The 72,089-nt window shown below is 39.0% G+C and overlaps 1 pseudogene; it reads right to left on the bottom strand.

The window, feature by feature from the left end:
- Nucleotides 1-14,872: 14,872 nt before the first annotated feature.
- LOC118837295 lies at nt 14,873-70,835 on the bottom strand (annotated as a pseudogene).
- Between the last annotated feature and the right edge of the window lie 1,254 nt (nt 70,836-72,089).

Raw genomic sequence — 72,089 nt, 5'->3', positions numbered from 1 at the left:
TGCCGCTACTGTGTACAATGGGGTCCTGGTTCTTCTCACTTCTCTTTGTATCAGTTCATATAAGTCTTCCCAGGTTTTTCTAAAACCATCCTGTTCATCATTCTTATAGCATGAGAGTATTCCATCATAATTATGTACCACAACTTGTTCAGCCATTTCCTAAGTGATGGGAATTCTCTCAATTTCCAATTCTTTGCTACCACAAAGAGAACTGCCATCATTCCTCTACTGATAAGTTTGGGCTGGGTCAAATTTTGAAAAGACTTTTTTCCTAGCAAGAACAGTAAGGAGCTGATTGACTGCAGGCCCTAAGTATGGGTGCTACTTCAGTGCCTGATTCACTGATGACTTCTACAAAGCCTCAAATCATCATCAGGCTTCAGTGTAGGAATGATTGGGTTACCCCACTGGCATGTAGAACTGAACTAAGAATACCTTGTTTGATTAGATACTTAAGCTCCCAAATATTTTTTCCTTGGAACATGGTGTTTTAAAGCCATTGATGGCTATTATACCATGCATTTCCCATTTCCAGATAATTGTATTGGCAAGAGCTCCCTCCCTATATACTATGGACTACATTGCTAGCAAATATTATTCTGTAAATTTCTTTGACATATAGTGATCCAGGCATTCATTTATCTACTTGATAAACATTTAAGTGCATCTATGAGCAAAGAACTGTGCTAAGAGATGGGCACACAAAGAAAAAAGTCAAAATAGTACCTGCTTTCAAGGAACACATGATTGGAGGAAATGACATATATTTTGATAAGAAAACATGAAGTAATTTCCCCATAGGGACAGCTAGGTGGCACAATGGATACAATTCCGGGCCTGGAGTCAGGAAGGCCTGAGTTCAAATTTGGCCTCAGATACTTAGTAGCTTAGTAGTGTGACCCTGGGCAAGTCACTTCACCCTGTTTGCCTCAGGTTCCTCATCTATAAAATGAGCTGGAGAAGGAAATAGCAAAACACTCCAGTATCTTTGCCAAGAAATTCCCTAAAAGGGTTTCGTGAAGAGCTGGACACAGCTAATTGACTAAACAACAACAACAACTTTTCCCTGTCAAGTTTGGCTCAGGCAGGAGGGTTTCACTGTGAACACACAATCATGCAGTTTTGCCATATTGTTTTATGACATCTCCAAATTGTGGTGTTGAGACAGATGGCTCAGCTTTCCAATATAAATAAAATCATATGTTCTCCAGGTTCAAGATTTCTAGGAATATTGATATAGCCTTACACCAAATTATACTATGTGGGTTTTATAAAAAGCTTTACAAAGCAATTTGGTGGACATGTTTACTGACATAAGAAGGGTACAAGATGAAAGGGTATACCCTGTTTCATTGTTGTCCTGGGGCCCTTGCTTTGATATGATTTAGGGAAATGCCTTAGGAATTTATTGTCAAAATCCAGGTAACCAACTTGGTCCAAGTTGCTTGCTGACTGATTCTGGCTGGCATGCATATGTTAGGTGCTGTATGATTTTATACTAAAACAGACAAAGGTAATTGGGTAATCTAGGATATGCAAATTCCAGCCAAATAGACCAGTCATGAGTAAGTCAGATTGGGTTAAAAGTAGGAGTCAGTGGAATTCCTTTGGGGGTGGGGCAGAGACAAGATGACAGAGTAAAAGCAGCAGCTTGCTTGAGCTGTCCTCCAAACCCCTCCAAAAACCTGTAAAAATGACTCTAAACAAATTCTAGAGCAGCAGAACCCACAAAATGACAGAGTGAAACAAATGTCCAGCCCAAGACAACTTGGAAGGTTGACAGGAAAGGTCTGTTGCACCAGTCTGAGAGAGGAGCACGGCCCAGCATGGGCCACACCAGCACAGACCGGGACCTAGCAAACCCGGAGCATACCCAGGGGACTGAATCACTGGTGTTTGTAATGGTTTCCAGGTTTCTCAACCCACAAATGCCAAAGACAACTTAGAAGGTCAGTAGGAAATGTCTATCAGACCTGGGTGAGAGAGGAGGGCAGTCCAGCCCCAGCCCCAGGGTAGTGGCAGTGGTGGTAGCAGCTGCTTCTGGAGCTCTCAGCCCATAGACGGTGGGGAGATTGAGAGGCTAATCAGAGGGGGATTGCAGGGATCTCTTTGCTGGTGCTGAGGCAGGATTCTCTTGCTTTGCCCATGCCTGGATCTGGGTCATAGTCCTGGGTGACAGTCCTGGGGCAAGAAGGACTGTTGGCATGGTGCAACTTGTGGCAGCAATGGAGAAGGAATGCTCCTCACAGTTCCAAGGCAGAAAAGAGTGCTTGTGGTCAGTCACAGATCAGAGCATAGACCCGGAGAGGTGTAAACACCTCTCCTTTGATCATGCAACCTTGGAAGAACTGAAAATTTACAGGTCCCTAGAAACATCTCTGAAAATAGCTTCACAAAACCCTTGAAGCTTGGGACAGTACGCCCTCCACGTTGGAAGCAGAGTCCTATCTTAACAAAGAGTTAAAAAGTCCAGTAATTGGCTGAGAAATGAGCAAACAGCAGAAAAAAATCAGACTATAGAATCTTACTTTGGTGACAAGGAAGATCAAAACATACAACCAGAAGAAGACAACAAAATCAAAGCTCTGACAACTAAAGCCTCTAAGAAAAATATGAATTGGTCTCAGGCCATGGAAGAGCTCAAAAAAGGATTTTGAAAATCTAGAGAAGTAGAGGAAAAATTGGGAGAAATGAGAGTGATGCAAGAAAATCATGAAAAAGAGTCAACAGCTTGCTAAAGGAGACCCCCAAAATACTGAAGAAAATAACACCTTAAAAATAAACTAACCCAAATGGCAAAAGAGGTCCAAAAAGTCAATGAGGAGAAGAATGCCTTAAAAAGCAGAATTGACCAAATGGAAAAGGAGGTCCAAAAGCTTCCTGAAGAAAATAATTCCTTAAAAGTTAGAATTGAGTAAATGACAGCTAATGACTTTATGAGAAATCAAGAAATTATAAAACAAAACTAAAAGAATGAAAAAATAGATGACAATGTTAAATATCTCATTGTAAAAAATGACTGACCTGGAAAATAGATCCAGGAGAGATAATTTAAAAATTGTTGGATTATCTGAAAGCCATGATCAAAAAAAGATCCTAGGTAGCAGCTTTCAAGAAATTATCAAGGAAGACTGCCCTGATATTCTAGAACAGAGGGTAAAATAGAAATTGAAAGAGTCCACTGATCACCTCCTGAAAGTGATCCCAAAAGGAAAACTCCTAGGAATATTGTAGCCAAATTCCAGAGTTCCCAGGTCAAGGAGAGAATATTGCAAAAAGAAAGAAACAATTCAAGTATTGTGGAAACAGAATCAAGATAACACAAGACTTAGCAGCTTCTAAACTAAAGGATAGGAGGGCTTGGAATATGATATTCCGGAGGTCAAAGGAGCTAGGAATAAAACCAAGAATAACCTACCCAGAAAAACTGAGTATAATACTTCAGGGCAAAATATGGATTTTCAATGAAATAGAGGACTTTCAAGCTTGCTTGATGAAAAGACCAGAGCTGAAGAGAAAATTTGACTTTCCAATACTAGACTCAAGAGAAGCATGAAAAAGTAAACAGGAAAGAGCAATCATAAGGAACTAATTAAAGTTGAATTGTTTACATTCCTGCATGGAAAGATGATACTTGTAATTCATGAGATCTTTCTCAGTATTAAGGTAGTTGGAGGGAATATACACATACAACACACACACACACATACACACACACAGAAATATGTAAAATTAAGGGGTGAGAGAGGAATGTACTTGAAGAAGGGAAAAGGGAGAGGTAGAATGGGGTAAATTATCTCACATAAAATAGGCAAGAAAAAGCTATAAAGTGCAGGGGAAGAGGGGGGAGGTGAGAGGGAATGAGTAAACCTCACTCTTATTGGATTTGGCTTGAGGAGGGAATAACATACACACTAAATTGGGTATGGAAACCCATCTTACCCTACAGGAAAGTAGGGGGAAAGGAGATAAGAGAGGGGGGGATAATGTAAGAGAGGGCAAATGGGAGGAGGGGATAATCAGAAGCAAACACTTTTGAGGAGGGACAGAGTTGAGAGAATAGAATAAATGGGGATGGGATAAGATAGAAGGAAATATAGTTAGACTTTCAGAACATGACTACTATGGAAGTGTTTTGCATAACGCTTCCTATATCGAATTGCTTGCTTTCTCAATGAGGACGGGTGGGGAGGGAGAAAGGGAGAGAATGTAGAACTCAAAGCTTTAAAAATGAATGTTAAAAATTGTTTTTACATGCAACTGGGAAATAAGATATAAAGGCAATGGGGTAAAGAAATCCATCTTTCCCTACAGGAAAATAGAAGGGAAGGTGATAAGAGAAAGGAGGGGAGAATAGAAGGGAGGGCAGATTGGGGGAAGGGGCAATCAGAATACACTCTGTCTTGGGGTGCGGGGAGGGGAGAGATGAGAAAATTTGAAGCTCAAAATCTTGAGGAAGTGAATGTTGAAAACTAAAAATAAATTAATTAATGAAAAGAAAAAGAAATCCCCAAATCTCAGTTTGACATGTAAAAAAAAAGAATTCCTTTAGAGCCAGGGGCTGTTCTATGGATATTCATCAATCACTTTCTCTGTCTCTATTTACATGCTCTTCCTCATAATGAAGAGGACTGATCTAACTTGCCTTCATCAAGCAGCAATTCTTTCACTGCACAGGCTATTGATTCTGTCTTTGGGGGAAAACCCGACAACAAAAAGCTTATGAAAAATGATTAATCATGCTAACAAGACAGGATAGATAGAACACTGAGCTTGGTATCAGGAAGACCTGAGTTCAAATTCAGCCCCAGACACTTATAGGCTGTAGCCCTCAGCAAATTACTCACTAGCTATGCGATCCTGGACAAATAACTCCTCCAAGTCTCTCTTTTCTCACCTGTAGAATGGGGACAATACTAGCAACCACTTCATGGGGTTGTGAGAATCAAGTAAGATTATAAGATGCTTTGCAGGACTTAAGGGGGCATGTAAATGAGAACTTGTTATTGGGGGAAATTAAGTTTCCATCCAAGATTCTAGAGGGTAGAAATGATAGTTTATTTCATTTTATATAATGTGGTTCAAAAATAGATACCCCTCCCCCTCTGCCCAGAGCACCTAATTCAATTTTGTTGACATTTAGCAGGTGCCAAGCACTGTGCTGGGGATCAAAAGGCCACAATGGAATAGCCCTTCCTTTCAAGGAGTCCAATTTAAGAAGTCCTTTCACCAATGGGAAGGATTGGGATGTCTGCCAGGCAGTTTTTGAAAGAGTGTTTTGCCCATGTGTTCAAGTTCTTACTTATGGATGAAAAGGAAACACTTTCCAATATCTTCTCTGATAAAAATTAGGAATATTCCATAGTCATTGCCTCACAGAAAACTGTTTTTTTGAAAACTGTCGCATAATCTATTGCAAGTAGCAATGTTGGAATGTCAGCAATGTATGTACATACATAAGCGCACTGAGTGTGTTTGTCATATGTTGAGTTTACAAAGACATCAACATGATAAAAAGTGTCTTCTTCCCTTTTTTCTTTTCACTTATTTGGTGAAGATGGAGGTTAAGCCATGGCCTCATCAAGTCAGATTTAATACATTTTGGGCTCTTTGTTTTCCAGATAATCGACCAAATGATTAATCCCATGTGCCTACAATGAGTTCTCTGAGCTTTAAAGCTATGTCAGGAAGTCATAATATTGTAGAATTAGAGCTGGAGGGAACCTTAGACATAGTTTAGTTTAATCCTTCCATTTTACAAATGAATAAACTGAGGCTTAGGGAGGTGACGTGACTTGCACACAGGTAGTAAGGCATAGAAGTGGGATTTGAACTCAGAGCCAGTCTCTCTTTCCACCAACCATGTTGCCATTTTTGAAAACTCCATGAATGCCCTCTGCTGGTAGATTAAACTTTATTCTTCAAGTAAATATTTTAATTAGTGGTCACCTGTCAAGGAATACCCAAATATCTAAAGGTGTAAGAGAAGCCAATCCCCCAAATCCAACTTCATTATAAGAGGCAGAGATTCCACAATACTTGATAGGCAGTAAAGCTAGTTACTGCTTTTCTCATGCCAGAAATAGTTTTATAGCAATATAGCCTATTGTTTCAAATATAGGCTGTTATTTTTAACCAGATCATCTACTATAAATCTTATTTTGTTTTATTTTATTTTGTTATTTTTAACCACATCATCTACTATAAATCTTATTTTATTTTATTTTGCTTTATCTAGTATAAATCTTGCCTGTAGCCTGTGACTTTGCTTCAATGGGTGTCTGTCCACCAGTCCCTTAGGCTCTCCTGGTAAAAGCAGGAGGATCATATGTCCCATTTTCTATCGGGCCCCAGGGCTGACTCTTCCCCCTACTTTTTTTGCCAAAGGGCAGAAGGGCAAATCTGCTAACAGAATGTTCTAGCTGTTATTACAGTTCCTTGTTATTGTTAGTATGTGTGTGTGTGTGTGTGTGTGTGTGTACTCACATGTGTGAATTTTTAGCATTTGCTATCCACTATGGGTCTGGCACTGTGCTGAGTACCTTATAGGCATCATTTATCTCTTTTGATCCTTACAACAACCCTGTGCCATTAAAATGTGTTATTTTACAGTTGAACAAAGTGAGACAGACAAAGGTTAAGTGACCTGCTTAAGGTCATACATCTATTAAACGTCTGAGACTGGAACCGAACTTGCATCTTCCTGACTCTAAACCCAGTTGGTACTCTACATGCTACTCCATCTAGCTGTCTCTATCCAGGTTCCCAAGGAGCCTGTACTCAGTTACACAAAAGAAAGCTGAAAAGGGAGAGGGAGGCCACCAGAGGGATGGGGAATGATGTTCTGTGGAGTTGAAACCACATAAAGATATTGATGAATTGTTCAGTCATTTTTGTCAGTTGTATCCAACTCTTCGTGAACCCATTTGGGGTATTTTTTTTTGGCAAAAATACTGGAGTGGTTTGCCATTTCCTTCTCCAGATCATTTTACAGATGACAAACTGAGGCAAACAGGGTTATATGACTTGCCCAAGATCACACAGCTAGTAAGTGTTGGAGGTTAGATTTGAACTCAGGGAGATGAGTCTTCTTCACTTCAATGGAAAATTGAGAATTATTTGGGAATGTTCTGAAAGTTCTGAGGCTTTGGGAGGAGTGTAGTATTCTACCTTCCTGCTACCTAATCAGAGCAGAGGGGAGGCTGAGAGAGTTGAGAAGGCATTAATTAACCTTTTGTTAAGAAGGGTTCTTAAACTTTTGTGTGTGTGTGTGTCTGTCACCAATACTTTTGACAGTCATTCTGGTAAAGTCTATGGGTGCCTCCTCAGAATAATATATTTTTTAAAAATATTTTTAAATAATCAAACAAAATATATTGTGTTACAAAGAAAACCAATTATATAAAAATATTATTTTTTTTTAAACAACAACCCTTGCAAGTCTAAAGAATGACAGTTACAAGAATTTTGTGATGCTTATGACACTGGTGCAAAAGTCAAAGAGAGATTGCCCTAATTTTCAGCCAATAATAACCAGTGAGGTAAGAGCTCTGGAAAGAAGAAAAAATACACCATAAAAAGATAATTGCATAACTTGGCTGCACACATTGGCTTTACATGGTAGATATCATCATGAGCTCATTCGAATGTACCTGATGGGCTTTTGCTCTTGGCAGTCCAGCCTTCCCTATTAAACAACTTAATGAAGTAGATGATTTTCTTAGGAGCAGTATAACCCTTTTCCTTTGGGGTATTACAGTCCTTTGCAAGGAAGAGAAAAACAAAGACTCATAGAAACCCCTTTTGCTTGTACTTTTCTTTATGGAACAGGCTCAGAGTGGTCTTATTTGAAAGGCAGAGAAAGGCAGGGAAAAACCTGAGGGGGATGGTAAGTCCTTGAGGAGTTTTCTGGGAAATGGGAAGACATTTCTGAAAATTCCTTTGCATTTTTATTGTACAATGAAAGGCAGACAACTGTGCCTGTTTGATGGAAGCAGAAGAATATAAAGTTCTTTAGAAAATCTATCTTTTCAAGAGACAATATTCATTGCCTATTTGGTAGATAAAAAGAGAGTAAGGTAAATTTTCTATTATGTAGGGGCTTTCAGAGCCAAAAAGCGGTTACTGATTAAATTTTTGTAGTAAAAATCCCAAAGTTATTGGGTCCTAATCATGTTATGGAGATCTTAGTTCTCTTAGAGGGAAAATCTAAGGGGGAAAATAAGAGAGAAAGAGTAGCTATTTCAGCCCAGCACTTAAGGCTAGGAAAAGTTTATTATGTTAATAATCATTTCCCCTTTATCTCCAGTTGTTTTTGCCCATTTCTCTCTCTGGTGCTAGACAAGTAAGGAAATTCTAATTCCTCCTCGAACTTTGTGAAAACGTGGTCTATGATGAAAGTGAATTTTATAGAACTGTTGAAAGATAAGTATAGGAGTCAGAAAGACCTACCTCTGATATATACCAGGATCATAGGGGCTAGAACTGGAAGAAACCTAAAAATCCATTGGGTCTAAACCCATGTTTTTTACAGATAAGGATTCTGAGGCTAGCAGAGATTCAGTGGTTTCTCTAAGTCACAAAGGTAGGGAGTGGCAAAGCTAGAATTTGAATCCAGATCTTTTCAGTTCAGTTGCTGGATTTGTTCTGTGGTATCACACTAGCTTACTAGAAATGTGTCTGTGGGCAAATCATTTAACCTCTTAGTTTCCTAGGCAAATCTCCAAAACGATAACTTTTAGGCAACAGTGGATGGAGTTTCCATGTTCAGGAGTTTCCTACACTAATGAAATCATAGGATTGGACCCCAAAACCCTGCCCAAAAGAAAAAAAAAGAAGGAAAAGAAATAGTATGTTAGATCTAGAAATCATCTTGTATAACCCTAGTCCTTATTTTATAGTTGAGAAACTGAGACTCGAGGAAGTTATGACAGAGCTACAGATATAACACACACAAACACTAATCCATACATACCGACACATACAGAAACACACACACATGTACGTATTATTTTGAGGTTTGGATATCAAAATGGAGAGTAATAGGGTATCTAGGTAGTGAAGGGATAGAGTACTGGGTCTGAAGTCAGGAAGACTCATATTCCTGAGTTCAAATCCAGCCTCAGACACTTACTAGCTGTGTGACCCTGGGCAAGTCACTTAACCCTGTTTGCCTCAGTTTCCTCATCTGTAAAAATGAATTGGAGAAAGAAATGGCAAACCATTCCTGTATCTTTGCCAAGAAAAATGGGGTCAGGAAGAGTTGGATATGATGGAAAATAACTGAAGGAAAAAAGGTTACATTTTAGTCAGGAGCTGTCCTTTGTGGAACCAAGACTTGGAATCTGCAGTAGCTGCAAGCAGAAACAGTTAATAAATATGAAGGTATATATATATATATATATATATATATATATATGTGTGTGTGTGTGTGTATATATATATATATACATATGTATATATATAGAGAGATATAGATATATATCTTTATTGCTCAAAAGGAAAAAAAAAGAATCCTTTGTGCACTGACTTCAAATTTTGCCATTAATTGCCAACATTTTCCATAGGTTGCTATGAGTGGCGTAGAAAAAACAAATAGGATTAGAGTACAGTTATGGGCTGGACTTAAGTTTTGTAAAGGCTGAGTTTATTTATTTTTATAAGTATAGCCCACATTTATATCACTAGGTTATAATTGAACTGAATATAAATCAAACATGGCAAAAACATCTATTTCCTGTGATAAAAGGTGGTTGGGTATCTCTTGGTAAGTGGCTGCAGCAACTGACATGAACACTTCACATGTGTCTGTCAGTGCACTTAAATTCAACCTATTCCAGGTCCATTAAAGGGTGAGATATTGTAGAAACAATACTTTGATTGGGAATCAGGAGACCTGGGTTCTCAGCTCTGCTCTTATGTGATCTTGAATAAGTAATTAAATTTTTCTCAGATTCAATTTCCTATTTTATTTTTTAGAAAGTTCTAAATGTGAATGCATTTTTCTCTATATTGAACCCAAATCAACTACCCTCTTATTTCTACTCATTATTCCCAGTTCTAGATCTTGGGCCAAGAAAAATAAAGGAAAGTCCTCTCTTAAATACTTAAAAATGGTTATCGTATCAGTCCAGGGCCACATAATTAGCAAATGTCAGAAAAAGGATTTCAACCTAGATCATCCTTACTCCAGGTCTATCCACTATGCAACACTGCTCTTTACTCCTGGAGAGCAAACTAAAGAATTAGATGCAAAAAAAATATGCAATTGTTTTTGCTTTTTTTGAAATTAAAAACAAGTGGCAAACCCAAAGAAATGCAATAAAATTTTTTCTTCTGTAAATATGCATTGTGGGGGGAAATGCGATAATTTTCTTATATTGTACTAATAGCCTGCTGTCTAAGGTGGTTTAGAACAACATTTGACTTTGAAAGAAAAAAAAATTTTCTCAAATCAACATGATCATGTAAATGATCAATATCCAAAATGTAGTCAATACTTTTTTATTTTTATTTTTTTATTTTATATTTTTTGGAGAGGGGAAGGCAGGGCAAACCCCAAGGTCACTCAGCTAGTACATGTGTCAAGTGTCTGAGGTCGTATTTGAACTCAGGTCCTCCCAACTCGAGGGCCGGTGCTCTACTCACTGTGCCACCTAACTGCCCTATAGCCATTACTATCTGTGGAACTGTGCTAAGTATTTGAAGAAACACAAAGATAAATAAGACATAGTCCCTGCCTTCATAGAGCTCCATGTCTAGTAAGATCAAAAATTTAATACATAGGCTACTACTCCATGCCTGGAATGCACTCAGAACACATTCCTATCTGTTGAAATAATTTTCTTCATTCAAGTAAGGTAGCTGCACCATTTGTTTAAAGAGTGTAGGATTGTAGCATGTGTTGGAGAAGGAAGGACAACCATCTATGAACCCGATGTCAAACACTTACTGCATTACCTTGCCACTCTCTAATGTGTTTATCATCTAGCAGTCTTCATGGATTAAAAAAAAACCATATAACAAAACCAAAATATCTGTAAGGCAAAATAAATTGGATAACATAATCTAGACCTTTAACTTTGAGAGGTCTCATAGCCTCCAAAGCGGCTTTGATATCTGAGCTGTGAAGGACACTGGTATACACAGAGATTGAAAAGCTGCCTGTGGGTATGGGAATGTCTGTGTCAAGTGCATATGCTCCCTGCTAGCAGTAAGGTGGGTTCTGTAGCTGATCTTTTATGATTAGCCATCAGGGACCTATTCTATGAGGTCTTAAAGGCAGGTAAGCTCATGCCTACAAACTGCTGATAGTTGAGAAAGCGGAGATCTAACTGTAAAAATAACAAATTATTTTCTTCAGCATATGGACTTCAGCATAAAGGTTCTTGTGAAAAGAAATGCCTTCCCCCAACTTTTGCATTTAAGTAACTGTCTAAGGAATTTTGCTCACATGTTAAACATTTGCCACTTCCAGAGATGGGGAAAGTATATTAAATAAATTAGATATTTAATTGGGCTCAGCAATTTTCCATGTTATAATTTAATTGCTTTAAATGTATTTGGGATTTACAAACCAGACCTTAATATTAATTTAAATCCTGGATGTAATGAATTAACTTCTTATCCTTGGAACAGAGTTACTCAGGCTATGAAACTTCCCAATATAATTGGCCAATGCCTAGAGATAAATGAATGATGAAATAATACTGACAGAAAGATAGTTGCCTCCAGACTCATAATTAAATTAAAATTTTCTGATGTCTTATAGTATGGCTTTTCTATGGATAGGCTAAAGACCCAATAAGCCATCTTGCCTTTTCACTGAAGCAAATCATTTAGGGTTTTTGTTTGTTTGTTTTATGATAGCAGTTCCAATATTTTGTATTATTTCCTCCACTTTGAAAGTTCTTATTTCTCTTTGGTTTTTTTCTTGAATAGCTTCAAGGTCATTTCAGTTTACTCTTATACATTTTTATAGCTCCTTATCCTATTCTTTGGATCTCACTGTCAAATGTAATGACAACCTTCCTCTAATTTTCTTTTGGGAGAGTGGGCCCAGCAACTTTCAGAAGGGTTGAAAAGTGTTGGATTGATTCCAATATGAGAATGTATAGCTGATGACATGTACATTTTTTTCTCCAACCAGGAATGAGTCAAGAACCCCCCAAAAGTCTTTGATACTGTCTATGCTGAGAATTTGCCCTGACCTCCAAATTCATAATCTACCCTGGGGAGCATTAACATTAAGGATTATTGGGGGAACTATAGAGGATTTGACAAGTGGGGTTAGGGGCAGACACCCTGTTAAGCTATACCAGCATATCTCATCGTAGCCAAACTTTATTTAAGCTTGGTGCAGTAACTTACTCTTTTATGTATCTAGGATGCCTTTCTGATTTAGTTTCTTAGTAAAACTTGCTTTTGAAAATCCCTTCTCTCTGTTCCCTCCTTTCTATCTTTACAGCCTCATTCTAGTGCAGTCCTCATTAACTCCCACCTAAACAATTATAATATCCTCTTAACCTATCTCTCTGCCTCTGCGTACTGCTGCCATATTGAACTTTCTTATGCCTCTGTATAATCATGCCTAGACTACCCCCCTCCTTCTCTAGAACCCTCTTCTGATCATGTCACTTCTCTATTCAAAGACCTTTAAGAGTTCCCCACTGTTTCCTGAATAGTTCAAATTCTCCAGCTTAATATTGAAGATTTTCTACAATCTGGGTCCAATTTATTTTTTTAGGCTAATTTCACCCTACCTCTCTCCAAACCTATAGAACTCTCTACTCCAGCCCAAGCTAGATTTTTTTACTATTTTCTGAATGACATACTCTGTGTGTTTTCTACCTCCACACCCATAGGATCATAAATTAAGAGCCAGAATAGAACATAGAAGGTGTCTAGTCCAGCTCTGTAATATTACAGATGAAGAAATTTAATGTGATTAATTAACTTTCTCAAGGTTACATAGGCAATAAGTGTCAAAGTTGGGATCTGAACCCTGATACTGTGACTTCAGAGTCAACATTCTTTCCACGGTACCACACTGCTTCTCATCATATATCCTTTTCCTGTGTAGCATCTACTTTGGGCTACTTACCCAACTTACCCTAATAGTTGCAGGTGGGGTCTCCAGATGGTGGTTCTAGAACCTTGGGTTCTAGAATACTGTGAAGCTTTGCACTTTTAACACTATAACTCTTGAACCCCCAATGGTGTAATTCCCTACCAACAGCCAGCTAATGGACACAATTAGCTTTACCCTATCTAACTACAATAAAATGTCATCATGGAGGCATCCTCTTGCCAATCACTGGCATTTAATAAGCTAGGTCATTGTTAGGAGAAGAGACAGGCAGAATGTGAGAGTGACAAAGGTGATATATAGTACAGAATGCTGGACCAATCACAGACTCATCCTCTCCAAGCTAAATATTTGCATTCAGCAAAAGCAGTGGCCTCAAGGCAAGATGAGTGTCAGGAGACTCAGTATTAACAGACTAGAGCATTTGTCCATGCATGAACAGTTTATTGCTGACCTGGAGGGAAAGCTGAGTCAGCACATAATCAGCAACAGTGGAAGAGAAGAGGAGTGGGCAGCTTTCAGAGACTTGGTGTATTGCACTGCATTTGCTCATGTGGGCCAGAACACCTGTAAATATCAGGATTGATGTGATGAAAATGATGGGGAAATTCAGAAGCTGCTAAATGAGAATTGAGAGCTCCACAGGGTTTATCATAGGATAACTTATTCATCTCCAAGAAGGCATCATTTACTTCCATCAAAAGCAAAGACTAAGTGAAACTTAGAGAGATGCAGGATTCATGGCTCAGCAAAGACAGATGAGATTCAATTCTTTGCCAACAGAAACATCCCAAGTACTTGAATGATACCCTGAAGATTATTTATGGGCCAAAGATCTTTGTTGCATTTCAACTACTCAGTACTGATGGAGCCACATTGATCAGTGACAAGGACATGATCCTGGAGAGATGGGCTGAATACTTCCATAGTGTTCTTAGCAGACTATCATTAACCAATGCTGAAGCCACTGATTATATGCCTCAGGTCGTAATCAGTTCCTCTCTAGCCATATGACCAAAAGAAGAAGAGGTACTGAATGCCATCATGCTCCTCTAAAGCAGCAAATTATCTAGTGCTGATTCCATCCCAGCAGACGTTTACGAGGTAGGGTGTCCATTGCTTATAAAGAAGCTGACTTAAATCTTTTGGATTATGTGGCAAGAGGAGGCTATCCTCTAGGAGGTCAAGGATGCCTCCATTGTCTATCTCTATAAAGGAAAAAGGAACATGCTGTCCCGTGATGACCACAGGGGGATCTCTCTCCTTGTTATTGCTGGCAAGGTCTTTGCCAGAGTCCTCCTTCATTAGCTGATCAATCCTCTGGAAGATGGTTGCTTGCCTGAGAGTAAGGTAGAAAGGACCATAGAATGGTTGACATGATGTCTGCTGCCTGATAATTCCAGGAGAAATTCCAGGAACAGAACAGAAGTCAATATACAATGTCTGTCAACCTGACCAAGGCCTCTGATACTGTCAGTTGTGAGAAGGCACTGTGCTCTCTGAGTAAAGTAGAATTTCATTAGCTCAAAAGAAATGTGAGACACGCAAATTTAGAGATTCTACTTCAAATATTCATATGGACTATTTGTGCCCAACCTGTAGTAGAGTGGGTAGAGTGTTTTGAGCTTGTATTGGTCCGATGAACCACAGTTGGACACGCTATATCTTGATTCCAACACAGTGTTGTCATTTTGGGCCTCTTCAAGAATGTAGGACAGCAACCGACCAACCAACGTGAGGGCCCGTGGAAGATCATGGCAACACTACGTTGCCTTGAAAAGTTTGTCAGTATTTGTGATGGCGCGCTTGCACAGATTCTGGATGAAGGACAACGCGCTCATGTTTCCCAGACACCAATGGAATGAAACAGGGCTGTGTGCTTGTTCCCACTCTCTTCAGCATGATGTTTTCCATGATGTTGTCAGATGCCTTCAATGAGGATGAAAATAGCATCAAGGTTAGCTACTGCAATGATGGGAAATTATTTAACTTGAAAAGGTTACAAGCCAATACTAAAAATGGAGGGAGAGTTGGTTTATGACTTTTTATTCACAGATGATTATGCATTCAGTGCAGCCTATGAGCCTGAGATGCAATAGAATATGGATTAATTCTCTGTCACCTGTGCTAATTTTGGCAATCAATACCAAGAAAACAACGGTCCTCCGCTAGCCAGCACCAACTTTCCTTATGTGGAACCATTGGTCACAGTAAATGGGGACATTTTAAATACTGTGGATAGTTCACTTACCTTGTCAGTATACTTTCCAGGTGATGTGGTTGATGCATATATTGCCAGAGTTAGGTCAGCATTTGGAAGGCTCCAAAAGAAGGTGTGGGAGAAAAGAAGTTTCAGGCTGCGTATCAGACTGAAGGTCTGCAGAGCCATCATGCTGACTACACTGTTACATGCCTATGAGATCTGGACAGTCTACTAGTGCTATGCCAGTGAACCAAAATACTTCCATTTGAATTGTCTCAGGAAGATCCTGAAGATTACCTGGCAAGATAAGGTATGAGACACCGAGGTCATCTTTAGAGCTGAAATGACATTCAAACTCTTTTGCACAACTCTGAAGGGCTGGCCACATAGTTTGAATGCCAAATGCATACTTCCCCAACAGGTTATTTTATGGAGAACTCACACAAGGTAAATACTTACGTGGTGGTCAGAAGAAGCAGTAATAGGACACTCTCAAGCTATCTCTGAAGAACTTTAATATTGACTGTGAGATATGGGGAATGCTGGCACAGGACTGTTCAGCATGGCATGCCCACATCAAAGAAGGTGCTGTACTTCATGAGCAAAGCAGAATTGTAGAAGCACAAAGGAAATGAGAGCTGTGCAAATCTAGAGGGACTTCCACTTTAAATGTTCTAATAAGACCATTTGTGCTTATGGTAGTGCCTTCCATACTTATATTGGATTGATCAGCCACAGATGAACACTCTGACTCCGAGTGTGATATCACTGGTCGTCTTCAAAAACAAAAGATGAACAACAACTACCCTGGATTCTAGAATATTCTGAAGCTCTGCACTTTAAACACTATAACTCATAAACCCCTGGTTAGTATAGTTCCCTACTAACAGTCAGCAAATAGACACATTTAGCTCCTAGCAAAGGAGATGGCAAGAATTGTTAAGAATAGTAGTGATAAACCATTTTCCTGATGAATCTGGGATACATTCTCACAAATACATATGGCACCTGTGAGAAGAGTGGGCACAAACTTAGAGTATAATAGCAGTGATGCAAATACTTAGGGAACATATACAACTGCACTCTGTAGACCGGACTCTGCCATCATCACACTCCCAGGAAACTTCTTCACCAGGAAACTCATTATCCTTTAAGATTGCATCAGCTTTGATACTTACACCTCTTCAGTATCCTTGGCATTCATTAAACTTGTGATTGGCAGGCTATAGGGCAGAGTGAAGAACTCCTCCCAAAACTTCCAGTTAAAGGGAACTCACAGACCAACCAATTCTTCATTTCCCACCAGCTATAGTCCTTTGACTATACTCTACCATGTTACTGCACCAGAAACCTTGTCTCTTTCTTTTTCAGCTTTCTTTGTGTGTTGTCTTCCCCCATTAGATTGTAAGCTCCTTGAAGGCAGGGACTGTCTTTTTAAAATTTCAATTCCTTGTACTTCCCCTAGTCCCTGGCACGTAGTAGGCACTTAAATGTTTACTGACTGACTGACTTCTCCGGTATTGCTGGACTTTGAGAACCTTTCCCTTCTAGTAGAGTCCTCACAAACCTCCCCCTGCCCCCCACGCCCCAGGGTATAGTGTCTACACCAGAATACTGCTTAAATGTGTTCCTACAGTTTGTTCATCTTTGATTTATGAACCTAGGGTTTGTTCTCTTTTGAGTTGATAGACTATTTTCTTCTTTGCTTCTAGGGATCACACTCTTCGAATCTACTTCTGGTCTCAAGTGATTGTCTCTCTGTATCTCCTCAGCAGTGTCTGAAACTTTTTTGTAACTGTCTTTTTTCTCCTTTTTTCTTTTACCTTATGGTTGTACCTTATTTTGGCTGCCATTAAAAATATATAACTCTTATAGAATATGAATGTAATGAAATACTATTGTGCAATAAGAAATAATGAGTAGGCAGATTTTGGAAAAACCTGGGAAGACTTGTAGGAATTTATGCAAAATGAAATAAGCAGAACCAGGAAAACATTGTACGCAGTATCAGCAACATTGTGTGATGATCAACTATGAATGACTCAGCTCTTTTATGATGTAAGACAATTACAAAGGGCTCATGAAAGAAAATGCTATCTACATCCAGATAAAGAACTGATGGAATCTGAATGCAGATTGAAGTATATTTTTTTCATTTTTTTTTCTCCTGTGGTCTGTTTCTTCTTTCACATTGTGACTCATATGTTTAACATGATTGTGTGTATACACACACACACACACACACACACACACACACACAAAGAAAACCTATATCAAAACATACATACACAAATATATATGTATGCATACACATATATATTATACACACACACACACACACATATATATATATATATAATAGATATAATTTTTAGGAAGAGGGGAGGGGAGGGAGAAAAATTTGGAACTCAAAATCGTGTAAAAATGAATACTCAAAATTGTCTTTCCATATAATTTGGAAAAAAAAATACTACTAAAAAAAATGAAAAGCAAACAAACATTAAAAAAGTAACTCTTTTGCTCATATCAGTCCCATGTTAATCTTCAAATCCTACAATTTAGTTTTCTATTTCAGGTTTATTTTGATTTTATGTACTCTTATTATGTTGATTTAATTTCACTGATGCCATTTTATTTGGTGGTATAAATTAAAATTCCCAGCCTTAAGTAAGATTTTGCAGAGGAATTCCTTTCCAGGCTAGTATCCTACAGAAATACTCTCTTTTTCTTTGGGGCATATGGGAACCTTTGCTCCAATGAGGTCTGTATAGGAGATAGTTATACTTATGCCTCTGGTATTTTTCTGTCTCTTCTTAAGCACTTTTTGACCTTTTCTTTCTTCCTAATTACTTCTTGGCTTGTAATAACTGAGATAACTGGATTAAAAAAAAAAAAACTCCTACCACTGCCATTTTCAGGCTAATCAGGTCAGGACAAAACTGTTTTACTTTTGGCTAAAAGCTATTGTAAAGCTTTGGGAGTTAAGATCAGGTACAGATGAGATCTTTAGAAAATGTCCTAAGGTTCCTGGCAGAATAGGATTAAATAAGTTCCTTAGCTTACAAACAGGCTACATTGCAGAAGGGGTTTTATGAGACCAGTTGTGTGGAACTGACTTTAGTGTCTAACAAAAGGATGGCACTACAGTCATCCCTTCCACATTGCAGGGGTTGGGGCCCAGCCCCAATCCCCTCCCCCAAATCCAAAAAATCAGCATAAAATTTTTTGGCCCTCTGTTCACACCAGAGAAGAAGTCTGAATTTTTTCTTTTTCTTTTATGGGGTGTTTACAGTGCCTTTTTGTAAAATTTGGGCTAAATATTTGGTCATAGGCTCTGTGTCATCTGCTGGCCTTCACGTGTCATCTGTAGCTTCTGTAAAATTCCCCCAAAATTCCCATTTAATTTCTTATGCCAACCCCAATATATCTGAAACTACAGATGGGGAAAGTCTTGATGTGGAAGGGATGACTGTCATTTATGAGGTAGTCAGTACAACGGCAGGAACTTATATCTCTCTTGTTCTTGGATTGATGCTACTTGAAATTATCCTTAAGGAATCTGTAGAATTATTCTAAACAAATAAGGGACAGAGCATGAAGCCTTTTAGTACAGGGTTTGATCCATATTTTCCTGTTAGTGACCTTAGGGACTAGTCCCCTGACAACCAACAGAAACCTTCACTTGGTTTGGACTTTTGTTTCCTCCTGATTTAGTGTTCTGCTTTCCTACTTCCTTGTCCCTGTCTTATTCCTCAAAAAGCTAAAACTCTACCTGATGTGCTTTTTCTTTTTAAAAGTAATATATTTTATTTTCCCCCAACTACATGTTAAAACAATTTTTAACATTTAAAAAATTTTTTTGAGTTCCAAATTCTATTCCTCTCTCCCTCTCTGCCTTCCCCTCCCAGACAGTAAGCAATCTGATATCTATATGTATAATGTATATATATACATATATATATATATATAAAAAACTATACATGTACAATCATGTAAAACATTTCCATATTAATCATTTTGTATAAGAAGACTACAATAAAAGAAAAAGAATGAAAGAAAGAAGGTGAAAAACAGTATGCTTTGGTCTGTATTCAAACAATAGCAGTTCTTTCTTCAGAGGTGAATTGTCTTGTATTGCTGAGAATAGCTAAGTCATTCAAAGTTCTTCATTGTATAATATTGTTGTTACTATGTACAAGGTTCTCCTGGTTCTGTTCACTTCATTTTGCATCTGATGCTTTTTCTAGGATATCCAAAAATCTGAGGCATGAAGGTGAAAACCAGGATTGTCCTAGCACAACCGGGGAAAAAAGAGGAGTTTGTGGGTTTTTACTTCATAATAAAAGTCCCTGAAAGCCAGAAGGCCCTGATTTGAGCTATTGAAAGTAGTGAAGAATCTGGCTGGAGTGGTGAAGAAACAGGAAGGAGAAGAGAAAGGAACAGGAGAATAAAAACTCAGCCACAGATGGAAAAGCCAACTCTGATGATGTGGTGTTAGGAAATCAACTTTCGAGAAGGTTTCAGCTGCTCTTTCCCAATGGGCTGGATAAGGGATGAAGAAACTCATTGGAAGATGGCTGAATTGTCCTCTAGCACCACCTATGTAGTTTGAGAGAGGTGAAGTTTCTCAGTGGTACCTCTTGCTCCCCACTGTCCTCTTTGTTTTTACAGGAAAAAGCATAGGCTTTGCAGCTGATTTGCTGTTTGGTGAATGAAGAGCTGGCTATGATTGTCTTCATTCATTCACGCATTCATTTGTTCACAATTAGTTCAGAAAAACCTATAAATTGACGTAGCCAGTAAGCATTTGATTTTTTTAATAGTTAAAAAAGGAGGCATACTTCTCCATAGCAGGGAAAAGATATTCATTTGGGTGTAGCTTTCCTGCCTCTGTGATTATTAACACAGTGCTTGGCACAGAGTAGGTGATTAATAAATGCTTACTGACTAACTTTGACAACTAACTAATGTTGGCTTTGTTGGTTTGTTGATCAAAAGCCCAAGGCCTTAGCTTCTCAGCAGCTCCTTAGCTGCTGATTCCTTGTAGATGAACCTTAGGCCCTAAACCAATTAATTTGGAGGGTGGTTTCAGTGCCTTTTAAGGAGAAATAAGCCTACCCTACATGGCAGAGGTTGCTTCCATTATGCCCTATCTTTTGTGGCAAAATTCTTTTTTTTAATCAATTTTTTTTCATTTTCAGTTTCCAATTCTCTTCTACCCCTAACCCCCATTCATTGAGAAGGCAATAAAAACAAAACCCATTACAAATATGTATAGTCATGCAAAACAAATTCACACATTAACCATCTCCAAGAAAAGAAAAAGAGATGAAAATATGCTAAAATTTGCATTGAGTTCAACAGCACTCTATCTGAAAGTAGAAAATATGTTTTATCATTAGTCCTTTGGAATTGTATTTGTTCATTATCTTGATCAGAATTACTGTCTTTCAAAGTTGATTATCTTTACACTTGCTATTATTGTACAAATTGGTCTTCTGGTTCTGCTCACTTGACTTTGCATCAGTTTATGCAAGTCTTCCCAAGTTTTTCCAGAAATTATCTCCATCATTTCCTTCAATTTCTTTTTCTTGTTATAGTTAGAATGTCTAGTTGTAGAATAGTAAGGGGTTAATGGAAATCTTAACTTCACTTCTGATCTCACTGGAAAAGCTTCTAGCTCATCCCCATTACAGATAATGTTTATTATTGGTTTTAGATAGATGTTGCTTTCTCATTAAATAAGCTCCATTTATTCTCATGCTTCTTATTGTTTTTAATAGGATTAGGTGTTGTATTTGTCAAGAGATTTTTCATCATCCATTGAAATAATTATATTATTTTTGTTGGTTTTATGGTCAATATGATTAGAGTTTTGGTTTTGTTTATAGTTATGTCATATAGTCAATTATGCTTCTAGTTTTCCTAATATTAAGCCAGCCCTGTATTTCTGATATAAGTCCAGCCTTCTCACAGTGTATGATCTTTGAAATAGATTTCTGCAGTCTTCTTGTTAATATTTTCTTTCAAATTTTTGCATCAGTATTCATCAGGGAAATTGGTCCAAAGTTTTTTTTATTTTGACTAGTTGGCTTTGGTATCATGACCATATTTGTATCATATAAGGAATTTGGAGGGATACCTTCTATTTTTTTCAAATAGTTTATGTAGTTTTGGAATTGTTTAAATACTTGATGGAATTTGGTATAATCTAGTCCTCAGGTGTTTTTCTTTGGAAATTCATTTATGGTTTGTTCAATTTCTTTTTCTAATAATTTCTAATAATAATTTTAATATTATAATATTTCTAATATTTAAGTAATCTATTTCCCATGTTAATCTGGACAATTTATATTTTTGTAGATATTTATACCTTTTATTTAGATTGGTGCATATAGTTAAGTGAAATAGATCCTAATAATTGCTTTAATTTCTTCTTTGTTGACTGTGAATTTTTTTCATACTAGCAATTTGGTTTCCTTTTTCCTTTTTCTTAACCAAACTAGCTAATGACTTATCTATTTTATTTTTTAACAGCTCCTAGTTTTATTTATTAATTAAATGTTTTTAACTTTTAATTCCATTATTCTCTCATTTGAGTTTGAAGATTTCTATTTTGGTGTTTAATTGAAGGTTTTTAATTTGTTGGTTGTCTAGTTTTTTTTAGTTACATACATCATTAATCTGTTCTTACTCTCTTTTATTCATGAAAGAGTTTAGAGATATAAATTTTCCCTTAAATACTGCTTTGGCTGCCTTCAACAAATTTCAGTGTATTATCTCATTGTTGTCATTATCTGTAATGAAATTGAAATGGCAACTAAGAGGAAAAATGGTTGAAATACAAACTTTTTCTGCAAAATTAAAAAAAAGAAGGATGGTAGAAGATTATATGTAATAAATATCTTTTGACAAAACAGTGAGAAGCAGAAGGAAAAGACAAGTTTGTAGAAACTTGAGGAGAGGCCCAATTATAAGCCAGATCATCCCAAGAGCATTTAAATATGAAACTGGAGTAAAGGCAATAAACAGCAAAAAATGGAAAAGATATGGCAAGATTACTGTAATAAACCATTCTCTCTTTCAGTGACCACATTGAATCTAAAAATGTGTCCTTGATGTGCTTGGGGAAGAAGGATTGGAAAAGGCACTAAAGAAAAGAAAAATTGAAAGAGCAAATGGACTAGATTACAGAGGTCATGTCTTGGGTGGGGTAGTATTATGCTTCTGAGGACTTGGAAGGATCAAAATTTGAAACTTTTAAAAGAAAAGAGGATACCAAGTACTTGGAAAGAAAAGGAGATATTGTTACTAAAAAAATAGCTGATTGAAAAAAGTATAAGCAATTATTGGCTCATATGTCTACTTTCATATTTTTACAAAATTTGAAAACCATCAACCTACATATTCATTCTTGGTGAAGGAAAGAAAAGCAAAGGAAGGTTTCACAAAAGGTTTTCTATACCATATCATGTCTTTACAGTCACAAAATTGAATGAAGGGTGCAGAGAATAAAAGATCTCTCTGTACTTAGCGTGTATTACAAAAAAAAGTAGGGCAAAATGTCAGCTTAAAAGATCCCTTCAATGTATGTGAATCTGTGAGGTGTGAGGATGTGAGGTGGAAACTGAGAATTGCTTTAATTTGCATATCTCTAATTATTAGTGATTTAGAGCATGGTTGTAACTATTCTAGTTAGACTGTGAAATTTTCTTTATACATTTTGCTATAGAATCACTAGTTTTATATATACTTAAAATGGATACATTCCTTTTTGAATAGAACATTTTAGCATAATGCAGTATATATACTTATCTATTTTATAACCCTTCAATTATTAGAAGGGAATAAAACATTTTAAAATTCCTATTATAACCCTTATTAACCCATATTTAATTAAAATGCTGCAAGAAAATTCATGTAATGGAATTTTTTTTAGTTTCCATGTGGGCCTATACCTTTTAGTCACTCCTATGTTAATTTATTTACTATGTAGGTTTCTTTAATTTTGAACTTCTTCTTTATCAATGATAGGAACTTTACTATGAAATTATCCTGCTTCTCCACCTTCTCCCCCTTTCTTTCCTCATGTTTTCTCCTTATTTACAGTTTCAGAAGCACCTTTTTGAAACGTTTAGTGGTTTAGTCAATAAAATAATATACTTTTCTGAAATGTTTAGTAGTCTAGCCAATACAATACTTTAAAGGTTCTAAATCTAATTTGCAACTGGCTTATCTTGATTTGAGAAAAATGACTTTTTCAAAGATTTGGTTATTAAAAAACTTCCTTGAAATGTTCATAATCATACAAACTTTCTGAAATCCAAATGCTTTGCAAAAGGTGATCTTCTGCCTCATACCACAGACTAAAATCTTCTGGATACCTAATTTTGGATTCATGAATTATGTTTCTTCATTCTATATATACATACATACATACATACATACATACATACATACATACATACATATATATATATGTATATATATATACACATACATATTTACATTTTACCAATTGATCCTGGTCATTCTTGAGAAATCTGTTTTTAATCCTAATTTATGCTTCACGATACATTGCTTCTGTCTTTATTCATGCATCTTGAAGAATTATTTACTTGTAGTTCAAGAATTTAACTAAAATGCATTCAAGGAGTTTAAATCTCAAGTTTTTCTTTTAAAATTTTTTATTTTTTGTTATGAACTTTATAAGCACCAACAAACAATAAATGAGATGTTCTATTTGTTGAAGTTTATTCAGTTGATATTAAAACAAAAATAGGGAATGTGTGTGAAACTGAATTTCTGTTATGTACAATTTGTCCCTTTCCCTTCCCCATTCCGTAACTGCATAAAGCCTGGCATTTAAAAATAAATCCAGTTTAAGAGGGTAGTTTCAACATTGTCATCAGAGTCTTTTTCTGAATTTTTCTTTGCTCTCTTCTATTTATGTTTAATGATTCACAGATTTTCCTTTCTTACTTTTCTTCCCTTCTTTTTATCACTATAATTTTCTCTCCACCCCTCCTCCCTGAAAAAAAAAAAAAACCTTTTCCTTGTAGCAAGTATAGCCACAGAGAATTAATCCACACATTGGCAGTGTCGAAAAGTGCTCGTTCCACTCTTTCTGCATTTCTAAGTCATTGCTTCTCTGTGAAGAGGTGGTGATTTGCATTCAGTCTTCTCTTATTATTAATTGTCATACCTGGATGAAAGAGAAAATTGCTAGAGTACATAAAAACAAGACACTACAGATGCTAAATATCAAAATTTGTGGAATGCAGCCAAAGCAGCACTCAGAAAGAAATTTATGGCATTTAATGCCTATGTTAATATAAAAAGAAATGGAACCATTAATCATTTTATTCATCACAGTATTTTCCTATAGTTCCTAATAGTCATTGTTTTCCCTTTTTGCCATCTTTGACCATCAGATTTGTGAGAGATAAAATCTCAGTATAAATTTAATTTGCATTTCACAATTTGGAGAATTATTTTATTTGGTAGTGAATAACTTGCTTTCCTTTTTTTGATAACTGCCTGTTCACCTCCTTGGCCATTTATCAGTTGGGGATTGGGCCTTCTTATATATTTACATCAATCCTCTATATGTCATGTATATCAGATCTTTATCAGAAAAACTTGCTGTAAATTTTCCCAAATTCTGAACTTTTCGTTCAGAAAAGTTTTAATTTTATTTAATTAAAATCATGCACGTTATCTCCTATGATCCTCTCTATCCCATTTGGTCAACAAGTCTTCATCCATTCTTAGTTGTGAGTCATCTCTGTCACTGCTTTTTTAATTTATGATGTTACTTTTTATATTTATATTGTGTATTCAGTTGGAGCTTATTGTGATATGTAGGGTAAGATGATGATCTAAGTCTAATTTCTTTCAGTTAGTTTTCCCGAAAGTGTTGAATACTGATTTTTTAATCTCAGTACTTAGAACCCTTCAGTTTTTAAAATTTTGTTGTTGTCATTCAGTTTTTTTCAGTTGTGCCCAACTCTTTGTGACCCCGTTTGGAGTTTTTCTTTTTTGGCAGAGATGTTGGTGTGGTTAGAGATTTCCTTCTCCAGCTCATTTTACAGATGACAAAACTGAGGCAAACAGGGTTAAGTGACTTGCCCAGGGTCACATAGCTAGTAAGTGACCGAGGCCAGATTTGAACTCAGGAATAGTTTTCCTGACTCCAGGCCCAGCATTCTATCCATTGTGCCACCTAGCGGCCCTAGGTGGGTTTTTGAATACTATGTTCCTATATTCATTTGTTCCTGGGTCTTATGGATAAAACTTGTCCCACTGATGAACTTATTTATTTTTTAATATTTTCAATTTTTTCTCATTTTCTATTTTTAAATGACCAAATAGTGTTAATTTGTTTATAGTATAGTTTGAGATCTGATACTTCTATGACCCCTTCTTTCCCACTTTTTTTTCAAATGTCTCTTGATTTTCTTGAGCTTTTGTCTCTCCATATGAATGTTATTCTCTATCCCCCTTTCTAGCCCCCTTCTGCAAAATAGCCTTTTAGCAGTTTGATTGGCATTATTATTTTTATTTATTTAATATATTTAGTTTTCAGCATTGATTTTCACAAAAGTTTGAATTACAAATTTTTTCCCCATTTCTACCCTCCATCCACTCCAAGATGGCATATATTCTGGTTGCCCCGTTCCCCAGTCAGCCCTCCCATCTGTCACCTCCCATTCCCCTCCCATTCCCCTTTCCCTTCTTCTCTTGTAGGGCAAGATAAATTTCTATGCCCCATTGCCTGTGTATCTTATTTCCTAGTTGCTTGCAAAAACTTTTTTTTTGTTGTTGTTTTTGAACATCTGTTTTTAAAACTTTGAGTTCCCAATTCTCTCCCCTCTTCCCTTCCCCCCCACCCTCCCTAAGAAGGCAAGCAATTCAACATAGGCCACATGTGTATCATTATGTAAAACCCTTCCACAATACTCATGTTGTGAAAGATTAACTATGTTTTGCTCCTTCCTAAACTATCCCCCTTTATTGAATTTTCTCCCTTGACTTTGTCCCTTTTTGAAAGTGTTTGTTTTTGATTACCTCCTCCCCCTGTCTGCCCTCCCTTCTATCATCCCCCCTTTTTTTATCTTCTTTCTCCTTCTTTCCTGTGGGGTAAGATACCCAATTGAGTGTGTATGGTATTCCCTCCTCAGGTCAAATCCGATGAGAGTAAGATTACTCATTCCCCCTCACCTGCCTTCTCTTCCCTTCCTACAGAACCACTTTTTCTTGCCACTTTTATGCGAGATAATTTACCCCATTCTATCTCTCCCTTTCTCTCTCTCTCAATATATTCCTCCTTTTCCCTTAAATTGATTTTATTTTTTTAGATATCATCCATTCATATTCAACTCACCCTGTGCCCTTTGTGTATATATATATATATACCTACATATATACATATATAGACACATACATATGTACATACATGTATACACACACACACACACACACACATATATATATGCATATTCCTTTCAGCTACTATGATATTGAGGTCTCATGAATCATACACATCATCTTTCTATGTAGGAATGTAAACAAAACAGTTCAACTTTAGTAAGTCCCTTATGATTTCTCTTTCTTGTTTACCTTTTCATGCTTCTCTTGATTTTTGTGTTTGAAAGTCAAATTTTCTATTCATCTCTGGTCTTTTCACTGAGAAAGCTTGAAAGTCCTCTATTTTATTGAAAATCCATATTTTGCCTTGGAGCATGATACTCAGTTTTGCTGGGTAGGTGATTCTTGGTTTTAATCCTAGCTCCATTGACCTCCGGAATATCGTATTCCAAGCCTTTTGGTCCCTTAATGTGGAAGCTGCCAGATCCTGTGTTATCCTGATTGTTTTCCCACAATATTCAAATTGCTTCTTTCTGGCTGCTTGCAGTATTTTCTCCTTGACCTGGGAGCTCTGGAATTTGGTGACAGTGTTCCTAGGAGTTTTCTTTTTGGGATCTATTTGAGGAGGCCATCTGTGGATTCTCTCAATTTCTATTTTACCCTCTGGCTCTAGAATATCAGGGCAATTCTCCTTGATAATTTCTTGAAAGATGATATCTAGGCTCTTTTTTTGATCATGGCTTTCAGGTAGTCCAACAATTTTAAAATTATCTCTCCTGGATCTATTTTCTAGGTCGGTGCTTTTTCCAATGAGATATTTGACATTGTTTTCCATTTTTTCATTCCTTTGGTTCTGTTTTATAATATCTTGATTTCTCATAAAGTCACTAGCTGCCACTTGCTCCAATCTCATTTTTAAGATAGTATTTTCTTCAGTGGTCTTTTGGACCTCCTTTTCCATTTGGCTAATTCTGCCTTTCAAGGCATTCTTCTCCTCATTGACTTTTTGGAGCTCTTTTGCCATTTGAGTTAGTCTATTTTTTAAAGTGTTGTTTTCTTCAATATTTTTTTCAGTATTTTTTTGGGTCTCCTTTAGCAAGTCATTGACTTGTTTTTCATGGTTTTCTTGCATCCTTCTCATTTCTCTTCCCAATTTTTCCTCTACTTCTCTAACTTGCTTTTCCAAGTCCTTTTTGAGCTCTTCCATGGCCTGGGACCAGTTCATGTTTTTCTTGGAGGCTTTTGGCGTAGGCTCTTGCACTTTGTTGACTTCTTCTGTCTGTATGTTTTGGTCTTCTTTGTCACCAAAGAAAGATTCCAAAGTCTGAGACTGAATCTGGGTGTGTTTTCGCTGCCTGGCCATGTTCCCATCCAACTTACTTGACCCTTGAGTTTTTCAGCGGTGTATGACTGCTTGTAGAGCAAAGAGTACTTTGTTCCAAGCTTGAGGGGATGTGCTGTTGATTTCAGAGCTATTTCTATACAGCCAGCTCTTCCACCCCAGCACTCCTCCTTTCTCAAGAACCACCAGCCTGGACCTGATGCAAATCTTCAGCAGACTCTGCACTCCTGCTCTGATCTGCCACTTAATTCCTCCCACGACGTGGGCCTGGGGCCGGAAGTAACTGCAGCTGTAGTTCTGTAGCTGCATCTCCCCCGCTGCCCCCGGGGTGGTGGCCAAACTGCTAACTCTGTCCCCCACAGCTTTTCCCACTAACCTTCCCTGTTGTCTTTGGTGTTTGTGGGTTGAGAAGTCTGGTAACTGCCACAGCTCACTGATTCAGGGTGCTAGGGCCTGTTCTGCCTGGCTCCTGGTCTGGCTGGTCCTGCTGCCTCCCACGCTGAGCTCTGCTCCCCTCCACTCTGTGCATGATAGACCTCATCCAGTGACCATCCAGGCTGTCCTGGGCTGGATCCCTGCTTCCCTCTGCTATTTTGTGGGTTCTGCAGTTCTATAGTTTGTTCAGAGCCATTTTTTATAGGTTTTTGGAGGGATGTGGTGGGGAGCTCACACAAGTCCCTGCCTTCCAGCCGCCATCTTGGCTCCACCCCTGGAAGTCTTTGATTGGCATTATATTGCATCAGTAAATCAATTTAGGTTGTATTGTCATTTAAAGTCTATTGACATGGCCCAACCTTGGGCAAGTAGTAACTCTTCAAATATTCATCTGTTTTTACTTCTGTAAAGTTTTTTCATAGTTGTATTCACATCATTACTGTGTATATCTTGGTTGCTAGACTTCTAGCCATCGTATATATTCTGTAGTTACTTTTTTTTAAAGATAAGGCAACATTTTATTGGCATATAAAATTTATTTGGTTTAACTGGCTTTTTTTGAATTATTACTTTTTTTTTAATCTTTTCCTGTTGGGTTTTGGTAATATATCAAAAAGCTGATGAATTTTGTGAGCTTATTTTATATCTTGCTACTTGACTCAAGTTGTTAGTTGTTTCATTTCCTTTTTAGTTGATCCTTTGGTTCTCTAAGTAAACTATCATGTAATCTGCAAAAAGTGATAATCAAGTTTTCACTTATGCTTATATTCTGAGTTTTTTTTTTCTTCTCTTATTGCTCTGGGTAGCACTTCTAGGACTTTTTCAGATAACAATGTCAAGAATGGGAATTCTTGCTTTTTCCCTAATCTTATTGGAAAGATCTCTGGCATTTCTACATTACAGATCTCACTAGCTATTGATTTTAGATTAATATAACTCATCATATTAAGGAATCATCTCATTTATTCCTATGCTTTTGAGTGTTTTTTTAAACAAAAATAAGACAGTATTTGTCAAATGTCTTTTCAGCTTTTATTGATATAATCATGTGGATTGTATTAGTTTATTGCTCTTTTAGTTTTATGCCCAATTCATTGATATTTGCTTTCACTTCTTGATGAAAGTGTATAGATATATATTATAATTTCTATAGTAAGGACTGCTTTGGCTGCATGCCAAAAGTTATCCTATGTTGTCTCACTGTTTTTTTTTAATTTAATGGAATTATCTATTGTTTCTATGATTTGACCTACCTATTCTTTAGGATGAAATTATTTACTCTCCATATGTTTGAATCATTTCTTCAAAGACCCTTTGCTGATTATAATTTTTATTATGCTATGAGAATTAAAGGATGTGTTTAATATTTCCTTTTTCTGTATTGGTTTCTGACATTTTTATGCCATCGTTCATTATCACCTTTTGCAAAGGTGTCATGATATAGTTTCCCTCTCTTGTCTCTTTTAACTATATCTCTTTTTACTCTGGCATTGTCTGAGATCATGATTAGTACTATTGCTTTAATATGAATTTGCTTGACAATTAGTTCTGCTTCTTATTTCAACTTAGTGTTGATCTTTATGTTTTGACTTTGTTTCTTGTAAATGGCAAATTGTTGGATTCTATTTTATAATATGTTCTGCCACCCTGTTTCCACAATCCAGCTAGCAGCTTCTGTGGGGGTGTAAGATCCACCCACAGTCAGCACCCAGAAAGCTGCCAACACACTGCAAAAGCACAGGTTCTTTTGATCTGCTTAACTAAGGAAAGCTATGTGAAGGGGTTGACAAGCTTACTTTAATTCAGCATACAAATATCAGTCACTTAGTTCAGGGGAAAAAACCAGCACCCTGAACTTCAGAACAAATACAAACAAATTACAAACATCAACAGACAGACCTTGTCTGATTCAAATCCCAATACATAGTTACCAGAGTTTAACAAAGTCTCAGCATCCAGGTTACAAGCTGGAGGGCCCTTAGCTGCAGCTGCCCGGGGTCTCCGCATCAACACCATCTCAAGTGAGAGCTCCTGTGCAAATGGCTCTGTCTTCTCTTCTTATAGGGCTTCAGACATCATCAAACGTCTTCTGAATGACCAGAACTTAGGTTGCTATGATTGGCTCTTGAGTTAGCCCCTCCCCTTAGGACCCTGGAAGGTTCACATCCACATAGGTTGGGTTAACACCTAATAGGGGTTAGAGGCTGGGGCTTAGCACTTAGTAAGACTCAATGAAATACACTGAATTACTCGAAAGAAACAAAGCCAAACTCTTCAAGGGCACTTGTTGAACAAAGTGCTAACAGCCCATTTTGCTTACCAACACACACCCTCCTCCTTTTCATGGGTGAATCCTTCTCATTAAGTTTGCTATTATGATTGTTAATTGCTTATTTTCCTCCAGCATTCCTCTTTGACCTCTCTCTTCACTTTACAAAGAAGAAGAGGGATAGAGTAAGAGGAAGATGAACACTAACAATCTATAATTGAAGTCAATTCTTATTCCTGTTCTCCTCCTCTTTTCAGCAAGACTAGATGCTGATCTCTAGGTCTTATACTTTTTTTCCTACTCTTTCATCATCTTTCATGATCAGGTCTCAGAAAATGAAGTTTATTTTTTCGTGTGACTATTCCCTCCATGACTCTAGTACCTCTCTCAGACTTTTTCTTTTCCCTGTTTTTACCTGCATCTGTACTGAGTTTATTGTATTTCTACACTAAATTCTGAGTGTGTGTGTGTGTGTGTGTGTGTGTGTGTGTGTGTGTATGGAGCCCTTGTTTACTGGGTTCAGAAAAGAATGGGGTCATAAGATGCTTGCTCCCCACACTATTTCCTCTATGTTTTTATATTCTTCTCACTTGAATTGGTTTAAAATTTAGCTTCAATAAGTCTTTTTATTCAAAGTAACTCAGTAAATATTTAAGCTCTCAGTTTCTCAGGTATTCTGCCCTTGTACTGAGTGGGAGCAGATTAATATGTCTGGTTCAAATAACTATATTCATGTTACAATGATTGGGATATCTGCTTAAAATTAATTAATAATGGAATTAATTAATTAATGGAATTAATATACTCCAAAGGTAAAAGCTTGGCTTGGATCAAAAATGTGTGTGTGAAGGCAGGAACTCATTCGCTTCTGTATTTGTATCCTAAACACATAGTAAGGGCTTAATAAAATACCTGTTGATTGATATATATCAACTCACTACTCATTATTAAATAGCTTTGCTCACAAAGTTAGACAGGTATAATACAAAAAATAGATATTCCAACTGTAAAGAACCATTTTTTTATAATGGTAGAAAAGTCACGTGCATTTGTTGCATGAACATTTTTTTTCAGTAAAAATTTATGTATAAGTTATTTTAACAGGAATAAAATACAATGCTAGGTTCCTAAATGTGGAATCATTCTTATATCAGCATGGTTCAGTCTTCAAAATTACAATTACTCCAAATAGATTTCTTAGGTATTTGCTATAAAAATCACAAGTTCATATCCAATTCCCAATTTGGAATTGGGAAAAAAGGACAGTTGAATTTTATGTACTACTTGGGTGATAAAAATCAGTCCAATAAAAATGTCAAATACCTAATAGCTTGGAGGCAGAGTCAAGATGGCATTGTGAAGACAGGGATTCCCTTGAGCTCTCCCCCAAATCCCTCTGGAATACCTGTAAAAATGACTCTAGGGTACAGCTAGGTGGCGCAGTGAGTAGAACACCAGCCCTGCAGTCAGGATGGACCTGAGTTCAAATCTGGCCTCAGATACTTGACACACTAGCTGTGTGACCTTGGGTAAGTCACTTAACCCCAATTGCCCTGCCTTCCCCCCTCAAAAAAACCAAAGACAAATACTAGAGCTACAGAACCCACAAAATGACAGAATGCAACAAGTCTCCAAGCCACTGCAGAGACCAGGCCAGAGTAGATTGGGAGGAGCACTGAATCACTGGCAGCTGGGGCAGTTTCCAGACTTCAACCCACAAACTTGAGACAACTTAGCAGGTCAGTGGCAACTGTTAGACCTGGATGAGAGACCTGGCTGATCAGAGTTGGACTGCAAAGATCTCTTTGCTGGAGGCGAGGCAGGGTTCTCTTGCTTTGCTCTGCTTGGATCTGGGTTCTAGTCCTGGTTGGCGGTCCTTTGGGAAGTTAGTGCTGGTGTGGCAGACCTTGTGGTGGCTGTGGAGAGGGAGTCTTCCTGGTAGTTACACGGCAGAAAAGTGTGTTTGAGATCACTCACATACCAGAGCACAGGCCAGGAGAGGAGTATCATACCACCTCAGAATAGAAGTAGCTCTGAAAATAGCAGCACAAAACTCCTGAAGTTCGGGACAAAGCACCCTCCGCTCTGAAAGCAGTCATACCTTATTGCTCCTCAAGATATCAGTGCTTCATTGGCAGTAAATGTGGATTCTCAAGCAATGGAATGCCAAAAAGCCCCCTGGAACTTTTGAACAAGGTCATTGGCTCCGTTCTCTTTTCCCAGCTCCTCTAAGCTCTTCCCAGAGTACTTCCAGTCTTGGCTGGAGAAGAATTTGAAATTAGCAGTTTTCCTGGTCAGGGAACCTGTGGTTTAGGGGACCCCAAAATAATGATGCACCACGTCTTGCTTGAATGAATTTGGCTTAAACCTTCTCAGCTAAAGAAAAACAAAATTTATTATAGACTCACCATAATGCGTGGACTAGTCTGAGAATTTGTGACTCTAGTAATACATGCAGGCCAGATTGAATCTGAGCTTGCATGAACATTTTTTATTATGACAACAATATCATGTAGTTTTTATGATCTTCGTCTTTCTTTCTTGTCTTTGTAAAAGGCCAGAAGAGAAATACTGGTGAATTTCACAACATTAAATCAGACTCCAGGAGCATCTTCATTGGCACAGCCATTATGACCAAATCCAGTAACCAAAATTTCATCTTCTTCTTCAATAAAGTTCAAACAACCCTCACTGGAAACAAAAGCAGTGATTCCTCTCTTCCCCTCTCCTCTGCTAATCTCCTTTTAAATAGCTGTATTGGGACGTACTTCCTGATGGCAGAATTGGGCTGCTTGACTTCCACATCAACTTTTCCCAAGACAATCCCCTTTGCATGGGGTATTCCTACAAATAGGTTGGCCTTCAGAAGGGTTGTGCTCAAATGGAATTTCTTGTGCTGTTTCTTATGCCTCTTTTTGTTAGTTCTGTGGCTATGGAGACTTCTAACCAGATGAAGACGTCAGCACTTAACCATGTTCTGGCTTAAAGGGAAAAGCTCTTAAAAGAGCAACTCTTAGAGTCTTTGTGGCCAAGCCTCTTATTCTCCTGAGACTCATAGTGATTATGGAGTTACTCTCTTCTTCTGTGTTACCTCTTGGGAGTCTTTTGATCCATAATATTTCCTATTGTGTTCTGTATTTTCGTCTGTTAACTCATATCTATAGTTACAGCTTCTATTTCAGGACTTTGTTTAATCCTGTCCTCGATTTTCTGGGTCTCTGCCACCTCCTCCCCTGATTTGTCTGTACTTAGGGCCCTGGAAAGCTTTCATGTACTTGGTCAGAGCTCTGTATTCTTTCATTACTCCTTACGTGTCCCCAGTCAAAGCCTTGGGATCTTCCAGCCTCCTTGGGGGTGTACCCTGTCAGAAAGGTGCTGGGGGTTTCAGGCATTTTTACCTGAGCTAGTCCTGGCTTCCCAGGCTAGACCCCCTCTCCAGCACCCATAGTGTTTTGCCTTCTTTTCATGAAGTTCTGATTGGTAAGTTACCTTATTATTGTTTCTTTTTGGATTTCTTTCTCATTATTCAATTTGGTTCCTTTTTTTTTCATGTTTGCTGGAGTATATGTGAGAGAAATGGGCTTTTCTGGACTTCTTTTGTTCTGTCTTAACTGGAAGTACAATCTCAGTTTCTCTATGTAAGGGCATTGTACGTTCTTTCTTACAGTACATATAAAAAAAGTGATTCTGGGAAGTATTATTGAATGCTTTCCTGGAATGTAGTTGCAAAAATATTATCATTATTATTATTTTCAAATTTCTAGAATGTCAGTGATCCTGAGATTGCTGTGTCTCCACCTATCCTTTGGGTCTACTGATTATATGTTGCTCAATTTTCTCAATAGTTGAGTTATTTCTTGATTTTGTTTTGTACTTTGTCTACATTGCCTCTAACCTCATTTTCTGCTCTAATGTGTCTGTTGTTTGTGGTTCCTACTGGTTTTTCACTGAGGTGTCTATTACATTTTCTATATGGGTAATTTTTTGTCATTATTTCCTTCTGATCTTTCCCCCTCTCTTTTAAATTACCTTTAAATCTAGCTTTAATGTCTCTCATGGTATTTTAGTGTCCACAAACTCTTCCATTACTTTTCCTTGTGATTTTGTTGCCCACATTCCTTTTCCTTTAAATTCTTTTAATGTGTCTATCTATTTGAGAATGTCTACAGGATTCTTTGTGTTGTTTCTTTATCCATTTATGTTGTTCCTGGTATTGTGACTATTTCAGTTGTTCTTTCAAATTCTGAAAATTGTACTGACAACATTCTTTCCCACTTTGCCCTTTTTCTTTTCTGGTAAAATCTGTATTACAACACGTAGTTTGGAAGCTCTTTCTCTTCTCCTTGGTTATTCACTATTTTTAGGGGTACGTGAGGAATTTGGATTAACCTTTCACACTTCCATCTTGACTGGTAAAAGTGGTACTTCATTTTTTTTCTTTTTCAATTTAACATATTCTTTTTTTATTTTTAAAATTTATTTATTTAATTTATTTATTTCATATTTTTAGTTTTCAGCATTGATTTTCACAAGAGTTTGAATTTCAAATTTTCTCCCCATTTCTACCCTCCCCCCACTCCAAGATGGCATATATTTTGGTTGCCCTGTTCCCCAGTCAGCCCTCTCTTCTGTCACCCCACTCTCCCCATCCCCCTTTCCCTTACTTTCTTGTAGGGCAAGATAAATTTGTATGCCCCATTGCCTGTATATCTTATTTTCTAGTTGCATGCAAAAACTTTTTTTTGAACATCTGTTTTTAAAACTTTGAGTTCCAAATTCTCTCCCCTCTTCCCTCCCCACCCACCCTCCCTAAGAAGACAAGCAATTCAACATAGGCCACGTGCATATCATTATGTAAAACCCTTCCACAATACTCATGTTGTGAAAGACTAACTATATTTTGCTTCTTCCTATTCTATCTCCCTTTTCTCAATTTTCTCCCTTGACCCTGTCCCTTTTCTTTTTTTTTTAATATTTAGTAAAAAAGCACTTTATTAAGCACAAGTGACGACAAAGGGTGGGAGTGGGTGGGAATAAGAGACCACATGTGGTAATTTGAGGCATTTTGATTTAGGATATAACTATGGAATAAAAATGTACTTGTCCTTATTTATTTTTCCCTTTACAATTCTTTCAATGTTTTCAGGACATTTTATATTAACCAAAGTTCAACTAATTTGGATTATAAAGACCTCTAATTGTCTAACCTCATTCTTTTTTTTTATGTTTTTTTCTTTTTCTTTTTTTTCTTTTTTAAAATTTATTTATTTAACATATTTAGTTTTCAGCATTGATTTTCACAAGAGTTTGAATTACAAATTTTCTCCCCATTTCTACCCTCCCCCACACTCCAAGATGACATATATTCTGGTTGCCCTCTTCCCCATTCAGCCCTCCCTTCTGTCACCCCACTCCCCTTCCATCCCCTTCCTTCCTTGTAGGGCAAGATAAATTTCTATGCCCCATTGCCTGTGTATCTTATTTTCTAGTTGCATGCAAAAACTTTTTTTTTTTTGTTTTTGAACATCTGTTTTTAAAATTTTGAGTTCCAAATTCTCTCCCCTCTTCCCTTCCCACCCAACCTCCCTATGAAGTCAAGCAGTTCAACATAGGCCACATGTGTATCATTATGTATAACCCTTCCACAATACTCATGTTGTGAAAGACTAACTATATTTTGCTCCTTCCCAACCCATCCCCCTTTATTGAATTTTCTCCTTTGACCCTGTCCCCTTTCGAAAGTGTTTGTTTTTGATCACCTCCACCCCATCTGCCCTCCCATCCATCATCCCCCCATTTTTTTTTATCTTCTTCCCTCTTCTTTCCTGTGGGGTAAGATACCCAATTGAGTATGTATGGTATTCCCTCCTCAGGCCAAATTTGATGAGAGCAAGATTCACTCATTCCCCCCTCACCTGCTCTCCCCTCCTCCCACAGAACTGCTTCCTCTTGCCACCTTTATGTGAGATAATCCGCCCTATTCTATCTCTCCCTATCTCCCTCTCTCAATATATTCTCTCTCATCCCTTAATTTGATTTTATTTCTTTTAGATATCTTCCCTTCATCTTCAACTCACCCTGTGTCCGCTCTCTCTCTCTTTTTACATATATATATATATATGTGTGTGTGTGTGTGTGTGTATACACATATATACATATATATACATATATACATATACATATACACATACATATATACATACATGCACATTTACTTATATATATGTATATATACATAAACATATATATATGCATATTCCTTTCAGCTACTATGATATTGAGGTCTCATGAATCATACACATCATCTTTCTATGTAGGAATGTAAACAAAACAGTTCAACTTTAGTAAGTCCCTTATGATTTCTCTTTCTTGTTTACCTTTTCATGCTTCTCTTGATTCTTGTGTTTGAAAGTCAAATTTTCTATTCATCTCTGGTCTTTTCACTGAGAAAGCTTGAAAGTCCTCTATTTTATTGAAAATCCATATTTTGCCTTGGAGCATGATACTCAGTTTTGCTGGGTAGGTGATTTTAGGTTTTAATCTTAGCTCCATTGGCCTCCGGAATATTGTATTCCAAGCCCTTCGATCTCTTAATGTAGAAGCTGCCAGATCTTGGGTTATTCTGATTATGTTTCCACAATATTCAAATTGTTTCTTTCTGGCTGCTTGCAGTATTTTCTCCTTGATCTGGGAGCTCTGGAATTTGCCAACAATATTCCTAGGAGATTTCTTTTTGGGATCTTTTTGAGGAGGCAATTGGTGGATTCTTTCAATTTCTATTTTGCCCTGTGGCTCTAGAATATCAGGGCAATTCTCCTTGATAATTTCTTGAAAGATGATATCTAGGCTCTTTTTTTTGATCATGGCTTTCAGGTAGTCCAATAATTTTTAAATTATCTCTCCTGGATCTATTTTCCAAGTCAGTGGTTTTTCCAAGGAGATATTTCACATTGTCTTCCATTTTTTCATTCCTTTGGTTCTGTTTTATAATATCTTGATTTCTCATAAAGTCACTAGCTGCCACTTGCTCCAATCTAATTTTGAAGGTAGTATTTTCTTCAGTGGTCTTTTGGACCTCCTTTTCCATTTGGCTAATTCTGCCTTTCAAGGCATCCTTCTCCTCATTGGCTTTTTGGAACTTTTTTGCCATTTGAGTTAGTCTATTTCTTAAGGTGTTGTTTTCTTCAGTGTATTTTTCAGTATTTTTTTGGGTCTCCTTTAGCAGGTCATTGACTTGTTTTTCGTGGTTTTCTCGCATACTTCTCATTTTTCTTCCCAATTTTTCCTCTACTTCTCTAACTTGCTTTTCCAAGTCCTTTTTGAGCTCTTCCATGGCCTGGGACCAGTTCATGTTTTTCTTGGAGGCTTTTGGCGTAGGCTCTTGCACTTTGTTGACTTCTTCTTTCTGTATGTTTTGGTCTTCTTTGTCACCAAAGAAAGAATGCAAAGTCTGAGACTGAATCTGGGTGTATTTTCGCTGCCTGGCCATATTCCCAAGCAACTAACTTGACCCTTGAGTTTTTCAGCGGGGTATGACAGCTTGTAGACTAAAGAGTTCTATGTTCCACGTTTGGGGGGGATGCGCCAGCTCTGCCACACCAGCACTGCTCCTTCCCCAAGAAGCCCCAACCCGGACTGGACTTAGATTTTCAGCAAGCCGTGCACTCCTGCTCTGATCTGCCACTTAATTCCTCCCACCAGGTGGGCCGGAGGCCGGAAGAAACAGCAGCTGTAGCTGCCCCAGCTCTGCTGCCCCGGGGCGGTGGCCGAACTGTGAACTCCTTCCACTCCCACAGCTTTTCCCACTAACCTTCTCAGCAGTCTTTGGTGTTTGTGGGTTGAGAAGTCTGGTAACTGCTGCAGCTCACTGATTTAGGGCGCTAGGGCACGCTCCGCCCGGCTCCTGGTCTGGTTGGTTCAAGCAGCTTATGCTGGGCTCTGCTCTGCTCCCAGCTCCCAGCTCCCAGCTCCCAGCAAGCTCTGCCACACCGGTGCTACTTCTCCCCCAAGAACCACCAACCCAGAATGCGACTCATATCTAAGCGGCCTCTGCACTCCCACTCAGATCCGCCACTTAATTCCTCCCTCCAGGTGGGCCTGGAGCTGGAAGCAACTGCAGCTGTAGCTCTGGAAGCAGCCTCAGAGCTGCATCACCTCTGCTGCCCCTGGGGAGGTGGCCAAACTGGGAACTCCTTTCACTCTGTCCCATCAGCTTTTCCCACTAACCTTCTCTGTTGTCTTTTGTGTTTGTGGGTTTAGAAGTCTGGTAACTGCCACAGCTCAATGATTCAGGGCACCAGGGCCTGTTCTGCCTGGCTTCAGGTCTGGTTGGTCCAGATGCGTCTTACGCTGGGCTCTGCTCTGCTCCACTCCCAGTTCCGTGTGATAGACCTTACCCCGTGACCATCCAGGCTGTCCTGGGCTGGAGCCCTGCTTCCCTCTCCTATCTTGTGGCTTCTGCAGTTCTAGAATTTGTTCAGAGCCATTTTTTATAGGTGTTTGGAGGGACCTGGTGGGGAGCTCATGCAAGTACCTGTTTTCCAGCTGCCATCTTGGCTCCACCTCTGGGTACTTTATTTTTAAATGAGAGTTATATTAGATGTGAAGAAATGAAGGAAAAAAATTCAAATAATAGAAGAACTCAGAATTACCCTCTGTCTTATCCCAAAACTAGCCTAGCACTCTAAGGGCCACTTTGAAATAATAATTGTACTACCAATCTTATATTACATTGTGTAATGTATAAAATATTTTGTGTTTGCTATTTATAAGTAATATATAAGCTGGAGCATAGAAACCAGTTGTTCACTCATTTCAGTCATGTTTATCTCTTTGTGACTCCATTTGGGATTTTCTTGGCAAAGATACTGGAGTGGTTTGCCATTTCCTTCTCCAGTTCATTTGGCAGATCAGTAAACTGAGGCAAACAGGGTTTTGCAATATAATTATATTTTAGTATGTTTATGTAAATATTTTATAGAATAGTTTAAAACAAATATTATTTGATATAGAATTATATAACCAACTTAACAAATATTTTAAAGTAATACAAATAATACAACTAAATAATACAAAAATTATTAATGCAAAATGATAATTGCATTACTTATCTGTGAAGTAAATAGTAAAAGTATCATTTCCCCCATTTGACAGATGAGAAAACTGAAGGATAGAGAGATGAAATAATTCACCAAAGCAATTTATTGCTTGAAATAAAATTAAAATAAAATGATAAAAATAAATTCAATTAAATTAATAAAAAAGCAAAGCAGGTGCTGCTTTGAATAGTAAAGGGAGTCTCCTCCCCAGAAGGTTCCCCTGCATCAAAGAATAGAGAGTTGGAATCCAAGTCTGGGAAGAGGTAGCTAAGGCAGAAGAGGGGCAGAGTTTTGGAATTGGTAGCACCAGGGCACACTACTAGTCTCCAGAGGGGAGCTCAGTGAGCAAACTTGTGTTTGTAACCTCACCTCCACACCTTGATTCTGTTTATTGTTGATTCTTGGGACAGAGATTGGGTTTGTTAATGAAAATTCCTAAATTTCCCTGGTCAGGAATCCTTCTATCCTTCTTCAATTTTCTTTATTCTCCTTATTTCTCTCTCTCTCCCCTTCCTCAACCCTTTCCCTCTCTAATCTTCTTGGTAATGGCTTCTCTTCTGTTTTAGCTATGGCCTGTTAAACCTACCAAAAGCTCCTGAATACTGGGGTACTCTATGACAGAAAGCACCATTCTTATATCTAGTTACTGGAAAATTGTTTCCTTTCTAATTTTGTGTTGCAGTTATGTTGAAATCATTGGAATGTGCTGGCATAATTACTGTAGTATAATGGCTATTGCATTGCATATGTTGACGAAATGGTATGAGAATTACTTCTCTCCCCATGGGCAAAAGAACCAGTATTCCAGTTATCCTCAATCAAACAAGTTAGTCTCTTTCACTGGTGTTGGCATTTATGGGTGAAAAGAAAAAAAAAGGTTCTATTAAATTTGAATTTGAAGACACATTTTTTTCCCCTTGTCAAATTTCTCAGTGCTTTGTGGAATCTTGGAATTCTGGAAAGAGCACTGGACATGAGCTCAAGTCTTGACGTAACCATTTAGCTAAATGAACTAGAAAAATCACATCACTTTTCTGGTCTTCAGTTTCATTTGTGAAATAGTAACATTTCTTTCCCTCTTCCCTTCCTCCCTCGCTTCCTCTCTTCCTTCCTTTCTTTTTCTTTCCTTCCTTTTTTCCTTCTTTCCTTCCTTTTTTCTTCCTTTCGTCTTTTTTTCTTCCTTTTTTCCTTCTTTCCTTCCTTCCTTCCTTCCTTTCTTCCTTCTTTCCTTCCTTCTTTCCTTTTTTCTTCCTTTCGTCTTTTTTCTTCCTTTTTTCCTTCCTTCCTTCCTTCCTTCCTTCCTTCCTTCCTTCCTTCCTTCCTTTCTTCCTTCTTTCCTTCCTTCCTTCCTTCCTTCCTATCTCACCCAGGCTGGAAGCATAGCAGTCATTCATGGATCCAATCCCTCTACTGATTGGCTTGGAGCTTTGGCCAGCTCCACTTCTGATCCTTCATAAACAACCTGGTGGCCTCCTCCTCCTGAGGGCTCACCATATTGGTGAAGATATAAGATCCACTTTTGCACTACTGTAGCTCAGAACTCCTAAGTGTAAGAGTTCTACCAGACTCAGCCTCCCTACTAGAATGGATAAGAGCAGTGGTAGGATTCAGCCGATTTGGAGGGGTTTGCTCGAACTGGTACCTGATTTTAGGTTGGTTTCCCCAAATGGGTTGTTGTGGGGGTGGGGCCTATGCCTTCATGTCAGTGATAGGGGCCGTGCCTTGGCTCTAACTGGTTCTTAATTCATTTGAATCCCACCATTGGATGAGAGGCATATCCACACCACCATAGGCCCACTTTCAGGTTTTAAACAGTAGTCTTCTAAAGAATTATGAGGGCTTTTTTTTTTACTAGACCATAAGTTTCATAAGAGTAGGGAGTATGTCTTATTCATGTTTGTGCAGTATACCATTGGCACAGATTAGATCTCAGTAAACACTGAATTGAAATGAACCAGCAAGAAGATATTGATGGACACCTACAGTTACTAAGTTCTTTAAATATGGACTTTCTTTAGATAGGGGGAGCAAATTTTAGGGAAAAAAATCAATGAACTTTTTTGCTTGATGAGGCTATGTACAAAAACAGAGCACAAAGGAAATCCCCACAAGGTTTTATTGTTGGGGGAAATTCTGTTAGCAGCAGGCATTGTAAATAAGAACAATCTTGTACAATGTGATTGTACGATTGTTCTTCATATAGTTTTTCTCTGTTATCCAAGCACTCAGACTTAAAATCTAAAAAAAAAAAAAATGCTAGAAATTTTGACATAAATTAAACTGTTTTAGAAATGACTCTTGCTTAGAATGTAGTAAACTAGTGAGATTTAATGTATGATGTGGAAAAAACCAGATGGTAAAAGGCTGCCAGTGAAGTAGGGAGCAAATCTTTCTAGGAATGAGAAGAAACAGCATGAATAGATGGAAGACACCAAGTAAGTACCATTTGGAAATGATGTGGCAGAAAACATATCTCCATAAACGTATCAGTGCTGTAGTGGATAGAACACTTAAGTTGGAGTGCAAAGATCTAGGTACCATTCTCTGCTGCTTCCTAACTTGTAATCTTGGGCAAGCCACTTACCCTGTTGAGGCACAATTTCCTTACTGTAAAATGGGGATATTGGATTACTTCTCCCAGGCAGGGTGAGTATGAGAATCACATCTGATAATGAAATAAAGTGGCTTGTAAGGTACAAAGCATTGTGCCTGTGTTAGCTGTTACTTTTTGTTCAGTCAATCAGCAGTTCAATCACCAGATCCATCAGCTTTTTCTCAGTTTTCAACTTCCTTGAATACTCTCTGGTGTTGTTCAGTCATTTCAGTTGGGTTTGACTCTTTTTAAGTGCTGAGCCCTCTGTAGCACCTGACAATATTGATAATGTTCTCCTTGATGGTCTTTATTCTTCTGGCTTCTATGAATACTACACTCTATTGATGCTTCTCTCTGAATATCTTTGTCATTATAACAATTTGAGGTGGGGTGGGAGTAGCTGGTGGGATCAGGAAGAGCCTCAGGAGATGGATGAGCTTGAAAAGGAGCTAGACATTCCAAGAAAAAAAGATGAAGAAGGAGTTCAGCATAGGCAAAGGAAACCCTGTGCAAAGACATGAAGAAAAGAGATGGAATGTTATATGATCTACCAATCAATAAACATTTATTAAGTGCCTACTATATGCCAGGCACTGTGCTAAGAACTGGGGATATGAAAAGAGGCAAAAGACAGTTCTTGTCCTAATGGAGCTTGCAATCTAATGGGGGAGACAAGATGCAAACACATATATACAATAGATGTACAGAATAAGTAAAAAACAACAGAAGCAAGGCAGTGGAATTAAGAAGGATTGGAGAAGGCTTCTTATAGAAAGTGGAATTTTAGCTGGGACTTTAAGCAAGGTCAGTTGTCAGAGTGGAGGGGGATCGCATTCTAGGCATGGGAGACAGTCATAGAAAATGCCAGTATTGAAGAGATGCAGTGTCTTGTTCATGGAACAGCCAGGAGGCCAATGTCACTGGATCGAGGAGGACATGTCAGAGGATAAGGTGTAAGAACATAAGTAGGCCAGTTTGACTGGACTAAAGACTGTTGTTGTTTGTCCTTCATTCTCAAAGAGGACCAATGACATCTGGAAAGTGATGTCTTGACTTGCAAGTGAATTGGATTTAAGTGAGGCAGGGCTGTGCAAAGTCACCAGCCTCATTCTCCTCCTCCAGAGCCAGACTATAGAGTGAACAAAAGGGAATAGTAGATTGGAGCCAGATTATAAAGGGTTTTGAATTCCAAATAGGAGTTTCTTTTTTATACTAGAGGCAATAGAGAGCCACCAAAACTTTCCGGTCAGGATAGTGACCTATGCTTTAAGAATATCCGTTTGGCAACTGTGTGAAGGATGGTTTGGAGAAGGGAGAAACTGGAAGCAGGGGGACCAATTAGGAGGCTATTTCAGCAGTCCAGGCAAGAGATGACGAGGGCCTGAACTAGGATAGTGGGCATATTAGTGGAGAGTAGGGTATGGTTGGGAGAGATGTTGCAGAAGTAGAATCGACAAGAATCAGAAAGTAATTGGCTGTAGCAGGGGAAGGAGAGTGAAGAGTTGAGGATGATGCCAGTATTATGAACCCATGTGATTGGAAGGATGATTGTGCCCTTGACAAAAATAAGTAAATTCATAAGACATATTGAGTATGGACACCCAGCTGGAGTTGTCCAACAGGCAGTTGGTGATTTAGTACTAAAGCTCAGGAGAGAGGCTTGCACTGGATATACAGATCTGTGAACCACATCTTTAGAAATGATAATTGAAGCCATAGGAGCTGAGATCCACCAAGAGTGAGTGCATAGAGACAAAAGGGCCCAGTACAGAGACTTGGCCTATACCACATTTAGGTGCAGGACATCCAGCAAAGGAAACTAAAACTTGGGCCATACAGGTAGGAGGAGGATCAAGATACACCTATACCTCCTCTCCAAGTATCATCTCATGCTCTGTCTCATTTCCTTATCTTATCAATGAATCTGAATGAGAGTTGAGGGTTTACTCCTCTCAGACAATGAGTACATTTAAAATTTTTAAATATGTTTTAATGGGTACGTTTTAATAGAGGCTCACTGGAAACAATGTCATCATCCCACAGAGTAACTCTATTTTGTGAATGTCAGTCCTCAAATCACACTGCATAGGGGACTGTCCTAAGATAAGGAAAGGGGGCAGAGCTGGTATCAGAGGGAATGGAAGCTGATTTAGGCAGTCACATTTCTGGGTATAGCTGGGGAACGAGTGATAAGAGAAGAGATTGCCAAGGACTACAGCTAAAAGGATCAGCCTGAATAATAATTTTTACTGTGGCAATAGAGAAGGGATAATGGATTAGAGAAAAGCTCTGAAAGCAGAATACAAAGCACATACTGTTTGAAATTAGATTGACACAGAGTGGGGAAGAAAAGGAGCTAGAGGTTAGGGAGAATGATAACACCTTCTAACCCGTTTGAAAAACCATCTATCACCATGATGACTTTAGGGTAGGCACCCTGCAGAATATTGACTCTGACTGGAACATTATCTGAATTAATAATACCTTACATTTGCATAGTACTTTATACTTTTCAAAACCTTTGCTATTCATTATCTCAGTTGATAATGATAAGTTGGACAAGTTCCAGAAGAAGCTGGTGAAGGGCTTTGTGTTTGTGCCATCTAAGAACTGGCAGAAGGGCAGGGGCTGTTAAGCCTGTAGGAGATACTTGTAAGGTGAGGTAGGGAGACGTGATGGCTGGGTCCAGGGATTTGAAATGCTGCCACATAGAAGAGAGATGTGCTTGTTGTCTTTGGCCCAAGATGAAGAACCAGGAACAATGGGAAACTGGTTTAGGGCTGATGACAGGAAAAACTTTATAGAAATTAGACACATCCAAAAAAAAGAATGAGCTCTTTCGGGACAACCTAGGCGCCTTGACTTTGGAGCTCTTTGAGCAGAGGCTAGATGACTGCTTACTAGATATATTGTAACTGGGAAGCTTCTTCAAGTATGAGGCAGACTAGATGGGCTATAGAGACCTCTTCCAATTCTGAAATTGTGTGATTCTGTTCTCTTAAGGGCAGATAGATGATGTAGTGGATAGAGCTCTGGGCTTCGAATCAGGAAGACTCATCTTGCTGAGTTCAAATCTAGCCTCAGATCCTTACTAGCTTTGTGACCCTGGGCAAGTCACTTAACCCTGTTTGCCTCAGTTTCCTCATCTGTAAAATGAGCTGGAGAAGGAAATGGCAAATCACTCCAGTATATTTACCAAGAAAACCCCAAATGGGATCATGGAGAATTGGACATGACTAAGAACGACTGAACAATGACAAAATGCTCTTCAAAATAATCTGTGAAGTAGGTAGCACAGATTTGAGGGAAGAAAAAGTCTTGTTTGCCCAGGATCACAGGATTACAGCACTGTAGTTTAGAAGTTTCCTCTAGAGTTGAGGAAAATGAGGCCCAGAAAAATTAAATGACTTGACCAATGTTACATAGGGTTGAGCTCTGGATGTTTGAACTGAATTTTAACTAATTTTTGTTCACTCTGTACTAAACTCAGGTAATTCCAGGCCATTGAAAAACAGCAAGTACCGGGGCAATGGATATGTGGGGTGATGTCTATGTGGAATAAAGGTCTCCTTGGCCTCATTTCAGATATGTGCTTGTCTATCTGTTGCTGCTGTTCATTTGTTTCAGTCATATCTGAGTCTTTGTCTCTCTGTCTCTTCATTGACTGTTCTGTATTCCTGGAATACTCCCTCTTTTCACCTCTGCCTCATAGAATCCTTCTCTTGTTTCAAGACACAGCCTCAAGCACCCCCTTCTACATGAAGTCTTCCCTGATTGCCCCTAAAGGCTTGTGCCCTTCCTCCCTAGGTACCTTGCACTGATTTTGCATTTATTCTGTATAAATGTGTATATGTGATAGCATGTATGTATATAGCATGTATTATTGTACACACATACAACCCGATACATGTGATCATATATGTATACACACATACACACATGTATACATGACCACACACGTTTCTTTCCTTCCTAAATGTATGCTTCTTAAGAGTGGGGATTATTTCATTTTTTGCTTTGATGTTCCTAGAGCTTAGCACAATGGCTGGCATAGTAGACTTTTAATACATGATTGTTGATAGACAGACAGACGACAGATAGATGCAGTCATAAAAGTGTTACAGCACCAAACACATAGTTGGTGTTAGTATATGTACTGGAATGTAGCACACCTGAATTTTAAAATTCCATAATCCATATTTTTCACTAATAAAGACAGGTGTTCTCCAAATAATCTAAATGACACTGATGAGGTTTTACTGTACACAAAAAAGCAAAGGGTTGTTTTTTTTAAGGGATATGGTGTAGGAAAACCCATCAGTGAAGGATCATCTCCTTTGACTGTAAGTTTATTACTAACTATCTTCTGCATTATAAGTTAAATGACTAAAACACTGGGTTGGGAGTGTTCACCTCTGACTTTAGGGGAATTTTCCCTTCCTCTGTCATTATGTCAATTGAGTATAATAACATTTAACAACATTTAAGGGTTTTAAAAGATGTTAAATTGCTTTTTATGAAGTGCTATGAATTTAAGAAATGTTCATATAATACAGAATGATTTGAATTAATGACAAAAAAACCTTTTACACCCACCCCACCCCACCCCCAAAATCCCAAATAGACAAACATTTAATAGAACAAAGAAAAGTAAAAGATTTAGAGCTACCCAAGGACTAATTGCAAGAGACATCAGGGGCCATGGATACATATGCAGGACACAATATGGTGGCAAAAGACACTGCATGGATGCATAGGTCATTGTTTGAATGGATTAAAGGAGCTGCCAGATGGAATGATAGTTGAAGATGCTATAAATTCATCTGGACAAAAAAAAGTGTTGGCAGAAGTGAACTTTCTGGAAAAGGCTGTCAACAAAGCTGTCAGTTCCAATTCAGGTAAACAAAGAAAGACACACAGATTGCAGAAATGAACTTATAGTACCTAGGCTGTCTTTTTACATGGTAAGAAAAGCAGAATCTCATTACTGATGGATGTTCCAGTTCATGGGGCTTTGCAGTCATTGAATCCCTATTTTTGAAAACTGAATAAATTTGTCAAACGTATTTAAAAGAAAGCTGGCATGTCAATGTTCAGTAAGAAAATTTTAAAAGTTCAAGCTATTACTTCCAGGGCTAAATAGAAAAACTCTCTGGCATTAAAAAACCCTTCATAATCTAGCTCCCTCCTACCTCTCCAGGATTCTTATGACTTATTCTCTACCACATACTCTTCGATCTGGTGACACTGGCCTTTTGGCTGTCCCATGAAGAAGACACTTCATCTCTCAGTTCTAGGCATTTTTTTTCCTGATTGTCCCCCATGTCTGGAATGCTCTCCTTTCTCATCTATGCCTTCTGACTTTTCTGGTTTCCTTCAAATTTCAGAAAAATCCCACCTTCTGCAAGAAGCCTTTCCTATCAGTTTATGTCCAATTCATCCTGCTTCTATCTTGTTTGTACCTAGTTTTTTTCATGTTGTCTCCACAGTCTTTTAGACTGTGAGCTCCTTAAAAGCAGCAACTGTTTCTTTGTATCCCCCATGCTTAGCATAGTGATTGGCATGTAATAGGTGCTTCATAAATGTTTGTCATCTTGACTTGGCTAAAGGTAAAGTTCAAAGCACCTTAAAATAAATCCTATGGAATCCATCTGAGATGACATTTCACTCTAATTCTCCAATACTTCTATAAACTCATTGATGGGAATGCTCCCTCTAGTGGTGCAGATCTCACCCACTCCATGCCTGCCCATTCTGTACAACTCTTATTTCTCTTTCCTTTAGTTTGAAACAGATGGTTCTATATTAATGAAATAAAATAGAAGAACATTGGTCAATCAATCAACCAATTACCAAGCATTTTTAAGTGCCTGTGATATGCCACGTACTATATTAGACTCTGGGAATATGAAGACAAAAATGAAATAGTCTTTGCCCTTAAGGAGCTTATATTCAAACAAAGGAAGAGACATGTACATAAATAATTGTGTACAAAACAAATACAAGGCAAACCTTTTTTTTGGGGGGGGGAAACAAAAGGCCAGAAGAGGAATCACTAATCCATGGAGAAAAGTAATTTTAAGTATGGAAGCTAAAAATGGAAGGTTCTTTCAGGCCCATATTGGCCAATATACTTCATTTGTTCCCTTTAAAGCTAAGTTAAAAAAATTTTAAAGTTAGAAATTTTAACATTTAAAAAAATTCTGAGTTCCAAATTCTCTCCCCTCTAACATCTCCCTGACTTATTGAAAAGGCAAACAATACTATCAGTACACTTTGACTGAAAATATTTGTAGCATTTTAATAGAAGGATGATCAACAGGAACTTTGAGGATTTAGGATGATGCTTAAGAACACTTTTCCCTCTCTCAATTATTTATGTTTTTCTTTCCTCTCTTTCTTTCTGAGTGCAATCCCATTAATTTTTCTGATAGTTGTTTACCAGAAGTCCCTCTTTCTAGTATGCCAGAAAATCTCCAGTGGCTCTCCATTGCCTAAAGAATGTACTCTATCATCTCTTGATACTTTCTCAATAGAAAGATAACAGACATTATCTTTCTATGCAAACATAAATAATTGGGAGAGGCAAAACTGTTCTTAAGCATCATCCTAAAGGTTCCTACTGATTGCCCTTCTATTGAAATGCTTCTTCTTCCTCCTCTTCTTCCTCTTCCTCCTTCTCTACCTCTTCTTCTTTTCTTTTTCTTCTCCCCTTTCAATCTGGCTCCATCCTCCTTATCCAGGTTTTTCTCCTCCTAATGCCTTACAGAAAACCTGCTTCATTTGGTTTGGTTTCCTTATTTTCCCAAGCATACTTTGTTCATTCTTACCTTCTTGCCTTTATATGTTTCACATTCTAGAATACTCAATTCACTTCTCTTCCTGAGGTACCAAAATTTAACACATATATTTCTTTGGCAGCTAGAAACAACTGAGCTTAGTACTTGGTTAAAATGGAAAGTTACCAGATCACATCTATGAACCATTTATAGTAGCTAATTTAATTATTCCTTGAGCCCAACTGAATTTCTCTTAGTTATTTCTTGAATTACTTTCACATTATGAATTACGAAATTGACTTGAGAGGTCGTTTCACACCCAAGAGCAAGAATCGATAGTTATCATTGCTCTGTTCTGTCATTCCAAACCTGCTCATCCTCCAAACCCCTACTTAAGTCCTACTTCCTCTAGGAAGCTTTTATCAATCACTTTTGTCCACAGGAATTTCCTCCCACTGTGACTTTCCATAGATGATTGTTCAGTTGTTCAGCTGTATGTGACTTTGTGTGACCCCATGGACTTTGTCTATGTGGCTTTCTTGGCAAAGATACTGGAATGGCTTGGTATTTTCTTCTCTAGTGTACTCTCATTTTATAGATGAGAAAATTGAGGCAAATAGGGGTTAAGTGATTTGCTCATGGTCACACAACTAGTAAGTGTCTGAGGTCAGATTTGAACTCAGATCTTCCTGACTCCAGGTCCAGTGCTTGATACCTAGCTGCCCAATAGATACAATCCTCCATAGATAATATTGTCTATTTGCACCACTCAGTTTTGTCATTTTCTGAGGTTATCTTCTCTCTCCGCAATGAGATTCGTAAACTCTTTGAGAACTATCTTCTCTTTTTATAGCTGTTGTAATGCCTAAGTAAGATCTTTTTTCTTCTGGAACATTTCTGAAACAATTTAAACAGAGCAGAATATAGCAAAACAGTCAGCAAGTAGTTCTTACACCTTGATTTAAGAATGGGCATTTTAAAAAGAGCCTTTGAGGAGAAATATCTCTATAATAGAGAGGCAAGTATGGAGAGTGGCTCGTGAAGCCACTTAAAAGGGACAAGAGACAAGAATAGTTGTTAGCAACTTGAGGCAACAAGAAAGAACAGGAAGAAAGTAAGAGACAGCCTTGTGTGGTGGACAGTGAGCCAGCCTTGGAGCCAGGAAGTCCTGTTCTGACTTGGACTGATTGTTTGACCCCAAGCAAGTTACTCTCAGGGCTCCAGGCTGAAGAGGTTATATGTAAAAATGATGATTGTAGGGGTGATGATCTAGGGGTGCTCGAGACCCCAAAGTACCTACATGCCGGGTCCTGCCAAAAGAATTTGATTCAAGCCTTCTCAGCCAAGGGAAAAGACAAAGTTTATTAGGGATTCACCATAATGGGCTGTTTTAAGAAACCCCACCCTTTGTGACGCTTGTTTTCACAAGCGGGCCAAATTCAACCTACTGAGCAAGATTGAACCTGAGCCCCTTCATGCAGGCAAGATGGAGATTATATACACAAAGATTGTAGGAGGGATTGAGGGGTGGTCTGGGGTGACTAGAGGAGGGGTTTAGGAAGGGTCTTGAGGAGTAATCTAAGGTGGACCAGGTGAGGTCAGAGTCCAGGAACCAAGAGAATGGAATTAAGGGTTGGAAGTAGCTGAAAGCGTGGATATTGATAATATCAGGGTTGGGAAGTAACTGAAGGCATGCATATCTATAGTAACAATAGAGGGCAAGGTTTAGGTAGAGATTTGGGCCTAATGATAATGTGAGAATGTGAGGCTATAGTCTCCGGGGAAGGCCAGATCTAGTTGGAAAATTCAAGGACAGTTCAAGGGGGCTCCCAGAGACTGTATTCCAGATTCAAGAGGGTTCCCAGAGACTGTGCCCTCATCACAGGCCAGTGGTGTCAAATACTGGGCCCCACAGCACTGCCAAGTGCACTGAACCAGATTAAAATGTAATTGGGAAATATTTAACAACATAAATAAAATTTCAATAAAACACAGGTAACATTACATTTTAAAACTGTCAATATGTGACCCATAGGGATCCTTATGTACCTTTTGTATGATTAGTAGCCTCCTTTCTATTTGAGTTTGACACTACTGCTTTAGGCCATTTTCTAATATGAAAAGGTTCTGGCCTATATTGGTAAAAGGAGTTTCCCCACTGGGGAATTCCTTGTGCCTATGAACTTACATGCCTACTCCTCCTTCCCAGCCCAGTGCCTTCATGTTGCGATGTATAAAACATCTGAGACATAATTTCTGGGTAATTAGTCATTTTATTAATTATGCTAGTGGAAAATTAATAAAAGGGGTCAGTGGCACTCTTGAATGCCAAAGACCCCTCATGAAATCCAGTCAATGCTTATATGCCCTCAGAAGAGTGAGTATTTCCTGAGAGTGGCAATCAACTCTGGTTGGTTAACAATTAATAAGAAGAATGAATATTATAATGAGGCTGACCTATTCTAATGAGGAGCTGGGGGATGTGACTTTGATCACTCTAGCCCCTAGACCACTTCCAGACTTAGGCAATCTCCAAGGCTTCTTTTTCCATCTGTGACCCCTTCAGTGCTTCTGTTGTGACCCACAGTTTAAGAAGCATTGAAAAAGATCTACTTCCTTCCACCCATCTGAGCCTGAGTAGAACACAATGGGCTACCCCACTTGGGTGAGGTCCGAACAAGACTGAGGAGAAAATTAATCTAATCTCATTAATAGCAATATCCTTCAAATGCTGACTTGACTCTGTAGAGAATGGGAAGCTAGGAAGGGAAAAAAACCTCAGATCTCCCCAATAATTGGTTATTTAATAATGATTTCTCTCAATATAGAAGATTCTGAGCAAGCAAAATGAATTCTCCAAAACAGCTTTCTCCACCCTATGTGATTCTGAATGCTTCTTTGCCTTCCTTCTGGAGAAGCTTAAAATTTTCAACAGTATATTTTGTTTTTTTGTAGGCTCCTGGGAAATTATTTATATATGTGGAGTAATGGGGTATCTACCCCATGCTCCCTCCATCTGTAAGTTCTAAGAAGAATGTTTCTTTACTGTTGAATTGGTACAGGTTTAGGGCAAACTTTTAATTTTACTAACAAAGGCTCTTAAATATTAATACTTTTATATTAAAAACAAAACAACAAAAAGCCTTCTTCTGTCTTACCATTGTATGATCCACATCCGCTTAGCGCCCACCTTCTGTCTGGTTCCCAGTTTATACTGCACATTGTAAGATCATAGATTTAAGAGTTGGGAGAAACTTCAGAAGGTATCTCAGTCAATCCTCTCATTTTACACAGGAGTCTACTGAAGCTGAGAGGAAAAAAAGCCTGTCGTCTCCTTTCATCAATGTATAGAGTGAAAGGTTTTTCTAGATTAGGTAAAGCTAATGCTGGAATGGTGGTCAATTTAGTTTTCACGGTCTGAAAAGCTTTAGCTTGGTTGGGGCCCCACTCTAGAGGGAGTGAGTCAGGGTTTTGAGTAGTATGGAAAATATTATACCATTTTATATCATTTTTAATTTCAACTAGATCCAGTGCCTGAATTAATGAGTAACTGGATGAAGATCCAGGACCTGGGCTTCTTTGTTCTCTCTAAAAGTTTGCTCAGGCAATACCCTTACCACTGTCAACAAGGCCAGATTAGACTGACCTAAGGATATTCTTTCCCTTGTTAGTCATTAAAGGATGAGACCCTAACCCCGAGAGAGATCACCTTGCTTAATATTCTACAGGTATATACTATGTTATGGAATGTAATGAGACACAGAGATGCTGGGCTGTAGTTTCAACTGACTTTTGTCAACATCCTTTACAACTCTATTCAATTAAGGGAAATCCTTGTCTTATGGTTAAACATACCTGAGAATCATAAATTTGAGTAACATGCTGAATTGTTATTGTTCTAAAAGAATATAAAACCTGTTCATGTTTCTGTACAAGTCAGTCAGACATTCTCTGGATCAATCTCGTACATGTATGTCTGTTAGCTATGCTTATGGGAATTAATACATAAATAATACAAATTTTTCTATTATCTAGTCTGTTGTTTCCTTTAACCAACATCCAGGTTCACAGTAGCAATTAATGGTTGCAGTCCCAAGTCTTGGGCTTAATTGGTTATTGAAGGAGATGGGGGAACACTTTACGATCTTGTAGGTGAACTGTGGCTGGGGTGGCAGAAGTAGCTCTCCCAGGAATTCCCTGATCCCAAACAATTGGCTCAACTATCTCCCACACTTCCAGGGGAACAAGGGGAGATCTGGTAAACAGAGGGAAAACGGAGATGGGAGGTTTAACTAGAGAAAATTGGCTCCCCAATGTCAGCATCAGGTGCCTTCTCAATAAGGGCAAGAGGAGAGCATAAGGAAGGAGTGTTCAACCAACAGATCCTCAATGAGGTAGGGGAGGGGGTATGTCTGGAGACATCTCTTAATTTCCCCTTCAATGCCCTTGACCCGATGGGTCAGTGAGGGGCAGGTAGGGCCAGAGTAATTGTTAAAACAGAGAATGTGGGCATAATAAAGTAGGTAACCTTACCTTCTACCTTGAATTTTGCTCAAGGCTCAGTGAGAATAGTGGAGAAAGTGAGCGCTGCCAAGCCCCAGGCTCCCCCATTGTTAGAAACTACTTACGTTGTCTAGGAATAAACAATACTGGTAGGGAAGCCAGGAACATTTTAATTATAGTTTACATTTATTCCTCCTGAATAAATGGGCACATCCCTTGAACAGAGTACAGGAGAAAATACAAAGGACTCAGATGGATGTCAGTCCTTTTATTGACCCTCACCTCGAATCTCCTGCCAGGCTCTTCATTGGCCAGATGCAAACCCCTGACTGTCTACATCACACCCTCCTCAAATGGCTCATTTAAACATGCGTCTAACCTGTCATCTGACTGACCAGAGGCCTAAAGCTGGGTGGGGGGAGGGGAAGGAAGGGGGATACTTTCAACTCTTTGGAAACAAAACTCCTCCCCTCCCCCTGCTTTCTTACACCCATCATTCTGAATCTTGACTGGAAGACAGGGTACTGGGGGGTGGCTCCACCACCTTTCCATCCTCAGGGATAATCCTTCCTCCAATGTCCCTCCTGGTCACAACTTGGACATGGTCCTGGGGGCTTCCTGGGGCAGGGAGGGGGTGCCCTGCCAGGGCACTCCTTGGACCAGTGACCCTCGTTGTGGTATTGAAAGTAGGTTTCCCCACTGCCCAAGTGGCCAGGGGGCTCCCTGGAGGGGCGCTCCTTGGGCCTTTTCCTGGCCATGGCAGCAGCCAAGGATTGAGTATGTTCTCTGTCTGTAGCTCTTTTCCTGTGTTCTCTTTCCTCAGCTGCAACTAGGTCTCTGTTGTTAAAGTCTCCAAAAGCCATCTCCAGTAATTGGGCCTGAGGTGTTTGGGGTTCCATTGCCAATTTCTGCAGTTTTGTCCTAATATCTTGGGATAACTGATTAATGAAATACATGCTGAGGATCGCTGCGCCTTCCACAGAATCAGGATCCAAATTTGTATACCTTTTAATAGCTTCTACTGACCTATTTTGGAAAAGGGCAGGGCTTTTCTTTTCTCCCTGAGTAATTTCCCTAACTTTTTGAAAATTTATTTGCTTTTGAAATGCAGTGCTTAGGCCTTCTAACAACAGGCAAATTATCACATGGTCTTTCTTTCTCCTATCCTCACTCCTTCGATAATCTCATCTTGGGTTACTAGTGGGAACAACAGCTGTTCCTGGGGGATATTTTGTGGGGTCATCACTAGCCAAATGATCCCCAAATTTTTAGGCTTGTTCTCAGATTCTCCTCTTTTCCTCAGTGGTACAATAGGTAGAGAAGAGGATATGCAAATCACCCCAAGAAAGCTTGAATTGTAGGCATAGATCCCTAAAACCTTCAGTAAACTTAGTGGGGTCTTCTGAGTATCTCCCCAATTTCTCTTTAACTTGAGTGAGATCTGAAACGGAGAAAGAAACATGCCCTCTGATTGTTTCACTGAGTGAGGCAGGCACTTCCCTCAGAGAAAAAAGCCCTGAAGGTGCCGTGGGGATGAGAGCTTGGGGAGAGAGATAGGAAGTCCCACTTCTTGAGAGGGAGGGGCTGGGGAATGCTGGCTGATCTGTATTGGACTGCAAGGTCAGGGGATCAGCTGGCAAGGGAAAAGATCAGCTGGTATCCGAGGAGGGGAAGGGGTCAGAGGAGGAGATACCCCAGAAACTGCCATGGGGCCTGAGGCCCAGATCTGAGTAGCGGTTGCCTCAGGGGTAGGGCCAGTGGCTGGATTCGAATAAATTAACAACTGGTTCTCTGCTTTAATGACCGTTTTAAGTATACAGAAAGATATACTGAAAGGTAGTTTAATATTTCATGCATTTAATATTCAAATAAGAACAATAAAAGAGGTACACAAAACTAAATCATGTTATAAGAGTTTTGAAATATTAATGAAAAATATTAAATAATACCCGACAAAAACGTATCCTTATGCAGTGAAAGCAGCCACGTAACCACAGCAGCCAATGTTGGAACATACACAGAACCAAAACTCATTCTACCTATTCTAACTCTTTTTTTCTTCTACTTCCATGACCTCTGAAATGGGAGAGAAGATATCCCTTGAAATCTATATTTCTGTTGGTTCATTGTGTTCCAGCTTCCTATTGGTTTCACCAATCAGGGAACACCAGCGCACTCATAATATCTTGGGGGAATTTTGGGTGTAACACAAAGCAGAAACAAAAGACAGCTTGTCACCCCCTGGTTGTTTGGCACTTTTTCTCTCTACATTATATGTTTGTTTACTGAAGTAACAAGAATGAGGGAATTAAAATGTAGTATTTCATCAAAGGTATAATGAGTTTTAAGAAATGAATAAATAAATATTACAAGCATAGTTCTGTCAATTTTTTTCACGAATGGATGGAATGAACATCACTACAGGCGCTTAGAAAATACTGTTGCACAGATGAATGTTAAAAAAAGAATAAGGAATGTAAATTTGTGTTTTCCACACTGGGCGGCTGCCCAGGCTCCCAACTTAGAGAGAACCTTGATTACAAGTGCCATTTTAACAACTGACTGGCCAAACTCAACATAAAATTGGGTTGCCAAACTGGTGTGAACCGTCTGAATCTCACCACTGGGTAAATGGTAGATACTGTAGGGTCTGGAGTAGGGGCAGGCCCTGAGGCCAGAGCCTGAGTAGTGGCTGCCTGGCAGGGGGAGGTGCCAGAGCTGCAGGGTAGGAGACATGGACAGTGAAAGAAGCAGGAAAAGAGGGGGGTTGGGCTAGAGGAAAAGGGAAGGGAAACCAGAGGAAAGAGGGGGTGGCCAAGGATGGGGTGGCATGGGATAAAAGGAGGCTGGGGGAAGGTTGGGGAGCAGGAGGAGGGGCTGGGGCTGAAGCCCTGGGGGCCATAAGAAGGGGGTCATCCAAAATGTCCTGTTGACTCCCATTGCCCCTTTGTGGGGTGGCTCTAGCTACAGGCATCTTGCAATCTTTTCTCATTTTTTTTTTATTTAATATATTTAGTTTTCAGCACTGATTTTCACAAGAGTTTGAATTACAAATTTTCTCCTCATTTCTACCCTCCTCCCCCACTCCAAGATGGTGTATGTTCTCGTTGCCCTGTTCCCCAGTCAGCCCTCCCTTCTGTCACCCCACTCCCCTTCCATCCCCTTTTCCCTTCCTTTCTTGTAGGGCAAGATAAATTTCTATGCCCCATTGCCTGTGTATCTTATTTTCTAGTTGCATGCAAAAACTTATTTTTTTTGTTTTTGAATGTCTGTTTTTAAAACTTTGAGTTCCATATCCTCTCCCCTCTTTCCTTCCCACCCCCTCCCTAAGAAGTCAAGCAATTCAACATAGGCCACTTGCGTATCATTATGTATAACCCTTCTACAATACTCATATTGTGAAAGACTCACTATATTTTGCTCCTTCCGAACCTATCCCCCTTTCTCCCTTGACCCTGTCCCCTTTTGAAAGTGTTTGTTTTTGATTACCTCCACCCCCATCTACCCTCCTTTCTGTCATCCCCCCCTTTTTTATCTTCTTCTTCCTCCTTTTTTCCTGTGGGGTAAGTTACCCAATTGAGTATGTATGGTATTCCCTCCTCAGGTCAAATCTGATGAGAGCAAGATTCACTCATTCCCCTTCACCTGCCTTCTCTTCTCTTCCTACAGAACTGCTTTTTCTTGCCACTTTTATGTGAGATAATTTACCCCATTCTATCTCTCCCTATCTCCCTCTCTCAATATATTCCTCTCTCATCCCTTAAGTTGATTTTATTTCTTTTAGATATCTTCCCTTCATCTTCAACTCACCCTGTGCCCACTCTCTCTCTCTCTATATATATACACATACATATATACATACATATATATACACTCACATATACATATATATACATACATATACATATATACATATATATATATCTATATGCATATTCCCTTCAGCTACCCTAATACTGAGGTCTCATGAATCATACACATCATCTTTCCACGTAGGAATGTAAACAAAACAGTTCAACTTTAGTAAGTCCCTTGCAATTTCTTTTTCTTGATTACCTCTTCATGCTTCTCTTGATTCTTGTGTTTGAAAATCATATTTTCTATTCAGTTCTGGTCTTTTCACTGAGAAAGCTTGAAAGTCCTCTATTTTATTGAAAATCCATATTTTGCCTTGGAGCATGATACTCAGTTTTGCTGGGTAGGTGATTCTAGGTTTTAATCCTAGCTCCATTGACCTCCAGAATATCATATTCCAAGCCCTTCGATCTCTTAATGTAGAAGCTGCCAGATCTTGGGTTATTCTGATTGGGTTTCCACAATACTCAAATTGTTTCTTTCTGGCTGCTTGCAGTATTTTCTCCTTGATCTGAGAGCTCTGGAATTTGATGACAATATTCCTAGGAGATTTCTTTTTTGGGATCCATTTGAGGAGGTGATCGGTGGATTCTTTCAATTTCTATTTTGCCCTGTGGCTCTAGAATATCAGGGCAGTTCTCCTTGATAATTTCTTGAAAGATGATATCTAGGCTCTTTTTTTGATCATGGCTTTCAGGTAGTCCAATAATTTTTAAATTATCTCTCCTGGATCTATTTTCCAGGTCAGTGGTTTTTCCAATGAGATATTTCACATTGTCTTCCACTTTTTCATTCCTTTGGTTCTGTTTTAGAATATCTTGATTTCTCATCAAGTCACTAGCTTCCACTTGCTCCAATCTAATTTTGAAGGTAGTATTTTCTTCAGTGGCCTTTTGGACCTCCTTTTCCATTTGGCTAATTCTGCCTTTCAAGGCATTCTTCTCCTCATTGGCTTTTTGGAGCTCTTTTGTCATTTGAGTTAGTCTATTTTTTAAGGTGTTATTTTCTTCAGTGTATTTTTCAGCATTTTTTTGGGTCTCCTTTAGCAAGTCATTGACTTGTTTTTCATGATTTTCTTGCATCCTTCTCGTTTCTTTTCCCAATTTTTCCTCTACTTCTCTAACTTGCTTTTCCAAATCCTTTTTGAGCTCTTCCATGGCCTGAGACCAGTTAAGGTTTTTCTTGGAGGCTTTTGATGTAGGCTCTTTGACTTTGTTGACTTCTTCTTTCTGTATGTTTTGGTCTTCTTTGTCACCAAAGTAAGATTCCAAAGACTGTGACTGAATCTGGGCGTGTTTTCGCTGCCTGGCCATATTCCCAGCCAACTAACTTGACCCTTGAGTTTTTCAGTGGGGTATGACAGCTTGTAGACTAAAGAGTTCTATGTTCCATGCTTGGGGGGATGTGCCAGCTCTGCCACACCAGCACTGCTCCTTCCCCAAGAAGCCCCAACCCGGACTGGACTTAGATCTTCAGCAGGCTGTGCACTCCTGCTCTGATCTGCCACTTAATTCCTCCCATCAGGTGGGCCTGGGGCTGGAAGCAACTGCAGCTGTAGTTCTGTAGCTGCCCCACCTCTTCTGCCCCCGGGGCTGTAGCCAAACCATGTACTCCTTCCACTCCCACAGCTTTTCCCACTAACCTTCTCTGTTGTCTTTTGGTGTTTGTGGGTTGAGAAGTCTGGTAACTGCTGCAGGTCAATGATTCAGGGCACTAGGGCACACTTCACCCGGCTCCTGGTCTGGTTGGTCCGCGCAGCCAATGCTGGGCTCTGCTCCACTCTGCTCCTAGCTCCGTGCAGGGTAGACCTCACCCAGAGACCATCCAGGCTGTCCTGGGATGGAGCCCTGCTTCCCTCTGCTCTTTTGTGGGTTCTGCAGTTCTAGAATTGGTTCAGAGCCATTTTTTTATAGGTTTTTGGACGGACTCGGCGGGGAGCTCACACTAGTCCCTGCTTTTCAGTGGCCGTCTTGGCTCCGCCACCACTTACAATCTTTTCTGAGGACAGTGAGCGGGATGGTGAAGCCCTCTCATGGAATCTGGATCTCGGCCTTTCTGTGAGTTGAGTGGAATGAATGGGGGTGGGGACCTTTTGGCATGGCTCAGGACTTCTGATTGACAGCTAGGCCTAAGTTTAGAGTTGCAAAAATCACCTGAACCGTGTCCTCTCCAAATAAGGAAAAAAGTGTTTTTAAGAGTTTGGCATTGGCTAAATTGTATCGGGGTAGTGGATTTCTGCAAAATTGTGAGCCTGGACTCCACCAATGAGAGTAAAAGGCCAGTGGTGGTGGTGGTGGTGGTGGGGTTGTATACATTAGAATATAAAGCTAAATTCTGCCCTCTGGGCCCTGCCTCTCCCTACCATTTGTCTATCAGTGGGGACCACCCTTGCCCTTTCCAGTGGGATTGTAATAAAGAAGTTTTTCTGTTTCTAAATTTGAGAGACCTCTGACTTTTTTTTTTAATTAATTGCTGGCGGGTGTTCTTACCCCACACAACGGGGTTCCAAGAGAGCTCAATGAAGGCCATCATGTAGGAAACTTCTATCCATTTTCCTTTTTGGTGACAGTATAACTCTAACTTCCAGTCTTGGCTGGAGAAGAACTTGAGATTAGCAGTTTTTCCCAGTCTCAGGGAACCAAAATCAAAATGATGAGGTTTAGGGAACCATATGTTGAGGTTAGGAGTTTAGGGGACCCCAAAATACTGACACTCCAGGTCCTGCTCGAATGAATTCGACTCAAGCCTTCTTACAGCTAATGAGAAAAACAAAGTTTATTAAAGATTTGCCATATTGGGTAGAGTCGTAAGAAATCTCACCATTTGTGATGCTTGTCTGACACGTGGGCCAGATTCAATCTAAGCTAGATTTAATCTGAGCACCCTGCCCGCAGGTTGCTTCAGATTAAGTTGACTCCTAGGCTATCCGATAGTGATGGTCAGAGATAATGTCACTGGACACAATTCCCTTTTGTTTCTTATTAATTAATACTTATATTCTCATGTGATTTTTTTACTTTCCTGAATCCTTACCATAGGAAAGTAAATACCTTTCAGGAAAGGACCACATTTCTTTCTTTCTTTTTTTTAAATAAATTTCTTTAAAAAAAATTTTTAGTTTAAAACATTCAGTTCCACAGGTTTTTGGGTTCCAAATTTTCTCTCCCTCCCTCTCCTCTTCACTCCCCACCAAGACGGCATGTAATCCAATGTAGGTTCTACATTTACCTTCACATTGAACTTATTTACAGAATAGTCCAGTTGTAAAGAAGAATTATAACCAATGGAATGAATCATGAGAAAGGAGAAATGAAGCCAGAAAAGGAGAAAAAAAGAGAGCAAATAGTTTGCCTCAATCTGCATTCAGACTCCACAATTCTTTCTCTGGATGTGCATAGCTTTTTCCATCATGAGTCTTTTGGAGCTGTCTTTGAGCTTTGTACTGATGAGAGGAGTCAAGTCTATCCAAGTCAGTCCTTACAGATACCGTGTGTCTGTAATCGGGACCACATTTATTTCTTTTGTATTTCTTTATGGTCTACTAGCATACCATGAAGAACACATTTCTTAAAACGATGCTATTAATTGACGATGCATATTTATTTTTACATGGATGTTACATATCAACACCCAATCTTCTTGAAAATAGACCAGGATTGTTTTACTAAGAAATGTAGCCACCGAGTCTTAGAGCTAGAAGGACATGTACCTGAATAGGAACATTATAGCATTCTCTATCCCATGAGGAGGTGGTGTAGTAGAGAGAGCGCTGGGGTTGGAATCAGGAAGACTCATCTTACTGAGTTCAAATCTGGCATTAGACACTAGCTGTGTCCTAGGCAAGTCACTTAACCCTGTTTTCCTCAGGTTCCTCATCTATAAAATCAGCTGGAGAAGGAAATGGGAAACCATTCCAGTATCTTTGCCAAGAGAGCCCCAAATGGGATCATGAATAGTTGGATATGACTTAAAAATGTCTGAACAACAACCCCATGAGGGAGGAATTTTTTTTTGTCTTTGCATCTTCAGAGCCTTTCACGTAGCATGAATGGATGAATGAAAAGCATTTATTAAGTGCATACTGTGGGCTAAGAGCTGTGCTAAGTGCTGGGGATACAAGTAAAAAATTACGATAACTCTGTTCTCAAGGTGCTCACATTTTAATAAGAGGATAATACATAGGGGAGGTCTAGACAGGGCTCATGGTACTTAGGGTGCACTGCCAAGTCAGTGCTAGGTGGTGCAGTGGATAGAACAATGGACTTGGAGTCAGGAAGACCTGGATTTGAATTTGGCCACAGATGCTTACTATCTATGTGGCAAGTTATCCTTGGCAAGTCACTTCACCTCTGATTGCCTCAGTTTCCTCATCTATAAAGTGTGTGTGGGGGGTGATAATAGCACCTACCTCTGAGGGCTGTTATAAGGATCAAATGAGATAATAAAGTACCTGGCAAATTGGCACTATATATATATATATATATATATATATATATATAATTATTATTACCCACAGAAGTGGTTACCATATCCATGGAGGCTGCTTTCCAGAACGATGGCTTCTATGGCTGTAGACTGGTAGTCTGGATGGTACTGCTACCCTCAGACCTCTTGGACTCACCTACCTTGTTGGTGACAGTTGGTCAACAGTTAGTTTTATTGATAGTGAGAAAGGCGAGCCCCTTCTCCATAGTGACTTCTTTCTTCAGCGATGGTGGCAGGGGACTGGGAGCATGACTAGTGGTCTGAAGTCATTGTATTTCCAAGCCTTTTGGGTTCAAAATAGGAAATATTGGTCTGGTGGCCTGAGCCTGTAGAACAAACTGAGAAAAGTGAGTGGGAACCCTTCACAAGGAAGGGCAAGTTATGTGAACTGGTGAAGAGGTGACATGTAAAGCAAGAACAGGGTTGAAAACCCTAGTGAGGGAGACTAAATTATAATAGTTCATATTTAGAAAGTTCTTTATCATTACTGATCACATTACACGAGTGACTTCATTTAGTCTTGACAACGTCCCTGAGGTATACTTATTGCTGTTCTTATTGCTCTCGTCTTACGTGAGAAGAAACTGAGGCTCAGAGAACCCAAGATGTGGCCAATGTGTCTTTGTTCTGCTTATTATACATATTATAATAAGGATGGGTTCTATGGGTCACTAGGAAGTCACTGAGATCTTAAAAAAAGAAAAGATCATCCAAAAATTTTTTTAAAAATATATTCATAATAAATTGGCACCTGTTGGGTAGTTGGGAAGAATTATCTTTTGAAATTCTGTAGAAAGATTATGTGTGTCCTATGACTTCTGAAACTTGTCAAATGAAATTTAAGCAATTTGGTGGCTTTAGCCACCTCAATGCAGACTCTGGAGAATTTTTTTCTTTATGATCATAGTATATGAATTAATTATTTCTTTATACATAAATTATTCTCTAAGAACTTTCAACTGTAATTTTGTTACCAAAAGAATTTTTTTAAAAAAAATAATATCTATTTCCCCCCAATTAAATGTAAAGCCAAGTTCTAACATTCATTAACAATTTATTTTTGAATCCTGAATTTTCTCCCTCCCTCATCTCCCCCCTCCCTGAGAGGATAAGCAGTTTGATATGTTATACATGTGCAATATCACAAAACATATTTTCATTTTAGTCATGGTATGAAAGAAGACATCAACCCAAAGGAAAAAAAAACATAAAAAAGTGAAAAATAGTATGCTTTAATCTACATTCAGACTCCATCGGTTCTTTCTTTGGAGGTGAATAGCATTTTTCATCATGAGTCCTTGGGAATTATCTTGGATCATTGTATTGCTGAGAAGAGCTAAGTCATTTGCAGTTGATCATTGCACAATATTGCTGTTACTGTGTACAGTATTCTTCTGGTTCTGCTTGATTCACTTTGTGTCAGTTCAGGTAAGTCTTTCCAGGTCTTTCTGAAATGAGCTTACTTCTTATTTCTTACAGCACAGTAATATTCCCTTATAATCATATAGTACAACTTGTTTAGCTATTCCTTTGAGGAATTAAAAAATAGAACAGATTTATGGACTTTTTGATATACCTTTCCATCACTGCAGGCTTGGCCATTGGACTGGTGAATTGTAGAGTGCATGGGAACAGCTTAACAGCTATTAAGTGTTAGAGACGTGATTTGAACCTGGGTCTTTTTATTTCAAGTTCAGATTCCCCTCCCCTCCATGATACTGACAAAGTGAAACAAAATAAAACAGTACCCCCAACAACAACCCACAAATATACATACATACATATATATATACATAAATAAAATAAAATTAAATAAAAACAGATAATCAATTTAATGAAGGGAGAAAGAAGACTGCTTTCTAATTAGGGATTTTGCAGGGGAGGTGGAACCACACATGAAGAAAAACATATAAAAATATTTTACAGGTGTAATTTGAACTGAAATGCATGATGGGTGGCCCAGAAGTTCCAGCTGGTGAAAATAAAAGATCCAGCAGTATTCAAGGACAGCCTCTTAGAGTGAACTGGAAAATATGACAGCTATGACTATGCACCTGATTCATGGAGACAAAGGTCAAAGCTCAGAGCTGTCTTCTGCTCTGAATCTAGAACATCATCCTCCCTTATTCCCTGCCCTTCCCCTCACCCATCCTTGGCTGGCATGCTGCCTTTGCAATCTGAAGATGAGATAACACTTACAACTAAGTACTTGGACGGCTATATCTTGGGGAAAAAAATCATTCCTAATAGCCCTTGTGTAACAAAGTTCTCTGGTGACAAACAATTTTTTCCAGAAATAAAAATCAATCCCGGATAAGAACTGATTAGTTTAATTGATACTTGACCCCATTCACACAGTTGCAAGGTATACATTTATTGCCTTAGACAAACTGAAGCCTGGGAAAGACCTAAATTTAAAAGGCCAAGGTCATCCATTGCATCCTGTTGTCTTGACTTTTGTCTTGCCATTGGATTTTGATGACTGTGAAGGAGAGGATGAGGCTTACAACTTTGCACAGCTCTGCCTCACTCACTTAAATCCAATTCACATGCAAGTCAAGACATCACCCTCATGATGTCATTGGTCCTCTTCAAGAAGGAAAGGCACACAAGAACTAGAATGATCACACCCTCTATAGGTCAACAGTCCAGTAGCAAAACCCATAGCTCTGGAAAATTACATTAAAGAATCCATAACATTTTGATTAAAAAAATCTCCTAGATCCTGAATTGAGGTGGTTAAAGGGACCAAATTGCTCACATTTCATTTGACATTTCAGAAACTATAGGACACATGCAATCTTTCTACATGGTTTCAAGAGCTACTTGTTCCCAGTCACCCAGAGGTATTTATTATGAATACTTAAACATATTTTTTGGATGATTTTTTTTCTTTTTTTTTTTAAAGATCACAGTCACTTCCCAGTGACCTCACCCAAAGAATTCTTCTTTGCTACAATAAGAAAAGCAGATAAAATAAGATAAACAGAACAAATAACGTATTGGTCAGATCTGAAAATGTATGCTTCATTCCACATCTGTTGTCCTTCATCTCTTTGCTGATGGGTGGGAGGTATCCTTCCCTATTGAGTTTCTGAAGCCATGACAGGTCATTGAATTGATCAAAGATTGGAAGTCTTTCATTGTTGTTTTCCTTTATATTATTGTGGTCATTGTATACATTTTTCTTTGAGTTATGCTTATTTTTCTTTGCATCAGTTCATACTAGTCTTCCCAAATTTTTCTAAATTCTTCATGGTTACCATTTCTTGTGGTATCATAATATTCCATTACATTCTTATACCACAATTTGTTCAACCATTCCCCCATCAATGGGCATCCACTTCACACTATGGATGCTTTTCAGAATCTCATAATCCAGACACATGCAGAAAATGGAAATGAAATATTTAGATAGGGTTACAGTACAAAATGGGGCAGTTAGAAGGCTCATTAGATAGAGTGCTGGCCCTAGACTCAGGAAGATGAGTCTTCTTGAGTTCAAATCTGGCCCCAGAGACTAGCTGTGTGATCCTGGGCAAGTCACTTTAGCATGTTTGTTTCAGTTTCTTCACTTGAAAAACGAGTTAGAGAAGGAAATGGCAAACCACTTCACTATTTGTGCCAAGAAAATCCCAAGTGGGATCAGGAAGAGTTGGATACAACTGAAAAAAATGACTGAACAACTGAGAATAATCCAAAACAGATCAAACAACAAGCTTTATTAAGCACCTATTCTATTTTAGTCACTGTGGTGGGTACTAGGGATATAAAGAGTGAAATAGCTTATACTCTAATGGGGGAGAAACTAACTGAGGAGGTAAGGCTAGCATTTATAGAATGCCTACTATGTACCAGGCGTTGGGCTAAGCACTTTACAAATATTATCTAATCCTCATAAAACCCCTTCAAGGTAGGCACTGTTATTATCTTTATGGTTGAGGAAACTGAGGCAGAAGGAGGTTGAGTGACTTGTCCAGGGTCATATAGTAAGTGTCTGAGGCTGGATTTGAACTCAGGTCGCTTCCTGGCCCCAGGCTCAGCACTCGTATTCACTGTACATATATAAACAAATATACATTATATAAATAATTTACATATAAATACATATACTATACATACATATAAATATATACTTATTATAGAAATACATATATATATCATAAATATGAAGTCAATTAATGCAAACATACACAAAAGATACAAATACAAGGTAGTTTGGGAAAGAAAACCGTAGCAGTTGGGAAGATCAGGAAAGGCATCTGGCAAAATATCAAACTTGAGCTGAATCTTAAAGGGAGAGAGTGATTCTAAGAGGTAGAAATAAGGAAGGGGTGCATTCTAGTCTTAGGGGATGGCCAGTTCAAGGACACAGATATGGCCACTGGGGGTTCGTGAATGAGGAACAGAGAGAAGGTCAGTTTGGTTATGTCTTAGACATCAAAATGAAAAATGTCTAGTGAGTCTGGAAAGAAAGCCTGGGTCCATACTGCATAGGATTTAAAAACCTAAAGATAGTAGTTTATATTTGATTTTAGGAGCAGTAGAAAGCCACTGGAGTTGGGTCAAATAGGAGAATCACATGGTCAGGTCAAAAATCCTTGATTTTAGTCAGGCCAACGCCAGTTTTCTCCTCCCGCATCCAAACCTCTCCCATGCTCGAAAGAATGTTGCCAGTTCCTGACTTTGTGACTTTACCAATGTTATTCCATCATGGAACATTCTTCCTTTGCCTATGCAAATTGTACTGATCCTCTAAGGTCCAGCTTATGGGCAGCTAGGTGATGCAGTGGATTGAGTGCAAGGCCTGGAGTCAGGACGATCCGAGTTCAAATCTAACCTTAGAGGCTTACTAGAAGTGAATGGCAAACCAGTCCAGTATCTTTGCCAAGAAAACCCCAAATGATGTCATCAAGACTCAGACATGACTGAACACAACCCTTCTTTTCTTTAATAACTTCAGGTCACATGACCCTCTTATCTAAACCATGTTTCATCTATCATTTGTTTCTCATATTTGATCATACTTTAATAAAGTACTTGTAGACAATGAGTGTTGGAAAGGAGATTCAAAACCAGGTCTCCTGACTCTAACACTCTGCTTACTTTACTGCGCGGCTCCTTACTATGGTTCTATTCTCTGTTATGAATATGTATTGTCCTTCCATATGACTTACCGGCTTCTCATTTGGGGGAAGATTGCTATCAAACTGGCTACCATAGCTCTTGGCACATAGTGGGTACTCAATAAACAGTTGATTGATGCATTCATTTGAGAAATACAGTAGTGAGACATAAAGACTGAAGAATATAAGCCATGGCAGATTTCCAGCAAACCAAAGCATATTTCTGATACTGACAGATCAATTATCTAGGCAGATTTCCAAGCTGTGAACTTGATGCCCTCTGTGGGAATGGAAAAAAGTTCTTGCTTAGTAAGGAAAAACATATCTGTAAAGTGCAGATCATAAAACTGACCTAGCCATCGCCCATGGTGAAGAACTCAATAAGGAAGTCATATGGCTAGCTGAGACTGTGAAAGTTAATTTACTCTATTTCTTTCCCTACAGACATAGAGCAAGACCCCAAGCCAGAAAGGGCTATAAAATGCCATGGAATGCTCTGTAGCAGCATGGGGTTGCTATATATGAAAGCAATGTGTCCATAGGATTGTATCTCTAATTCAGTCCTCAAATAATGCTTCATTGTGGTGTGGATGCCCCAGATGTATGGCTCTGGCCCTAGTCTCCCCTCTGTGCTTCAGTCCTGTATCACTATTTGCCTCATGGGCATTTCAAACTGGATGTCCCAGAGACATTCCAAACTCACCAGGTCCAAAATAGAACTCCTTGTCATTCTCTCCCTAACTCACTCTTCCAAACTTCCTTATTTCTGTTAAAGGTACTATCATTCTCCCAGTCTAGGGTTTGTAACCCTAGAATTATCCTCTACTGTCTCGCTCTCCCTCACTAGACATGTCTAATCACTGCTAAATCTTGCCATTTCTACTTCTATAATATTTCTCACATCTGACTCCTTTCTACTTATACGTGGACTAAGTTTGAAAAGGGCAATGGAGAATGATAAATTTCTTAGGCCAGAGCAATTCTGGAAATGATTTACTATGACATGAAAGGGCTGCAATCTGAATTGGAGGAGGAGCTTTTAGCTGAAAGGGCAAAATTACAATTCTTTTAAAGAATGGAAATAAGAGTTAAGCAATAGATTAAAAAAAAGTATGTATGAGTAGGATTGAGAACTTTCATTTAGTTGTTCATATGCCCACAGAACATCGTCTTCTTGAAGAGATGCATGGGACAGAGTTCTAATGGGGAAAAATGTGTTTCTTTTTTTAATCATTTGGAAGCAAAGAAATTCTGGCAGTTTATTAATGACATCTAGAATCTTTTTGTTTCTATTTTGGATATCTCAAAATAGATAATTTTCCATTTAAAGGGAAAGAATTCTTTCAAAAATATGGTTGATAAGGAGAGAGTGCAAAGAATAATAAACTATTCTGGGAGGTTAGCAAAAAGTGACCAGTTTCCTGTTATAAAATCTGAATAATGAACATGACCAACAAAAGGGGCAAACCAAGGTATAAATCTGGACGTTGGCTTTTGAAAAAGGTTTTGTGGCTTCTTATACAGCCAAGTACATGTGATAAATAATTTTTCTTAGGCATTTTAGAAGAGCAGAAAAGATAGCGTTGTTCTTTTAATAGAGCCCATCTTTGCTAGATTAACCATTCTGAACATTCCTAAGAACAGATGTCAGTTTCAGGAAGAGGTCCACCTTGGGTAGAACCATCTTTAAGTCCCAGAGAGTCCTTATTATTTTTTTCTCATTGGGGGCAGGTGAAGGAGGGGGATCTTAATGCCGGAACTAATCTGTGACTCAGGGAGGCAGCTGGTGGAAGGCTTAAAAGGGTTGTATACTTATTTAGGGTCAGGAGGACACAATTGCATCTTGAAAGAGAGAATCTTGGGGAGAATATTGGAACTTAACATCAATTAAGGGCATAGGGTAGGTGAATCCCTATGTATTTTTGAAGAAAGGGATAAGGAAAGGTGGTTGTGTTGGTGATGGTTGCACGAGTATGTGTGTAGGTAAGGTACTGGGTTGGGTAGGGCTCCTTTTGGATCCATAAGCGATTCCATTTGGTTTGATTAATAACTGATTGAGCAAAAACGGCAAGCAAGAGTCACATAAATGACTGATTCACCCATTGAAGTCTTAAAGAATTACAGTCATTCACGTGAAATGTTTATCATTTATGCTGAATTATCACACAGTAAGATAATTATTATTCATACAATTAAGTATCATATTAACTTTGCTGTAGATTCTATTTCATTATAACTAACCTCTATTTCTTACATTTTATGTTTTGTTGTTCAGCTAAAATGATCCTTCACTCAAACTTTAAAAATATTCCAGGGAATGTTCACCGCAGATAGTAACTAGTGAAAATATTTGTGAAATACTTTTAAACTGGGTGTGGGGCAGCTAGGTGGCGCAGTAGAGCACCAGCCCTGGAGTCAGGAGGACCTGAGTTCAAATCCGGCCTCAGACACTTGACGCATTCTAGCTGTGTGACTTTGGGCAAGTCACTTGACCCCAATTGCCCTGCCCCCCACAAATACTTTTAAATTATTATGTGCTTTCTAATTTTTAAATATAATAAACCACTGCTCATCTGCAATCCAAACAACTAGAAAGCTCAAATAATCATATTTGGTTTTAAATGTTGTATTATAATAATTGAAGCTCATAATGATAACTCCAAAGAACAGGAAGATACCAAAATGTCTTGTTCACTGGCATATAAAGATTGAATTGTGTTTAGGAAAGTTATAAGGTAACGAGATGTTAGCATACTCAGATTCTTTGAAAACCCTAAAAATACTCTACTCTGATGTCTCATGTTGGCATGGAGGAGTTCCCGAGTTCTTAATAATATGCCAGCAGGGCATAAGCTCTGATAGGTCCTACCAAGATGGAAAGGTCTTAAATATGAGACTGATGATGGGCTGTATTCTGTTAGCCAATGATCAACCCTGATTAAATGCAGAGAGACCCATTACCAGAAGATTGACCACCACGGGGCGGGCTTCCTTGCTTTCTTTCCTGCTTAGGTTCTCATTGGCATTCTCCCATCGATGCTGCCCATCCTTCCGTCTCTTCTGTCCATCAGGACATGGAATCTTCTGCACTGTACACCTCCTGGTTTCCTTAGTGCTGGGACAGACTGAACCGTCTCCAGAGGGAGCCTGTAGTACAAGATGGGTCAGTTCGTCTGAACCCCTCTGGAAACCACAGAGCTTCTTCTTCTTGGATCATGGCCCCCACGGGGACCACTCACTCATTGCACATTGTGCAGGACTGCTGCATTCCCTGGTACTGTTGGCCGCTGAGGAGCCCTCAGGACAGGCTGGGTAGCAGCGGCCCTTGTGAAGGTATAAGCCTTCCTTTGGTTTTGTGCAAAAATTGTGGCTGAAGCAGGCCTCACAGTTCTCAGTCTTGCATTTGATACACTTGCTCATATCAGGGTTGCAGGCATCATAGTATCCAGGCGGGCAGGATGGCAGGCAGATGCCAGCCTGCTGGATGTCATTCCTCTCCAGCAGGATAAAGAGTTTAGGGGAGTACCAAAGGCAACTGTTGACCTCCAAGCACAGCTCACAGCCCTTGGCGCAGGCCTGACTTCCCTCTGTGCTAATCTGCCTCTGCCTCTTCCCTTTCAACCCTCAGCTGCTGCCAGCAAGATGCATCCAGCTCAGAGTGAGGACCACCACTGACAGTCCAAGCCGCATAGTCACTCCCCAGCTCCTGGTCCCCTGGAAGGCAGTGTGGTCTGGGGGCACTTGACACCAGCTAGTGGCTGTAGAACTGGGACATCGAGGTGGGTCCCAGGTCTGGACTACAGCTCACAGCTCCCATAATCTCAGTGGGGGATGGAAATGGTCAGGGGAGGCCCAGCTCTGCTGTCAGACCCATAGGGAATTCAGAAGTCTCTTCCCCACCTCAGAGGGGCATCATCACATCTGAGGACAGCTGCTTTATAATTTCTGTGACATTAAGTCACAGTTACACCAAACTGAAAACTTGGTTGGTTTTGTGATCCCCCAAATCCTACTATGTTTGGGCCCCAGCTGTTGTTCTGTCTGATGCAGTCCTGAAGGCAGGGACAGGGGCCCGGGTAGGGGCTGGGAGGGGGTGAGGGGTGCTGCCGGCCAGCCCTGTGAGCCCAGCCTCCCACACCCCCTCTCCTCCGCTTAGCTAGGCTCTCACCTTATGAGTTTCTTTTGAAGATTCTTATTTCCCTTAGTTCTACCCACCTGATTCCTACCCAAATGTCATCCTCAAAGAGACCTTCTCCAACTCCTCTCTAGAAGAAGCCATAGGTCAGAGATAATAGGATTTGGAGCTAAGTGATTGTCTAACCCCCTCATTTTACAGATAACTGAGACCTAGAGAATTGATGGAACACAGGAGAGATTCAAATCCTAATTTTCTGACTCCAAATTCAATGTTCTTTCCAATACCAGAGGATCTCTTCCTACATTCAACCAAACACCACTTTTTATGTCTCTTACTATGTCTTTATATACTTGTATCCCTTTATTGTCTCCCCTACTGGATTTTAAGTTTCATGAGGTCAGGGCCATTTCTTATCTTTTCTTTATATGTCCCACAGTACAGAGCGTGCATGGTGCCCTGCATGTGATAGATGGTGAATGAATGAATGGATCTGACCAGGATGAGAGAGGAAACAGACATATGGCACAGAGTGGAGTGACTTTAGACAGCAGTTATTTTGTCTCCAGTATTCTAATTTGGTTTTAACCCTTCGGTTAAATCCAATTTATAGGCACCTGTAGCATTAATCTGATCAAAGGCTGGTGGGCCTAGGTGGGAAGGCCTGATTATATCTTTGCTTGTAAGTAGGCCTAAAGCCCCTACTTTCTAGGTGCTAAGCCGATGTGGGTGTGAAGCCCTCAGGGCCCTAAGGGGAGTTGCTAAGACCAGAGCCAATGGTATGTGCCCTGAGTTCTAGTCAATCAGAT

This window comes from Trichosurus vulpecula, chromosome 2, assembly GCF_011100635.1.
Source record: "Trichosurus vulpecula isolate mTriVul1 chromosome 2, mTriVul1.pri, whole genome shotgun sequence".
Classification (NCBI taxonomy): domain Eukaryota; kingdom Metazoa; phylum Chordata; class Mammalia; order Diprotodontia; family Phalangeridae; genus Trichosurus; species Trichosurus vulpecula.
This window is presented reverse-complemented; position numbering and strand designations above follow the sequence as displayed.